General features: G+C 53.0%; 2 protein-coding genes across 2 annotated transcripts; both read left to right on the top strand.

Annotated features, from left to right (window-relative positions):
* Nucleotides 1-7,526: 7,526 nt before the first annotated feature.
* On the top strand, nucleotides 7,527-33,950 carry LOC125425133 (speriolin-like protein). The gene is made up of 5 exons (XM_048482676.1): nucleotides 7,527-7,599; nucleotides 8,162-8,269; nucleotides 10,405-11,193; nucleotides 29,192-29,331; nucleotides 31,514-33,950. Exons 1-5 carry the CDS (start codon nucleotides 7,527-7,529, stop codon nucleotides 31,841-31,843), a joined length of 1,440 nt encoding a protein of 479 aa, XP_048338633.1. The 3' UTR covers nucleotides 31,844-33,950.
* A 6,119-nt stretch (nucleotides 33,951-40,069) lies between these two features.
* LOC125425118 (speriolin-like) lies at nucleotides 40,070-48,363 on the top strand. The gene is made up of 3 exons (XM_048482644.1): nucleotides 40,070-40,199; nucleotides 46,491-46,630; nucleotides 47,800-48,363. Exons 1-3 carry the CDS (start codon nucleotides 40,076-40,078, stop codon nucleotides 48,127-48,129), a joined length of 594 nt encoding a protein of 197 aa, XP_048338601.1. The 5' UTR covers nucleotides 40,070-40,075; the 3' UTR covers nucleotides 48,130-48,363.
* The last annotated feature ends 21,898 nt before the right edge of the window (nucleotides 48,364-70,261 follow it).

Genomic DNA, 70,261 nt, shown 5'->3' on the forward strand with positions numbered 1-70,261 from the left:
TGTCATGGTCTAGAACAGTGACCAAAGTATGTCAAGTACAGGGTGGGCTCCAAATATTGTTGGGGAGGCTTCCCCCCCCCCACCCCCCCCCCCCCCCACCCCCCCCCCCCCCCACCCCCCCCCCCCCCCACCCCCCCCCCCCCCCACCCCCCCCCCCCCCCACCCCCCCCCCCCCCCACCCCCCCCCCCCCCCACCCCCCCCCCCCCCCACCCCCCCCCCCCCCCACCCCCCCCCCCCCCCACCCCCCCCCCCCCCCACCCCCCCCCCCCCCCACCCCCCCCCCCCCCCACCCCCCCCCCCCCCCACCCCCCCCCCCCCCCACCCCCCCCCCCCCCCACCCCCCCCCCCCCCCACCCCCCCCCCCCCCCACCCCCCCCCCCCCCCACCCCCCCCCCCCCCCACCCCCCCCCCCCCCCACCCCCCCCCCCCCCCACCCCCCCCCCCCCCCACCCCCCCCCCCCCCCACCCCCCCCCCCCCCCACCCCCCCCCCCCCCCACCCCCCCCCCCCCCCACCCCCCCCCCCCCCCACCCCCCCCCCCCCCCACCCCCCCCCCCCCCCACCCCCCCCCCCCCCCACCCCCCCCCCCCCCCACCCCCCCCCCCCCCCACCCCCCCCCCCCCCCACCCCCCCCCCCCCCCACCCCCCCCCCCCCCCACCCCCCCCCCCCCCCACCCCCCCCCCCCCCCACCCCCCCCCCCCCCCACCCCCCCCCCCCCCCACCCCCCCCCCCCCCCACCCCCCCCCCCCCCCACCCCCCCCCCCCCCCACCCCCCCCCCCCCCCACCCCCCCCCCCCCCCACCCCCCCCCCCCCCCACCCCCCCCCCCCCCCACCCCCCCCCCCCCCCACCCCCCCCCCCCCCCACCCCCCCCCCCCCCCACCCCCCCCCCCCCCCACCCCCCCCCCCCCCCACCCCCCCCCCCCCCCACCCCCCCCCCCCCCCACCCCCCCCCCCCCCCACCCCCCCCCCCCCCCACCCCCCCCCCCCCCCACCCCCCCCCCCCCCCACCCCCCCCCCCCCCCACCCCCCCCCCCCCCCACCCCCCCCCCCCCCCACCCCCCCCCCCCCCCACCCCCCCCCCCCCCCACCCCCCCCCCCCCCCACCCCCCCCCCCCCCCACCCCCCCCCCCCCCCACCCCCCCCCCCCCCCACCCCCCCCCCCCCCCACCCCCCCCCCCCCCCACCCCCCCCCCCCCCCACCCCCCCCCCCCCCCACCCCCCCCCCCCCCCACCCCCCCCCCCCCCCACCCCCCCCCCCCCCCACCCCCCCCCCCCCCCACCCCCCCCCCCCCCCACCCCCCCCCCCCCCCACCCCCCCCCCCCCCCACCCCCCCCCCCCCCCACCCCCCCCCCCCCCCACCCCCCCCCCCCCCCACCCCCCCCCCCCCCCACCCCCCCCCCCCCCCACCCCCCCCCCCCCCCACCCCCCCCCCCCCCCACCCCCCCCCCCCCCCACCCCCCCCCCCCCCCACCCCCCCCCCCCCCCACCCCCCCCCCCCCCCACCCCCCCCCCCCCCCACCCCCCCCCCCCCCCACCCCCCCCCCCCCCCACCCCCCCCCCCCCCCACCCCCCCCCCCCCCCACCCCCCCCCCCCCCCACCCCCCCCCCCCCCCACCCCCCCCCCCCCCCACCCCCCCCCCCCCCCACCCCCCCCCCCCCCCACCCCCCCCCCCCCCCACCCCCCCCCCCCCCCACCCCCCCCCCCCCCCACCCCCCCCCCCCCCCACCCCCCCCCCCCCCCACCCCCCCCCCCCCCCACCCCCCCCCCCCCCCACCCCCCCCCCCCCCCACCCCCCCCCCCCCCCACCCCCCCCCCCCCCCACCCCCCCCCCCCCCCACCCCCCCCCCCCCCCACCCCCCCCCCCCCCCACCCCCCCCCCCCCCCACCCCCCCCCCCCCCCACCCCCCCCCCCCCCCACCCCCCCCCCCCCCCACCCCCCCCCCCCCCCACCCCCCCCCCCCCCCACCCCCCCCCCCCCCCACCCCCCCCCCCCCCCACCCCCCCCCCCCCCCACCCCCCCCCCCCCCCACCCCCCCCCCCCCCCACCCCCCCCCCCCCCCACCCCCCCCCCCCCCCACCCCCCCCCCCCCCCACCCCCCCCCCCCCCCACCCCCCCCCCCCCCCACCCCCCCCCCCCCCCACCCCCCCCCCCCCCCACCCCCCCCCCCCCCCACCCCCCCCCCCCCCCACCCCCCCCCCCCCCCACCCCCCCCCCCCCCCACCCCCCCCCCCCCCCACCCCCCCCCCCCCCCACCCCCCCCCCCCCCCACCCCCCCCCCCCCCCACCCCCCCCCCCCCCCACCCCCCCCCCCCCCCACCCCCCCCCCCCCCCACCCCCCCCCCCCCCCACCCCCCCCCCCCCCCACCCCCCCCCCCCCCCACCCCCCCCCCCCCCCACCCCCCCCCCCCCCCACCCCCCCCCCCCCCCACCCCCCCCCCCCCCCACCCCCCCCCCCCCCCACCCCCCCCCCCCCCCACCCCCCCCCCCCCCCACCCCCCCCCCCCCCCACCCCCCCCCCCCCCCACCCCCCCCCCCCCCCACCCCCCCCCCCCCCCACCCCCCCCCCCCCCCACCCCCCCCCCCCCCCACCCCCCCCCCCCCCCACCCCCCCCCCCCCCCACCCCCCCCCCCCCCCACCCCCCCCCCCCCCCACCCCCCCCCCCCCCCACCCCCCCCCCCCCCCACCCCCCCCCCCCCCCACCCCCCCCCCCCCCCACCCCCCCCCCCCCCCACCCCCCCCCCCCCCCACCCCCCCCCCCCCCCACCCCCCCCCCCCCCCACCCCCCCCCCCCCCCACCCCCCCCCCCCCCCACCCCCCCCCCCCCCCACCCCCCCCCCCCCCCACCCCCCCCCCCCCCCACCCCCCCCCCCCCCCACCCCCCCAAACACCCCCCGCACCACCCCACCCCCCCCCCACCCCCCCCCCCCCCCCCCCCCCCCCCCCCCCACCCCCTCCCCCCCCCCCCCCCCCCCCCCGTACCCCCCACTGCCCCCCCACCCCCACCCTACCCACCCCCCCCCCCCCCCACCCCCCCCCACCCCCCCACCCCCTCCATCCCCCACCCCCCCCCCCCACTCCAAGTAAACTTTATTTCTGATTTCTCTCCATCCACATCCTCTTTACACAAAAATAGAAAGAGGATGTGGATGGAGAGAAATCAGAAATAAAGTTTACTTGGAGTTTGGGCTCCAGATCCAACACTCAGTGTGGCGACTCTTTGAAAGAACTTGTCCTTAGGCCCTGGAGAAGTGCTGCTAGTCAAAAGAGACAGTCCAAGGTACTAGAGTCAGCAGAAGGCAGCTCCGAATGTTCACGTGGGAAATAATGCAAAAGTTTCAATGAGAGAATCAACAAAATCAATCAGTCAGAACAGCACCAGGCATTCAGTCCAGTGTCCGGCAGCAAGGAGTCCATTCAGGGGAGAGAGCTGCTTCAGGGAGCCAGCCACGAAGCAACCTCTACCTGCTGAGGTATCGGAGGCAAGGCCTTGAAAGTGAGAGACAGCGGAGAGGGTGCTCCTACCATCCCAGGCAAAAGTGGGTGGGACACTAGTGCCAATCAGTGGGTAGATCTGGACAGGCAGAAGCTTGGTTTGGTGGTAGATTTGGCCCCATTTATAGGACAAGAGGCTGAAGTTCAAAACAGGTGTTTCTTTTCTCTCCAGAGATGTGAGCCAACGGGCAGCAGAGGGGATGGGGGTGGGCAGCTGGCAGAACATCAGATGCCCAACTCAGTATTGCGAGGAATTCTGCCAATCAGCCCAAAGCACCAACCATGAGCATGTGACGGTGGAAACACCGTCTTAGAGAGGACCAACATTTTGACCTGTGCAATTTTCCCCATTGTGTTGGTTCTAATATTTTTCTATTTTATCAAATGTTGTTTTATAGTTTTCCATAATCTTTCATAGTTGCTTTTAAAAATATCTTGATTTTTTTTACTTAATGCCCAAATATTTGACTTATTTCTCTCTTTTGCAGTTGGATATTAACTCTAATGTGAAATCTTCTTGTTTAGTTAAATTAAATGTTAGTAATTTTGATTTTTGTGCGTGTTAATAATAAAGACAGCCACATCTCCAAATTCTTTTATTTTTCCCCCCATAAGTATTCAATTTTATTTATTGGGTCATCTAAAAAGATAACTACATCGTCTGCAAATACTTTCACTTTATAATTTGTTCTTTCTATCTGCAATCCTCTAATATTTATATCTTGCTTAATGACAAAAATTCTAATACCCAGATAAATAGTTGCGGAAACAGGGGAAATCCCTGTCTCATTCCTTTGTAACTATTAAATTTATCCACTTGTGATCCATTTATTTTTAATGATGCCCTTTGTTTTTTATAAATGGCTTTTTATTAATTTTAGAAAGTTTCCATTGATTCCTGCTTTCTCCAGTACTTTAAACATAAATTCCCAATTAATTTTATCGAAAGCTTTCTTTGTCCTGAGAAAGACTATTGCCATTTTCCCATCTGTCTTATTATTTAATATCTTGATTACATCTATTACAGTTCTTATATTTTGTTGGGTTTGTCTATCCGGTAAAAAACCAGCTTGATCTTCATGTATCCATTCCTCTGAAAAAATTTTTAGTCTCTCTGTTAGTATATGCGTCATTATTTTATAATCAATATTAAGTAGGGCTATCAGGCTAAATTTATCTATTTCAAATATCTCATCTTGTTTTGGGGATCAGTGTAATATAATTTTCCTTCCATGACTCTGGTAACTCTCCTGTTTGTGTTATCTTATTTCTACAATTTCCTGTTCATACATTTTATAGTATTGGGCTGTGAATCCACCAGGTCCAGAGGTGGGATCCAGCAGGTTCTCACAGGTTCCAGAGAGTAGGTTACTAATTATTTGTGTGTGCTGAGAGGGGGTTACTAATTGGTGATTTTGCCACGTGATTTTTGCCTCAGTTACGCCCCTCCTCTCAGCAGTAGCGCGCAGAACTTGAAGCAGTCTGGCAGGAGGTGCACCGGCGTGCGTGGCAGCCTGCGCCTGCGTGCATTCATTTCCCGCCCAAGGACCGGCGCAGCGGCTGCATCCTTGCCACAGCCCCGCCCAGGAATGCCCCACCCCCGGAATGCCCGGCCACGCCCCCGTCGTGCCCCGCCCAGCCCCATTGGCGCTACGCCACTGTTTGAATCCCACCACCATGGGAACCTGTTACTAAAATTTTTGGATCCCACCACTGACCAGGTCCTGGTGATTTATTTGCCTTTAGTGGTTTATTTGTCTTACCTCTTCTACACAGAAAGGTTTATTTAATTCTAATAATGTTTCCTCAGGAATTTTGACAACATATCTATCTAAATATGTATCCATTTTTTCTGTTAAGACTTCCCATAAAGCTCTGTATAGAAATTTGTCATTTCTACTTTTATTTCATCTAAGTCATTTTTAAGCTTTCCATCTTTTCTAATATTATTTATATATCTATTGTCTCTTTTTATTTTTGCAGACATCCACTTTCCAGGTTTATTTGCATTACTAAAATTATTTTTTAGATATCTAAGATTTTGAACTGTATCTCTTCTATTTTTGTCGTCCAATTCTTATCAACTTCATTTTCCATGTTATTTTCTTGTTTGAGGGATTGTCTCAATGTTTACTTTCTAACTCCTTCAATTCTTTTAGTAATTTCATTTCTATATTTTTCCTAATTTTATTTTGTTTTATTTCTTGCCCTATTAAAAAAACCCTCATAGTGGCCTTGCTCACTTCCCAAACTGTAAGTAAATTGTGTATCGAATTCTTATTTATTTTCCAATATTCTTTGTTTCTCTAGCTTGATTTTGTATTTCTTTTTTCTTAATTATCCAATCCTTTAGTTTCTAAGTTCTGGATTTTTTAAATTAATCTGTAGATTGGTTATGATAGCATTGTGGTCTGAAATAAATTTTGGCAAAATTGTAATATTTTTGATATATTGGCTAGTCTTCCCTGCTGTCCAAACCATATCAATCCTTGTATGTATTTTATGGCAATAAGAAAAGTATGTATATTCTTTCATCTCACCATTTTTAAGGCGCCATGCATCTTTTAATTTCATATTTTTTGTCAACTGGGAGAACACCTGGGGTAACTTATTAAAATTCTTTTTAAATTTGTTTTTACTACATTTTTGTTCCTTTCCTGTCCTTTTCTGAATTTATTATCCCATTAAAGTCCCCCAACATAATAATGTTTTCCTCTGAATAGTCCAATAATTTGTTCATTAAGTTATTGTAATGATTTGTTTTTTCTTTACCATCATTTGGAGCATATACTCCTATGATTAGTGTTTTCACTCCATTAATTATTGTTTCTACCTCAAGAGTTCTCCCATCATTTTAAGAACATAGGAAATTTTCAGTAAACAACAGAAGGGGATTCAAAGTTTTCTTCCTTTCCATCCCAATTCCTTGTTTCTTCTTTTGGCATGAAAATAATTTACCTATTTTTTTATTTATAATGAAATCACTATCCTTTTCTTTAATGTGAGATTCTTGCAAACATATTATTTCATAGTTTTGCTTTCTGAAAAAATGGAAAACCTCTTTTCTTTTTCTTGGATTGTTTAACCCATTTATATAGTTGGAAAATACCTTACACAACATTATTTTTATCTCCCCCAAATCAAGTGATCCCCCTCCCTTTTTCTATGGGTTCTAAATATCACAAACAAAAAGAAAAAAAATTATCTTGCCCGGACCAGTTACTGTCTAATTTCTCAACAAACCTTTCTTGTGGCAGGTTATGAAGTCTTGTGCTTTCTCCACTGAGTTTAAGTTGAATCTCCTGTCCTTATATGTAAAGGATACTTCTTCTCAGATCGTCCATTGGAAGTTGGTCTCATTTTTCCTTAAAATGTCTTAGGAAATTATATTCTTTTCTTTTCCTGAGAATGTGGATTGGAATTTCCTTTAGCACTGTCAGTTCACAGCCATCAAACACCAACCTATTATGGGAGTGGAATTGAAGAATCTCATCCCTCATGCTTTTTCATCAACAATGGATTATTATATCTCTTGGAGGTTTTTTGTCTGTGGCATATCTAGTGTTTAATCTGTACAGTCTGTCATATTCTTTATATGTATCTTCTTTTTCCATCTTCCATATTTCAACTAGTATTAGTGCCAGTTTTTGTGATAACTTCTCATTTCCTTCTTTTAACTCTTGTATACACAGCATGGTCTCCTTTTGCTTGAGTTACATCAAGACTAAAGTGTCTTGTTGATTTTCAATTTGTTTTTGAATTATTTTGTATTTATTTTGACGGCACCATATGTGCAACGTAGCCAGGTACCACGTCTGGTGTGTCAGGAGGCAACAAATAGGCACAAAAGAACCACATGGAAACAGCAGGTCTCATTCCAAGAATCTGTGTCTGCGTCTTCCTACAGTTATCCATTCTTTAAAATGGGCAAATGCCTCATCCTTAGATTTTAGCAATATACAATATGAATAGCGAGATAAATAATTAATAATCAGAAAAATATAACAACCTCCTTCACTCGCTGGAAATGCACCAGCAAGATCAGCATGAACAAGCTCAGAAGGCCTGGTGGTTGTTCTGTGACTTATCTTGGAGATCGGGTGAGCTTTCACTTTCACCCCACTACAAACGGAACAGCCCAAGAACTTGTTACATGGTTTTGTGTTCACATCACAATATTGTGCCATATGTTTGGTGGCTGCAAAGCTAGCACGCCCTGTGGAGTTGATGTACGCAATTGTCGTGCGTGGGTCTGTTATTTAGACAAGAAACATTCATTACATTTTCATTTTGACCCTTAGGTGACATAACATATAGCTCATCACACAGCTTACCCTTTGCACATTCAATTTCATTTAATATTACAGTACACTCCTATACATCAAATATCGTTTCGCACCCTTGCTGTCCAGTACTTCCATTTGATCTTTATTATCTTTCAGAGTGTCCTTTATTTGTAAAATAGAGTCTTCCAATTTTTTTGATCTGGTTTATTTCTTTTTTCATTTCTTGAAAGTCTTAGGCGGCAAAAACACCGGTGTGGGGGGAACTTCCCGTGGTCGCTGCTACCAGATTAGAGCGGAGCCGCTCTGAACCCCCCCCCCCCACACACACGCCGGTGTTTTTCAGACTCACTCAGTGAGTGAGTCTTTTGAAATACAGCACCATCCACCCAGTACCGAGCTAACGGCACCCGGTGGACGGCGCTGTATTTCCCCTGGCGGCATTCCCCCACTCTTACCTTCAGTCATCTTCCGTTACTCCGGAGAGGTCAGGGGACACGCCTCCTGGCCTCCAGCCCTGGAAGCATTGCCATGGCCACGGGGACACGTCCCTGGCCTCTCCAGAGTGACAAAAGCCAGCGGAAGGTAAGAGAGGGGGAAACACCACCAGGCCCCATGCGAAGCCGACCCTGCAGGCAGCAGCTGCTCTGGGCCCACTTGCACCTCAGGGTACGAATGGCCCTGGGGCCCCACCAGCATCATTAATGCCAGGTGGGTCACTGCTCCCGACGCCAGCGTAGCATCCGCCTAAGTCTAATTTATTAAACCTTTCTTTAGAGTCTAGGTCTAGTTCATTAAGTTTTTCTGTAGTATCATTTTGGAAAGTTGCAGTCATCTCTATGAGTTGTTCCAGATTAACATCTGATGACATTTTTACCAGAGTTTTTGTCTCCACACCCCACCCCGTTACCATTCAGTCTTGTTTTCCTCGATGAAGTCATTTATCCGCCTTAAGTTTGTTCTCTTTAAGCAAATTTTATCTATTTCTTTCAGTTACGATATTTTAATGTCGTTCTCTGACCTTTCCAACCCTTTCTGAAGCTGCTGCCATCAGTCTTCCTCTTGTCACCTGTCTGGTCATTCTTCATGTTTTACTTCATTTCAGTACTTCCTACTTGTCTAGAAGTATTTATTTCCTCTTGTCTTAGTGACCTGGAACCACCACCTCTCGCTTCCCTCCTCTCTGGATCATGCTGACATTCTTAAAGCAAAACTTAAGATTTTCCTCGAGGGCTTCTTGTTTTGCTTTATTAATTCAAAATGCAAAATAATCACACGTAGTGGATCAATTCAATTTATGTATTGCCTGGAATGTGGTAGCGGGATCTCACCTTTTAGGCGGCTGCTTTCTTTACTCCTCTTCCTTCTTCCAGCATCCCGTACAGTATTGTAGCCTGATAGGATTGTCTCAGGTTAGTTTTTGTTTAGTTTTAATGTCCTTCTCTGTGGAAAGCTGTCACGGCCTTTCTTAGTCTCTCTTTCTCTCTTGATATTTGATTTTTAAAGGCAGTGAACCACAGTGAGCAAATCAGGCTAGTTTCATCCTCGCCAGTCCATTGATGCCCGTATCTGGTTCTATCCTCGCCTTACACATCATTTGTGGGGTTTGGCTCCCGGACCCAAAAGCCCAGGACTTGAAGTCGCTTCAGTTTTGCCCCCCTTCACATGAAGGTTGATATCTTGGGCCAACAAAGTAACAGACAAATGGCGAGAATTCTCACCACCAACGGCAGCTACGTGGCGCCCAATCTGTTGCTCGCCGGAAGTCCTTGGCTTCGGATTCTTTACAGCTTTATTTGTTTCTTTATGGGATGTTTATACTGCCCTTTCCCTCCAGTTCACGGTGGTTTCCAACATATACAAAACAGAAAACATCAAATATGCGATATAAATAAATTAAAATCTCAAGAATAAAATCTAAAATTTACATCTAAACATTTAAAACTACAAAAATCTAGCAGTTAATTGAGTCTCATCTCACCTACATGCAGTAATGAATAAAGGGCAAAGGAGGGGGGATGAGAACAAAGAAAGGAAAAGGGAGGGGGAGGGGGGAGGGAGGCAGAGTCAGGTGGGTGGTCCCGTAGCTGCCTCAATGGTGTGTCTGGCGGAGCAGCTCCAACCAAGCCCTGCAGAACTGTGCTAAATCCTGCAGGATTCTGGTCTCCCCAAACACAGCTTTGTACCAGGTAGAGGCTTTTGTGGCCCTGGGAGAGGCCGGCCAGATCTCTTGGTGACTGATGGGCTACATTAGGGGTTTGCAACCTGTGGCTCTCCAGATGTTCATGGACGACAAATCCCATCAGCCCCTGCCAGCATGGAGCACTGCAGGTGGCAGACCTCTGGGCTAAATGCAGGGGCAGAGCATCACTTCCTTTCTGAAGGACAGTTTGATTCCTTGAAAGGGTCAAGTGACCACTACTGACAAAAATTCCTTGGATTCCTTCAGTTAAGTCAAGAACTAGCTGGTTAAAAAATCTCCCCTTTGGGGGAAAATGCTCAAGGGGGAGGAGGGCCGGCCAGTTTGGGGCGTTTGGGGCTGGAGCTCATTGGCTGGTGGGTTTTCAAGCCTGCACCTGCCACTTGGTTTCCTCACAACCATTATCTCTCTGTTATTTACAGCTCGTGGCTGTTTCATCCCAGTCAGCGTTCTGAAGGAACCCAGATTTGCGCACCTCGTCGGAGGTCATCAGGACCTTTACCACAAATACTATGCCCTTGACCTAACGGCCCTCAAGGACAAACCCACAGTTCAGTCGGAACTCGCTGGCAAATATTTCGCTCCGCAAAGTCCTGCAGTTGCTATGGCTCCTGTTCTAGCAACTCCGCCAAGTCAACAACTTGCTATGGCTCCTGTTCTAACAACTCCGCAAAGTCAACAACTTGCTATGGCTCCTGTTCTAGCGTCTTCTCCGCAAAGTCCTGCAGTTGCTGTGGCTCCTGTTCTAGCATCTTCTCTGCAAAGTCAACAACTTGCTGTGTCTCCTGTTCTAACAGTTGCTCAACAAAGTCCCACAGGTAGCCTGGACACCAGCAGATATTATACTGCTGTTACATCGCTTTCTCAGCACAGTCCCACAGGTGACATGGCTCCTGTTCTAGCGACTTCTCAGCAAAGTCCCACAGGTGACCTGGACCTCTCTGCCAAATATTTTGCTGTATCGCCTTCTCAGCAAATTCCCTCAGGTGGCCTGGACCTCTCTGGCAGATATTTTGCTCCTATTCTGTCGTCTTCTCAGCAAAGTCCTACAGGTGACCAGGAACTCTCTGCCGGTTATTTTGCTCCTGTTCTGTCGCCTTCCCAGCAAAGCCCCGCAGGTGGCCTGGACCTCTCTGGCAAATATTTTGGTCCTGTTGCAACAAGCAGACCCTTCTCCGATCAAGAGACCAGCAGCCATGTGCCATTCAAAGGTGAGCAAGGACCCAAGGGTCCACAGTTGCAGGTGGGGCCAAACAGATCCTCTCTCTTGTCACTGAAATGGATGCGGAGCAGAAACCGCCAACGGGGCCCTCAGGATTGCCTAACACCCCCCAAGCTAGCGGGTTCAGTGGGCGCTGGGAACCAGTGTGCCAGGAGCAGGTGCTAAGCAGAGGGGCTGGCCAGTGTAGAGCAGAGGGACGGGCTGCCGGGGGGGGGCAGTCCAGAAGACCCAGCCCAAGGCTGAGAGAGATCCACGGGCTAGAGAGGCGGCCAGGAAAACAGCTTAGCCAGGCTTGGGGAGATGGGGGGGGGGCTACTGCTATGGGAGGGGGGCATGTGAGGATCAGCTGCACAGGAGGTCTATTCACAGCAAAGAGGAGCTTTACGGCTGTTCAGAAGACGATGGCGGTGGGTGAGTGGTGTGGCCACGATAGGCCCCCGTGCTCTGGGTCCTGATAGTGAGCCAGCTGTGTCGGCAGCCCCCACCCCTCCCCCTCTTCCCTCTTCCCTCTTCCCTCTTCCCTCTTCCCCCTCCCCACTCGACCCACTGGGCAGCCACTGAATAGACGGCAGTAGGTCCCCCTTCCCATCCCTGTCCTGCCATAACACAGGTTGGGGAGTGGTAGAATCCCAGGGATATACCTGGACAGGTGATTTGGTGGTGGTGGTTTTACCAGGGTGGAGCAATAGGGTGGGGGATTTGGGGGCACCTGCCGGAAATGGCTGCCGATGGGTTATGTTCCAGGTTTTGGTGGAGATGGTCCAGTGTGTGCTACGAGGGTACCTAATGGAGCCAGCTAATACCTGCTAGGAGATACTTTTCCCCATCTTTGTGTAATTTGCATTTTAGCGAGGATCGGTAAATGAGTAAATCCTTCCTTCCTTCCTCATGGGAAGAAATGGTTGAGCATCAAAATATCCAAGAAGTCTTGTTTTAGCATAAAGTGAAACGGAGTCACGTTATTCTCGGGAGATAATATTAAGGCCTATAAATGAACTTTTAAGCACCGGTATGTTGAACAGGACCTTCCCCTGAAACGTTTGCCAGCAAAATGTTCAAGATGATTTACAGATTTATTGCTGGTCTTGCTGGTGTAAGGTGCAGTTTGGGGGAGGGGGAGAGTTATATGACGTGTCTCTAGTATTAATATTAGTTGAAATCAAGGGTGGATTTGCCCAGACCTTTAGCTTCTGTCTGGTTGACAGATCACTTTGCCACATGCGCACAGATAGGTGGTGCCAAATTCTTGTTCCAAATAACTTGTGTCAGAAAGAGATTGCTTGTTGCAGTGCATGGGAAGAGTTGTAGTCCATTCACTGAATTAAGCTAGGTCTCTGGGAACGCAAGAACAGCCCTGCTGGATCAGAGCAGTGGTCTGTCTGCCTCACCCAGCATCCTGTCTCCAGTCCTGGAAATGCTAGTTGGGAAAATGAGGTCTCGAAGAGCATTGAGTTTCCTGCATTTGGAGGAGCCAGATGACCACATGGATACCATAAACAGTGGAGAGATTCCGCTGGGTCCAGCGTTACTGCTGGAGAAGCAAGGAAACCTGGCTGCAAAAATGCTTTCTTCCAGTTTTGTTTCGCCTGGAAGATGGTCGATGTAGCCACATGGATCTGTGCCACAGTATGCTCGAGGCTGGGCTACTTTAGCGCATTCTTCATGGGTCTGCCCATGGAAATAGCCTGGAAATCCCAGCCGGTCAAGAACCCCGCAACCAGTTTCCTGTCAGGAGTTAAGTGTGCGCATGTGACCCCCTATTCTGCAGCAGGTCCATTGACTACTAGTTGTTTACCTACTCCACTTCAAGATGCTGGTTATTTTCTACAGAGGAAGAGGAAGAGTTTGGATTTATATCCCCCCTTTCTCTCCTGCAGGAGACTCAAAGGGGCTGACAATCTCCTTGCCTTTCCCCCCTCACAACAAACACCCTGTCAGGTAGGTGGGGCTGAGAGAGCTCCGAGAAGCTGTGACTAGCCCAAGGTCACCCAGCTGGTGTGTGTGGGAGTGCACAGGCTAATCTGAATTCCCCAGATAAGCCTCCACAGCTCAGGCGGCAGAGCAGAGAATCAAACCCGGTTCCTCCAGATTAGAATGCACCTGCTCTTAACCACTACGCCACAGCTGCTCCTTCATGGTCTGACACCCATCTGTTGTTCACAGTGGTCGATTCCCCGCTCACCATTTGTTGCGGGCTTTTCGCGGCAAATAACCTGGGGCCCTGCAGCACTCCCCACTGCATCAGTGGCGACAACGCAGCCACCCCGATTCTGCCGCTCTCCTTCCCTCTCAGCGCACGCTTTTTTTGATCCTGGACAGAAGTGCACCTTTTGGAAAAATCCATGCAGAGCGCAGGGCAGTGGGGAAGTCCAGGGGGTGACTCCGGGTTTAAGTTTCCCGCCCTTGGTAGTGACGTGGAGCCTTTTGTCCAATAAGGAAGCAGTGGGCTGTGCACGATGTGCATGCAGATTTTTTTTAATATCGAGGAGCTGAGATCTACATCTATTTGTGGCAACGTGGGGTCAGCTAACAATGCAAGGGAGCGCTCACTTAAAGCCTAGCATTTTTCCCTATCTGCCCCTAGAGCTTCTATGGCTAGTGGGGTAAAACAGTCTTCTGTTTGTGCTCCAGTGTGAAAGCTTGCCGGTTCTAATTCAGGGCAGAGTAATTTTTCAGTTTGTTTTTAGAAGCCATTTCCTTGTCTCCTCATTTCTGTGTCGGTCTGCGCATGCTCGGACAGACGTGGAGATGTGGAGACGACAGGGGGAAAGTAAATAAAAGAAATCCCGCCCAGCAGCAGCAACAGCCAATCAGGATGGCCCCTGAGCCAAACGCGCGTCCCACAGCTTCAGATTGGGGAATCCTGGTGGCTGCTGCCTGAGGATTGTTTGTGGGGCAGACGCTGCCGTGGGCACGATGAAACTGGGCTCAAAAGGTCCTGGTTTTCCCCCAAACGGTTTGACTCTACTTCCAGTTTTGAAGTGGGGAATCGGCCAGTGACAGCTCTGCCTGTACTCTTGACTACCTCACTTGAGTCTGGATGAGAAAGACTCATGATAAACAAACTCAGTTCAATTCAGTTAATTAGCAAATGCGGTTGGAAGGCAGCTGGTGTTCTCTGACTGAGCCGTGCTGGTGACCCCCTGAGCCCCCCCTCCCCAGCAGCACCTGCAAGGGAACTTGCTGCCCAATCCTGTGCTTGAGGGGTGGGGCAGATCCTGTGCTGGGAGGAGGGCAATGGCTTGTCTAGGCCACGGTCAGCCCTGCAGCCACAGACCAGTTCCCAAATGACACTGATCTTCCCCAACTTTGCATTTTTGCTCTGGACGTGAGGATGAGGCTCTGGCAGGGGAGAGGGTTTCAGTTTCCCCTACACAGGTGCAAAACCCAGGAGCTGATGCTACTCCCACTGGGTTCAGGTTGCTTTTCCACAGCCCCCGGGAGGCTCCCATGGGAGCAGGAGGGCAGCCTTGTCAGTCTCTGGAATGAGGCACCCGGGGGGTGGACACGATTGCTCCCAGACCCCTGCGTCTGCTCTGCTCCTGCAGCATCCCGGCCTACTGGAGAGTTTGCAGCCTGTGTGTGTGTGTGTGTGTGTGTGTGTGCGAGTGTGTGTGTGTGCATGGGGATGCTAGCTAGGGCACACATGACCCAACACAGGGAAGAGAGCCTGCTGTGTGACCTTGACCGCAGCAGAGATTGAGGACTTTCTACCGCCACCGCCCCCACCATAGGGCCCATGACCATTGTCCCTGTCCCACAGAATCTCTGGAGGCTGCTTCATAGAGGCTGGCTGAGCTCCTCTGCAGCTGCTTCAGCAAACAGTTGGGGCCTGCTTTCTGGCTAAAATAGTCATGTGGTTCCCTGGTGTTTTGACAGCACAGTCATAATATGTTCGCATGGATCTGTGCTGCCGTTCAAAGGTGTGGATCTAGTAGATGGACCAGGTGCCCCTCACATCCCCAGCTGGGCTCTTCTTGGTTTTTGATTCGTTACAGCTTTATTTGTTTCTTTATGGGATGTTTATACTGCCCTTTCCTTCCAGCTCCTGGTGGTTCCCAACATATACAAAACAAAAAAACATCAAATATGCGATATAAGTAGACTAAAATCTCAAGATAAAATCTAAAATGTACATCTAAACATTTAAAACTATAAAAATCTAGCAGTGAATTGAGCCTCATCTCACCTACATGCAGTAAGGAATAAAGGGCAAAGGGGGGGGGGATAAGAACTCAGAAAGGAAAAGGGAGGGGAGGGGAGGGGAGGGAGGGTCAGGTGGGTGGTCCCGTAGCTGCCTCAACAGTGTGTCTGGTGGACAGGTCCAACCAAGCCCTGCAGAACTGTGCTAAATCCTGCAGGGTTCTGGTCTCCCCAAACACAGCGTTGCACCACTTAGAGGCTTTTGTGGCCCGGGGAGAGGCCGGCCAGATCTCTCTTGGTGACTGACGGGCTAAACACAGGGGCAGAGCGTCATTTCCTTTCTGAAAGGCAGTTTGATTCCTTGAAAGAGTTAGAATAATAGAATCATGGAGTTGGAAGAGACCCCAAGGGCCATCAAGTTCAACCCCCTGCAGTGCAGGAACACACAATTAAAGCGCTCCCGACATATGTTCATCCAGCCTCTGTTAAAAAACCTCCCAAGAAGGAGACTCCACCACTCTCCGAGTGGAGCTCACGTGCAGGATGTGAAAGCAATGGCCTTCTGCTGCTGCTGCTGCTCCTGAGCACCTGGACTGTTAAGGCATTTGCAATCTGAGATCAAGGAGGATCAAGATTGGGAGCCAGAGATCGACTTCTCCTCCATAAATCTGTCCAAGCCCTTTTTAAAGCTATCCAGGTTAGTGGCCATCACCACCTCCTGTGGCAGCATCTCCCAAACACCAATCACACGTTGCGTGAAGAAGTGTTTCCTTTTATTAGTCCTAATTCTTCCCCCCAGCATTTTCAATGGATTCCCCCTGGTTCTAGTATTGTGAGAAAGAGAGATAAATGTCTCTCTGTCAGCATTTTCTACCCCATCCCTTCAGATATTTCAACATGGCTATTATGTCACCCCTTAATCTTCTCTTCTCCAGACTAAACATCCCCAGCTCCCTAAGGCTCTCTTCGTAGGGCATGGATTCCAGACCTTTGACCATTTTGGTTGCCCTCCTCTGGACCCGTTCCAGCTTGTCCATATCCTTCTTGAGCTGCAGTGCCCACCTTCACCGACAGACTCAGTCAGCCTTGCCAAAACTTTATTAATATAAATAGAACTCAACTTGGTATTTATGTCTCCACAATCAGCAAACGTTTAAAGTTATGGTGAGTCCCAATTTTATTCTACACCGTTTCCTAGCAACCTCAGGGCACTATTTTGTAACTTGCCCCTCCCTTCATTCCTCTGTACCCCTCCCAAAAGAGATTCCCTCCAAACTGTCCCCCAGCATCCCCAGAGCCTGTACACAAATGAGCAGCCTTCTCATTCACCCATTGTCTGCTCCCAGCTAAGCATGATTAACAGGCAAGGAAGGGCTGAGATAGCAAGGAATGAGAGCCACTGAGCATATGCAGAGCAAATTTCCATGTGGCTGTTTCTGCATTGTTGGGGGCTGGGAAATAGCAAAGTCTCTGGCACACTGCAGCAAAGGTGAGTTCTGTTTTTTTAATTTTCATTTCTTCAGCACCTGCTGAGCAGAGTTCCCATTAAAATAAACACCTCCGTGAGTCCTTGTGTTTTGGGGAGAGCTTGCTCAAGCTGGAACAGTTGGGGTTGCTGTGAATATTTGACCCGTCTGATATATTTTGATGTAGTTCATAATTGTCTGGTCTTCTAACGTGGGCACACAGGGTGAGTGGCATGGCTGGGGAGGGGGGCAACATTTGAGAGCTTGCCCCAGGCGCAATTTCCCATAGATGTGGCCTGCAGGGGGGGGGGGAATTCTTTCTGACTCTGCTAATGCACTGCCTTTGGCCATGGAGTGTGGGATTCGTGATTGTTGTGTTCAGACGTGTTGCCAGGGGCATGAGCTGTGATGTGCTGGTGATTTTGGGGTGACTTAGTGCAAAAATCAGGAGGATCCATGGGGATCCATGTGTTTTTAACCACATTTTGTGCCACTGTGGTGCCACGGAGCATGGGATGCAGGATTCTTGTATTCAGACATGTGTCTAGAGCAATGATGGCGAACCTATGGCACGGGTGCCAGAGGTGGCACTCGGAGCCCTCTCTGTGGGCATGCGCACACAGAGTTCGTCATGTGGGGGGCAGAAAATCACCCCCCGCACACACCCACATCTCTAGGCTGGCTTGGGCCACTAAGCACGACGTGCGCGCACTGCGGTGAGCAGGGAGGACTCTGCTGGCGGGCCTGGTGCCTGTGGTCCGGGTGGCTGCTGCCCGAGAGGCGGGCGCAGAGGAGGCAGAGATGCCAGAGAGGCACAGAGCGGTGCGCGGGACTTGCTGGAGGCTAGAGCAGGCTGGCCCCTGCTCAAGCGGGTGGGGCGGAGGAAAAGGGAGCCAACTGGTTTTTTCTAAACTAAAACCTCAGCATTCCGGTTAAATTGCCAGGTTGGCCCTTTGCGATAAATAAGTGGGGTTTGGGTTGCAATTTGGGCACTCGGTCTCAAAAAGGTTCGCCATCACTGGTCTAGAGAGATGAGCTGTGAAGTGCAGGTGATCTGGGGGTGACCAAGTGGGAAAATGATGAGGATCCACAAGGATCCATGTTTTTCCAGCAGGTTTTCGCACCGCTGTGGCACCATGACACGAGGGATGTGTGGTTGTTGTATTCAGACATGTGACTAATGTCTGGAGTTGCGATGTGCTGGTGATTTTGGGATGACTTCGTGCAAAAATCATGAGGATCCGTGTTTTCCAAGCAGTTTTTTCATTCATATTTCAAAACTCTTTCTTATAACAAGATCTAGTTTTGTGTACCTTTTTATTGCTCTTATTCAAGTATTAAGTATTATTTAAGTAATAAACTACCTTTCGGCATATCTTTTTTTATACTTAAAAGGGTCATGAGGGCCGCACACCAGCCGTTCAATTATTTGAATCCCACCACTGGAAGTTCGGAACCGGTTGTTAAATTATTTGAATCCCACCACTGGGTACAACTACATCCCTCAATCTTGACACTATACTCTATCTTGACACTATGAAAAAAAAATCCTTGGATTCTTTCAGTTAAGTCAAGCACTAGCTGGTTAAAAAAATCTCCCCTTTGGGGGAAAATGCTCAAGGGGGGGAGGGCCGGCCAGTTGGGGGCGTTTTGGGCTGGAGCTCACTTGCGGGTGGACTTTCAGTCAAGCTTCCAGCTGCACCTGCAACGGGCTCTCCGTGGTGACCTTTCGAGGCAGAGAGCAGATGGCGCCCCTCCGCCTCCAGCTCCCGCTCTTGCTTTAAAGACTGGGACGTGGGGGGGGGGGCAGGAAGTGGGGGGAGGGGACCACCCCAACCCAATTTCTGGCAACGGGTCTCCAAACTACAGGGCAGTTTTTTGTCCCATACTTTTCAGCATCAACGTGGCGTCACTGCCAGAGGTCCTTGGAGGGTGAGCAGGTAGGTTTCATTGGCACACCGATGACACCCGGCCCTCTTTTTAGCCTGAGCCAGGCAGAGCAGCCGGCGTGTCGTCAAGCGAATATCAGTGGGCTGGATGGCAGCAAATGGGGTGAAACAAAATAAAAACACTGGGGGTGGGTGGGTGGGGGGGTGGGTGGGGGGTCCAGAACAGGGTACCCGCTCATTGCCTGTTCCAGAGAGGAGCAACTCTGCCCTCCCAGCAGCCACCCGACAGACAGGGGCTGCTTTCAGTTCAGTCTGCCAAAGAGATACCTGCAGCTTTGTGCCCTCCTCAGTTGCGAGCCGTGCCTCGTCCTGGCGAGGAAGGGCGGCGCTGTGGACCGCAGTGCCCTCCTGCCCGCGAGGCTTAGTTGCTGTAATGCCCCTTCTGCGTGTGGCCAGGGCAGGACCCAGCCAGCCCCTCCCCCTGATTTCAAAAGAACTGCATTGTCCATTTTGCAGGGGCAATTCCCCATGCTTGTTTTGACATCCAAAAGGCGCCTGATGCTGCTGTATGGATCTCCCCGCCTTCCAAGGTCTTTGGGAGAAGCTTTTCCCTCGGGGTCCTCACTCTCCCAGGGGCAATAGTAGAGTCTCCTTGGGAGTGGCCCACAGGTTTGAATGCGGCTTTCTTGAGTTGGTTTGGATGCCAGGTGAAAACAGGCCTGTTTGGCTTGGTTTTGGATTACGTTTGCTGGCCTCTTACTTTTGATCGACTGCCTGTGTTCTGAGACTGTAGTTGTTGTTTTTTAGTTTGATCTGTTGGAAATGATTTTCCTTCTGACTGTTTTACATTCATGATGATTCAGGTTGAGCTTCAAATGGAGAGCAACTTTTAAGTTCATTAAATAATATTTCCCAAAAGCATAAAGCAGCTAACAGCATAAGAACATAAGAACATAAGAACTAGCCTGCTGGATCAGACCAGAGTCCATCTAGTCCAACACTCTGCTACTCGCAGTGACCCACCAGGTGCCTTTGGGACCTCACCTGCTGGAGGTGAAAGCAATGGCCTTCTGCTGCTGCTCCTGCTCCTGAGCACCTGGTCTGCTAAGGCATTTGCAATCTGAGATAAATCGACTTCTCCTCCATAAATCTGTCCAAGCCCCTTTTAAAGCTATCCAGGTGAGTGGCCATCACCACCTCCTATGGCAGCATATTCCAAACACCAATCACACATTGCATGAAGAAATGTTTCCTTTTATTAGTCCTAATTCTTCCCCCCAGCATTTTCAACGTATGCCTCCTGGTTCTAGTATTGTGAGAAAGAGAGAGAAATTTCTCTCTGTCCACATTTTCTACCCCATGCATAATTTTATAGACTTCAATCATATCCCCCCTCAGACATCTCCTCTCCAATCTAAAGAGTCCCAAACGCTGCAGCCTTCCTCATAAGGAAGGTGCTCCAATCCTTCAATCATCCTCGTTGCCCTTCTCTGCACTTTTTCTATCGCTTCGATATCCTTTTTGAGATGTGGCGACCAGAACTGAACACAGGACTCCAAGTGCGGTCGCACCACGGCTTTATATAAGGGCATGACAATCCTTGCAGTTTTATTATCAACTCCTTTCCTAATTATCCCCAGCATAGAGTTTGCCTTTTTCACAGCTGCCATGCATTGAGTTGACATTCCCATGGAACTATCAACTAAGACGCCCAAATCCCTTTCCTGGTCTGTGACTGATAGCACTGACCCCTGTAGCATGTATGTGAACTTTGGATTTTTTGCCCCTAAGTGCATCACTTTGCATTTTGCTACATTGAACTGCATTTGCCATTTCTTAGCCCACTCACCTAATTTATCAAGGTCCGCTTGGAGCTCTTCGCAATCCTTTGTGGTTCTCACCACCCTACATAATTTGGTATCATTTGGTAGCACATTTTAAGAAGTCATTAAGATGAGAAGCATTGATTGTCGTCGTGCAGGCAGCATTCCCCGATGCACACTATTTCAGACCTCACACCCCCTCCTCGCATTCCCCTTCCTCCACCCACCCCCACCCAGCCCCAACCACATCAACACGAAACCGACTTAATGAAACCCAACCAAGGGTTTGTTAAAAAACAAAATGAACTAAAAGTAGTGGTGAAATATATGTGTGTGCCCCCCTCCCCCCCAGTGTCCCATAGCTGAGCGGGATGGTGTACAGGGGCTGTTATCTGGTCGGCAACTGAATCCCCAAGAGCCCGTGTTTCTGAAAAGCAGCAGAAGGAACCCCTCTGACCAGCCATTCCACGATCTGTTCCACCCATGACCCTCAGCTCAGCAAGTTTTTGCTGTCCTCCTTGGCGGTGATAGGTAGGAAAACTGCACCATCAACAGTGAGCCGAGGTCATTTGAGCATCTCCAACAGGAAGCCTCAGCTGCCCACCAATACAGGACAGCTGCAGTAGGCTCAGATTATCCCCCCGACCTTTTGGGTGTCCTCGTGGCAGTGGCTCCAGTGGCTTCTGAGTGTCAGGGAGGTGATGCCCAGCAGGGTCAGGGAAGCCCAAGCACTCAGGGAAGCCCAGGAGCCTCTCTCTGTCCCTTGCAGTCGCTGGCTTTTTCACTCCAGACAACGTTTACCAGGACTCCAGATTTGGGAGCCCCGGGATTCTCCATCAAATGTGCTACTCCTGTTTGAATCCACCCACAGCAAAGAGCCCTCGCTGGCTCGGCACTGAGCCCCGGAAGCGGCCAGGGTTTGGCCGTGTCACACGCCCCAAGGGCAAGCAGGCAGGCCTTCGCTACCTCCAGCCCTGTAGGCGCTGTGGGGCAGGCACACGTAGCCTCCCTGCAGGATGTGGCACAGGCTGCAGCGAGTGATGGCCTCCACGCCCCCGGTCCCTTGGAGGCTGTCTTTCTCCAAGCTGCCCCACAAGACTTGGGCGGCTTCCAGCAGTTCCCCCCAGCTGAGCCTGCATTCATCCCTGTCGTGGGTCAGCCGGGGTCTCGCCCCCTACAGAATCTTGCAGGCCCTTTCATCAGCGCCCAGCCTCCCATGTCTGCCTCCCGCCCTGCCGCCTTACTGCCACCGGCTCCAGCAGGCCCCGTAGCACTGCAAAACCCGGGCCCTTTTGTACCGCAGCCCCCTCCACCAGGTAGGGAGGCCCGCAAGCCACAGCCGGCCTCTGCCCAGCTTCCGGGTGCTGCCGGACCTCCTCCTGCTGCAGCTCCCACCCAGACTCAGGACCCACAGAAGCCTCCTGACGTGCGGCCAGAAGAACGCAAAGCCTCCATCGACCAAGAGACTTCCAGGAAGGCAGCTGGCAGCAAAGGTGAGCAAGAGCGGGAGGGGCCAACCCAATCCCCTCTCTTGTCACAGAAAAGGATGCTGAGCAGGAACCGCCAAAAGGGCCCTCAGGATCGCCTTCCCCCCTCCTCCCAGCTGGTTGGTTCCCTGGGCGCGGGGAGCCAGTGTGCCAGGGGGGCCTGGAGAGTGTGCCGCCTGGGGGGAGGCTGAGAGAGAGCCGCTGGTGAGAGAGGCAGGCCAGGGTCTGTCTTGGGAAGGCAGCTTAGCCAGGCTTGGACAGACAAGGGGGGCTACTGCTAGGGGAGGGGGCTGTGTGATGCTCAGCTGCAAAGGAGATCTGCTCATAGCAAGGGGAAGTATTATGGCCCCAGGCCCAGGAGCGGGGATAGCGGGTGGCGCAAGACCCAGACCCTGCCACGCTACTGGGACCCCTGCTTCCAGGTCTGCAGCAGGAGGCTCTGGAAGGAATGCACAGAGGCAGCGGGCAGACCGAGAGGCAAGGCTTTGGAGGCGTCCAGCACCACCGAGGCTGCAGCCAGGCCAGACCCCCGAGCCGAACCCTTGCTCCGGGTCAGCATCTCGTGATGTGCAGCACCCTCCTCCTCTGATAGGCCCCCTGCAACCCACGGAGTGAAATAATCAGCCTGAGACACGCCAGGCACCTCCCCTTTCTCCACGCTGGGCACACGGACGATCCAGAGGGCCGGAGCAGAAGAGGAGCCCGCTCACGGGTGCTGCAGTGCGCACGGCTGGTTCTCCTCTTGCGCTCCGCACAAATGACGACCCCGTGCCATTCAAGGCTGAAGCCCTCTTTCTGCCGTCCCCTGGCAGGCGGCACGGGGTCCCCATTCAGACTGGAATGAGGTCGTCCCACAGGGATGCTGCTGTGTGCTTCTGGGGGGGTGGGGGCAGGGCACCCTGGGACTTCTCTGGGCTGCTTCCTGGTTGCCGGTGGAAATTCACATGCCCCAATCAGAGGGCTATTCAGTCGCGCAAAAAATGTTGAAATGACTGAGCCAAAGTGCACAGGAGGCAGGGAATTTCCCAGCAATCCTTCCCCATTTCACTGTTTCTCCCCCACAAACACAAACACGTACGCGCACACACACAGTTCTCATCACAAAGCACAGAGGTGAACCCAGTGGTGGGATTCAAATAATTCAACAACCGGTTGTTTACAAGCACCATTTGAACAACTGGTTCTGCCGAAGTGGTGCAAACCGGCTGAATCCCACTGAACCGCAGCTCCTGAAGGCAGCATGCCCAAACTGAACCCCCCCCCCGCCCCCCCCACCCGCCCCTGCCACTTGTGCTTCTCTGCAACCCTGAACAGCAACCCAGCGGCAGATCTCTTGGTATCTTGGCTAGTTTGGCCCTTGCTGCTCCCCATCCTGCGGTGAGTCTGGCTTCTCCCCAAACCAGTTTCCAGTTGACTGGAGCAGGGGAAGGCGACTTGAGCAGGGGAAGGCGACTGGAGCAGGGGAAGGCGACTTGAACACTCCCCAGAAATTTGCTGTGTGGCTGGCTGGTCTCTGCTAGTGTCCCAGGGCGGCACAAGGCGGGGGAACGGAAGGGTCCTGTCGACAGGCGGGCGCCTCAAGCTACCTCGGGAGCCCTTCCGGCCCCTGCTCTGAGATCAGGCCCATTTTATCAGAGCTTCTTAGGACCGGTTGTTCTGGGTTTTCCGGGCTGTGTGAGACTGTGGTCTGGTAGATCTTGTTCCTAGTGTTTCACCTGCATCTGTGGCCAGCATCTTCAGAGAAGTCCAGTGTCCAGAGAAGGGAATGTTTAGCGGGGCGTATATTGTCCATGTCCCAGGGATGGGAACCAATCAGTAAGTGTTTTGGGTAGAATTTGCTTTGCAAAAGCCTACCAGACCACGGCCACACAGCCTGGAAAACCCACAACAATCAGTTGAATCTGGCTGTGAAAGCCTTCGACAATACATCTTAAGACCGATTCCAGATTTGTATGAGGTGGAAGTGTCCAAACACTGCTGAGAGCCCACAGGTCCCTCCTAAGTACCTTTTTTAAATGCTGTGCGAGTATTTCAGTATTAGGGTCAACACATTTGTTTCAGAGCCATAAGTCCGGTTACCACACAGCCCCCCCCCCCACTCCAAGGGCAGAACTGGGCCATCATGCAAAGTCCAGCCTGTGCTGGCCATGTTCTCAGCTCCAGTCGTCAAAGCCCATCACACAGAGACTGGAGCAAGTGACAGGCAAGCCACAATGTGTGTGTGTGTGTGTGGGGGGCTTTGTGGCACACACCAGGACATTAGAACCATAGAATCATAGAGTTGGAAGAGACCACAAAGGCCATCCAGTCCAACCCCCTCCAATGCAGGAACACACAATCTAAGCACTCCTGACAGAGGGCCATCCAGCCTTTGTTTAAAAACCTCCAAAGAAGGAGACTCCCCCACTCTCCGAGGCAGTGAATTCCACTGTCCAACAGCCCTGACGGTCAGGAAGTTCTTCCTAATGTTTAGGTGGAATTTCTTTTCCTTCACCTTGAATCCATTACTCCATGTCCGAGTCTCTGAGGCAGCAGAAAACAAGCTTGCTCCCTCTTCGACATGACATCCCTTCAAATATTTAAACATGGCTATCATGTCTCCCCTTAACCTACGCTTCTCCAGACTAAACATCCCCAACTCCCTAAGCCTCTCTTCGTAGGGCATGGGCTCCAGACCCTTTGCCATTTTGGTTGCCCTCCTCTGGACCCGCTCCAGCCGGTCAATATCCCTCCTGAACTGCGGTGCCCAGAACTGTGCACAATATTCCAGGTGAGGTCTAACCAATGCAGAATAGAGAGATACAATTATATCCCTCGATCTTGGACGCACGGCACTTCTATTGATACAACCCAGAATCAACAAAAGATTATTTTGGCCACCACATCACACTGCTGACTCATATTTAGTTTATGGTCTACTAAGACTCCCAGATCTCTTTCGCATGTAGTGTTGTCACGCCAGGTGTCACCCATCCTATTTCTGTGCATTTCATTTTTTCTGCCTATGTGTAGTATCTTACATTTATCTCAGTTGAAACTCATTTTGTTTGTTTTGGCCCAGCTGTCTAATCTGTCGAGGTCATTTTGAATTCTGACTCTGTCCTCTGGGGTATTATCTACCCCTCCTATTTTGGTGTCATCTGCAAATTTGATTAGCATGCTCTCTATTCTATTATCCAAGTCGTTGATAAAAAATATTGAATAGCGTTGGGCCCAGGACAGAACCCTGTGGCACCCCACTAGTCACTTCTTTCCAGGATAAAGATGAGCCATTAATTAGCACCCTTTGAGTTCGATCAGACAACCAATTAGAAATCCATCTAATAGTAGCATTGTCTAGTCCACATTTCACTAGTTTACTTGTGAGAATATTATGGGGCACCTTGTCACAAGCTTTACTCAAATTCAGGTATGCTACGTCCACAGCATTTCCTTGGTCTACCAAGCTTATCACTTTATCAAAAAAAGAGATAAGACTGGTCTGGCATGACTTGTATTTCAGAAACCCATGCTGACTTTTTGTGATCACAGTATTCCCTTCTAAGCATAAGCATAAGCATTTTATTGTCATTGTGCACGCACAACGAAATGTACAGCAGCATTCCTCGATGCACACAATTCCAGACTCATGCCCCATCCTCACATTCCCCTTCCTCCACCCATCCCTACACAACCCCAAACACATCCACACGAAGCCGCGGAGTTCAGCATCGCCACCGCTCTAAGTGCTAGCAGACTGTCTATCTAACGATCTGTTCCAAAATCTTCCCTGATATTGATGTCAGGCTGACTGGACGGTAATTATTAGGGTCCTCCTTTTCCCCCTTTTTGAAGATGGGGATAACATTAGCCCACTGGGACATCTCTTGTTCTCCAGGAGTTCTCAAAGATTGTAGCAAGTGGTTCTGAGATTACTTCTGCCAGTTCTTTTAATGCCCTGGGATGCAGTTCATCAGGCCCTGGAGATTTGAAGTAGCCAGGTATTCCTGCACTACCTCTTTATTTATTTTATGCTGTATTTCTCCTACTGTATCTTCTGTTTCTTTTTCTCCTGGATGTGCAGTGTTTCCTTTTTGGGAAATGACTGAGGCAAAGAAGGTGTTGAGTAGTTCTGTCTTTTCTCCATCCCCTGTTAGTATTTTGTCATCCCCTCCATGCAGTGACTCTATTCTATCATTTTTCTTCCTTTTGCTGTGGACATAACCAAAAAAGCCTTTTTTGTTGTTTTTAACCTCTCTGGCAAGCCTCAGCTCACTGTGAGCTTTAGCTTTTCTGACTTTCTCCCTACACATCATGCTTATTTGTTTGAATTCCTCTTTGGTGATTCCCCCCCTTTTCCATTTCTTGCACATTTTTAAATCTTAGCTCAGTTGAAAGTTCTTTAGGCAGCCATCCTGGTTTCCTGAGACACCCCCCATTTTTCCTTGGAACTGTTTGAAATGGTGCCCTCACGGTCTCACTTTTAAGACACTCCCAGCCATCATGCACTCCTTTCTCTTTTAGTATTTTTGACAACGGGTCGCACCCAGTAGATTCCTAAGCTTACTGAAATCTGCTTTCTTAAAATCTAGAATGCGTGGAGGCTTGCCAGAGAGCTTAGCATCCCCCTCCCACTGTATAACAAACTCCAGGAGAACATGATCACTCCCACCTAAGGATCCTGCCACTCCACTAATCAGGTCATCATTGGGCCTTTCCCCACTCCCTTCCATCCCCTCTATGCCGCCCGCTGCTGTCAGCGCGCGGCATCCCAGGCGCGCGCCTAGTGTTTCTAATGACCCCAAGGCCTAGGCAAGTCGTCTAAAGGCACCGCTCAGAAGAGCGCCTGGGATGCCGCGCGCTGAAGGGGCGCGACAGCGGCAGCGTGGGGGCGGCTGCGCTGTGGCCGCCCCTGCTGTGGGGAGGGAGGAGGAACCCCGCGCTACTCTCCTCAAGTAGTGCGGGGCTTACGGTAAGTGGGGAAAGGCCCATTATTGGTTAGGAGCCGATCTGAAATAGCCGTTCCCCTTGTTGCTTCTTCCACCTTCTGGACCATTGAACACACAGGCAGAAAATGGGTCCAGTCAGTTGGATGGCCCCTGCCTGGGAATGAAGCCATAGCCCCCATGGGCAGGGACGTAGGTATAGATTTTGGGGGGGGGGGGTTCGGGGTGGGGCCACACCCCCACCTGCCCCTAGGGCATGGCCCCGCCTCCCCAAGCCCCACCCCCAGCCTAGTGCTTATAAAAGCAGCTCTCCAAGGCCAGGGACGGCAGACTCCCCCACCCTGCCTTCCCCTGCCCCCTACCAGCTGGGCTCCCAGCCGGCAGCTGGCAGTTCCTTCTGCCCTCCCCTCTGGGCAGAGGCATAGAGGGAAAATGGAGCTCAGTGCAAAATCTGAGTTTTCTCTCAGCTGCAGTAAAGCAGATGGGAACCACCCCCCAAACAGCATCACTTTCAATGGTGTTTAAACTAGAGAGCCCAAATTCTCCTTTTAAATCCACCTTAAAGGGAGAATCTGGGGTCCCCAGTTAAACAACATTGAAAGTGATGCTGTTTTGGAGTGGATTATCCCCCACCGTGAAACAGCATCACTTTCAATGTGGCGTAGTGGTTAAGAGCAGGTGCATTCTAATTTGGAGGAACCCGGTTTGATTCCCTGCTCTGCCGCTTGAGCTGTGGAGGCTTATCTGGGGAATTCAGATTAGCCTGTGCACTCCCACACATGGAAGCTGGGTGACCTTGTCTAGTCACAGCTTTTCAGAGCTCTCTCAGCCCCACCCACCTTACAGGGTATTTGTTGTGAGGGGGGAGGGTCAAGGATAAGCTCCTTTGAGTCTCCTACAGGAGAGAAAGGGAGGATATAAATCCAAACTCTTCTTCTTCTTCTAAACTGAGGACCTCAGATTCTCCCTTTAAATCCATGTCGAAGGGGGTGGATTTAAAAGGAGAATCTGGGGAAATTTGGGGGGTGCCTACTGTCAGGGGTGCAATGGTTAAGCTAGCAGCACCAAACTTTTAGGGTATCTTTAGGAGACTCTCCTAATGATACCACCCAGGTTTGGTGAAGTTTGGTTCAGGGTATCCACAGTTATGGACCCTCAAATGTATAGCTCCCATCTTCTATTAGCTCCCATTGGAAACAATGGAGGATGGGTCACCCCCTTTGGGAGTCCATAGCTTTGGACCCCCTGGATCAAACTTCACAACACCTGGGTGGTATCAATAAGAGACTCTCCTGATGATACCTGCCAGGTCTGGTGAAGTTTGGTTCAGGGGGTCCAAAGTTATGGACCCTCAAATGTGTAGCCCCCATCTTCTATTAGCTCCCATTGGAAACAATGGAGGATGGGGGCACCCCCTTTGGGAGTCCATAGCTTTGGACCCCCTGAACCAAACCTCACCAAACCTGGGTAGTATCATCAGGAGAGTCCCCCAAGCAATCCCTGAAAGTTCAGCGCTGCTAGCCCAAACAATGTGCCCCCTGCAGGCCAAAAACCAAAAAACACTAGAAAGTTTTAAAAACCCACAAACGGGTGGGCGGAGCTTCGGACGTGAATGGGGGGTTGAACCCAAGAACTCCCCCCTTACCTACGTCCTTGCCATGGGTCATTTTTCACCAACGCCCGCTGAGCCGCAGAGGCTGGCTGGAACTCCGCAATGGCGCGTCTGTCTGTCTGTCCAGGAAGGGAAGCGAGGAGAGCGAGAGGAGGAGAGGGAGAAAGGGGGGGCGGGGGGGGAGGTTGCCCACGTGCCCTGCTGGGTCCAGAGGGATGAGTGAGAGTAGCCAGCGGCAGATTGGAAAAAAGCTGGAGATTTCGGGGTGAGGACTGGGAGAAGGGCGGGGCTTGGGGCGGGGCCTCACCAGGGTATCATGCTGTAGAGCAGGTGGTGGCCAGCCTATGGTGGTTCAGATGTTCATGGACTACAGTTCCCATCAGCCCCTGCCAGCATCGCTTAAGGGGAACTGGAGCAGCCCCTGCCAGCATGGCTTCTCCAGGGGGACTGACCTCTTTTTACCTGGACTTCCCCAGCTGCCACCTGGAGGTTGATGCCCCGGCAAGGTGAGTCGTGAGGCTGACAGCAGGGAGAAAAGCCAGTCCAGGCACCGCAGGTGGGCTGGGAAGGTCACTGGAGCAAGTGTAGTGCACCCCGGCCCCCCACGGCAGCCCCCCTCACTGACTGCAGGTCTCTTTTCAGATTCCAAGCAGGAGAACATGGAGCGGGTTGTCGGGGAGATCGCCTTCCAGCTGGACCGCCGGATCCTCTCCGCCGTCTTTCCTGACCGCAACCGCCTCTATGGCTTCACCGTCTCCAACGTCCCCAAGAAAGTGCAGCAGGTGAGTGGCGTTTATGGCTGCGCAGCGAGGAGGAGGAGGAGGAGGAGGAGGGATCCCGAGAAATGTCGGGCGGGGGGGGGGGCGGGGGCAGAACTGACCCACTGTAGGTCCTGTCTGCCCTGCCCTGCCTTTCTCCTCCTGGGTTGTGTTCTTGTTTGAGTCCTACTGCGTTTGTTTCAGACAGGGTGGGGGAGCCAGAGAGGATGGCAGGGTCTTGGTTTGAGTCACGTAGGACTGTCAACTCCCAGCCGGGAAATTCCAGGATACTTGGGGGTAGGGAGGGCAGAGGGGGGGAGGGGGGACCTCAGTGGGGCAGAAGGCCACCGAGCCCTCCCTCCGAAGCTGCCATTTTCCCACTCTAGTCTGTAATTCCAGGAGCTCTCCAGGCCCTGCCTGGAGGTTGGCAAGCCAATAAGTCAGTGAATGATGCCTCCATCCCAGACTCCCCCTCCATTGGTTACCAGGGCCAGGCGAGGGTGGGGGGGCCACTGGAATTGTGGGTGGGGGGACTTTGGACCCCTCCTGACACTCATTACCCAGCAAATTCCCCCCATTGCTCTCTTGATGACCCTTCCCAAGACTGGCCCTTGACCCCGCACCCTCCTTTGGTCCCGTCTCACAGATTTCAGCTGCTTCCCTCTTCATGCTCTCCAGTGGCCTCCTTGTCCCTCCCCCTCCGTGCCCCACTGACCTTGGCCATGGGAGCCTGACGCGGGCTGAGGGGCGTCCAGTGGGGACCTGGCCAGGCTGCTCCTTCAACCAGCGGAGCCTCCACTGGCCGAAGGAGCAACCTGACTGGGCCGCTGCCGAGTGCTCCCCGGCCCACAACAGGCTCCCGCCAGCCAAGTAAGAGGGGCGTGGGGGGACCACATGGGGGGCGGGGCGGCCGGAACAGGTGTTGCCCCAGGCACCATTCCCCCCCCCCGCCCCTCTGATCTCTTTTCTCTGTTTTTGTACCTTGACACTAACTTTCTCATTTCACCCTTTCTGCCTTGATTCCTTCCTCTGTTTTCTTCTTCTTAATTTATTTTCTTCCTCACTAGAGTCTGGTGCCTTTTGCCCTGGCCAGATTTCACAAAAGCAGCGAACAATGCAAGGCAGTGCCCTGCCCTGGGTGGCCCAGGCAAGCCCAGACCCCAGAAGCCAAGCAGGGCCTGCCCTCTTGGGTATTTGGATGGGAGACCACGGAGGAAGCCATGGACCTCTGTGCAGAGGCGGCAAATGGCAACCACTCTGTGGGTCTCTTGGAGCAGCAGTGGCGTCGTGGCTAAGAGCAGGTGCCCTCTAATGATTGCCTGCTCTGCCACTTGAACTGTGGAGGCTTATCTGGGGAACCAGATTAGCTTGTGCTGTCCAACACATGCCAGCTGGGTGTCCCTGGGCTAGTCACAGCTCTACGGAGCTCTCTCAGCCCCACCTACCTCACAGGGCGTTTGTTGTGGGGGAGGAGGGGAAGGGAAAGGAGCTTGTAAGCCACCTTGAGTCTTCTACAGGAGAAAAAGGGGGGTATAAATCCAAACTCCTCCTCCTCCTCCTCCTCCTCCTCCTCCTTCTTCTTCTTCTTCTTCTTCTTCTTCTTCTTCTTCTTCTTCTTCTTCTTCTTCTTCTTCTTCTTCTTCTTCTTCTTCTTCTTCTTCTTCTTCTTCTTCTTCTTCTTCTAAACCTCATCAGGGGTCAGCATAAGTCAGCAGAGCCTCGAAGGCTCTTTCCACCCCCCGGCATGTTCTGCGGAGTTAGAAGTCAGCCTTTTCCATGGAACACCAATATATGTTTTAATAACTCTTGAATGTCGCTGTTATAGCCAATAGTAAACGAAGATGTTATGTCTGGAGTTCGTGTCTCTGGCTCAACACACACACACACGTGCTTGCAGCATTCACCAGCCATTTTTTGAACTGGTCAATGGCCACGCACTCTTGCCCCAACCCAGAGAGATGTGTAATTGTGGTCAACTACTCACCCATGCAGAAGGTTCCAGAAATCCTGATCCAATTCCGGGAACCTCCAGTTAGGCAAGGGTCTCAGGAATCTCACCTGGAAAAAGACACACACACACACACCCCGTTTCCAAGACCTCAGGCAAACACTGTTGGAACCGTGTTCTGGCCAGACAGACCAACCTTCACATGCTGTGACCCTGGGAGCCCAGACCCCCCTCCTGACGCTCTTCCTGTCTCCCCAGGGTGGAAACGATCCCTACTGCAAAATGGACGACATGCAGGCTGCTGCCATCATGGAACGCTATAACGCTGTCATGAATCGTCTGAAGCCCTTGGGCTACGACCCGCATGTCCACCCCAGACTGACGGAGCACGTGGTGAACACCTTCGGCATCCTCCGGGAGCGGCCTGAGCTGTCTGGTGCCGATGCAGCCTCCTACAACAGCGTGCACAACCTGCAGAGCATGGTCAAGGAGACGGTGTCCCCAGACCTGCGCAACGACTGCCTGATGCTACTCAGCTGCCTCTCTCAGCTGTCTCAGGACGACGGGAAGCCCATGTTCATCTGGTGACCCTGCTCTCTGCTGTGTGAACCCCACCGCAAGCGCAATAAACCTTCTGAAAACGCCTGGCCAGGGTCTCTTTGTGCCAATCGGCCCCCCCCTCCCTGCTGGGTCCCCATGGCTGGGGGGGAGGACTCTGTCCCGAGGGGGTGCCCCAGGTCCTCTGCAAAAATGGGAAATATTAGCCCAAGCCTGGAATATTATTCCCAGTTGACTTCCTGCTGCAGGAACATTTTGAATACCGGTGACCTGGCAAGCAGGGCGTGCAGGAAATATTTGACAGTAGAAAAAAATGTGGAAAGGAAGAAGAGAGAAGAGGCTGAGAAAATTCCAGAACACACAGATCAGAGGATCAAACATGTGGCCGGGGTGGGTGGGGGGTGGATCCAGCTTCTCAGGCCCATGAGACACCTGAGGCAAACCCCCCCGCCCCCACCCCAGCCTGCTCTCCTGATCTGTCCTGGCGAGCAGTGGTGGGATTCAAATAATTTAGCAACCGGTTCCGGTGGTGGGATTCAAATAATTTAGCAACCGGTTGTATAGAAGCACCATTTTAACAATGGGTTCTGCCGAAGTGGTGCGAACCGGCTGAATCCCACCCCTGCTGGTGAGTCCCAACTTGCTAGGCCGGATCAGGACCAGAGGTGGGGGTTGCCTCAGCTGGCTCGGGGGCTTGATAAATCCCCTCGGCAGCCAGCACACCCTGCTGTGGGCGCTCCAGTCTGGGCACCTCCCGATCGTGCTATTGGGGGGCCAGCTGAGGCAGCCCCCCCAAAAAAGACCTGCCCCCCCCAAGTCATGTTTATGTCTTATCCGGCCCTCATAACACACGAGTTCGACAACCCTGACATAGCGTGTTCTTTTGGCCTGAATGGAATGACGACACTCTGGGGCAGAGTGCTTTTCTTCAGTGAATGGAATATTCTCTTGCTCCTCTAAAAGCTGCCAGTTGTTTGCATGGAAACAGACCTTCTGCATCTTAGCGGAAGACCCCGGGGTGGTGGCCGTGGCTCTCTCTGAGGCAGACGAGGAACTTGACTGAGGGGCAGAGTCCCTCTGCTGCACTCTGCTGATTGGCTGACCATGGCAGGATCACCTGCAGCCAGCCCTCGGCATTTGCGTTGCATAGCGGAAGATTTCTCAGGGGCTGGATCTCCATCTGGGACAGTGCTCATATGTTCACCTCACAGGGTGTGCTAATGTACTTTGCATGACTACCATGCCTTACAGCACCGTGTATGCATCACAACCCCTGTGGCAAAATGGTTCCGTTATTTGTGTCCTTCTGTTCTGGCCACCTGCCGAGAATTAAATATCTCAGTTGAGCCTGTAAGATTCTACCCACAACAACTCCTGCAGTTCCATCAACCCAAAATGTCTGCTGGAGTCCAAGAACACCCAGGAGCCAGCAGACGCTCGCTGGGGAACGTCCAGCCACCGAGAACCTTTCGGAAACGGACAAAGTTTCCCATCTGAGAATCTTTCAAAGTCAACTGGGTGGCTGATATTATTCTATCCAGTTTTTATTATGTTTTGTGTTGCATTTTATTGGTAGGATGTTTTCTAAACCATTTCACATTTGATGGGGAAAATAATGAAGGAACAAACAAACCATCTCTTAGCTTGACCCTTGAGTCTGCAATGCAGGAGAAACCACGCCGGCTGCCTTTGCTTGGCTGAAGTGGAGACTGAGACACTAGGCTAGTTCTGCTGGTTGGTGGGTGGGTAACATCCGCAAACCTTTTGGAATTATTGCGTGTTGGCTGTTCAATTATTAGGGTGAAGGGTACTTTAGAAGGAACGTTTTTATTTTTAATGTATTTTTAAACTATATCCATGCTCTGATCACATCCAGGTTAGATCACCGTAATGCAGAGGCGTAGGGGTGGGAGGGGAAATGGCAGCCAGGGCAACACCTACTCCGGGGGGCCCCTACCCTCTGTCAGGAGGCCATGGGGCGAAGGAAATAAATATCTAGACCCATGGCTGAGAACTTGTGGTGATTATACTGATTTATCAACCATGGTAATGTTATTAGATAATGTTGACCTTCTTATTGTATTTGGAATTCTTGATACACACCAGTTTTATGCCTAATAAAGGTTTTGGATTTGGATTTGGATTTGGGTTTATTACCCTGTTTCCCCGAATATAAGACATCCCCGGAAAATAAGACGTAGTAGAGGTTTTGCTGAAGTGCGAAATATAAGGCATCCCCCGAAAGTAAGACGTAGCAAAGTTTTTGTTTGGAAGCATGCCCGACGAACAGAATACAGAAATATAAGACATCTCCTGAAAATAAGACATAGCACATCTTTGGGAGCAAAAATTAATATAAGACACTGTCTTATATTCGGGGAAACACGGTAGATAATGAATCTGTGGAAGTACTGGAAGCGTTAGCTAACTTTTTGTGCTCGGTTACTAGCAAGCGGTCTTAACTGTATGGTGATTGTATTTATAATACTGTCTTTTTTCCTAATTATGCCATTAAAGCTTTTCTTATCTATCTACTGTTCTAACACCCCATTGGTGCATTCAGTTTGCCCATCTATAGCCACACGGTAAGCTGAGGAAAGTCCCTGTTCCACCCACAAATGTAATGAACTACCTCCAGGACCGGGACACAGGCTGTCTGCCACGAACAGAAACTATTTTGCCTGAGGCAGTGTGCAGGCAGGAGACATGTTGGATGAACAACTGAGCCAGTTGCTTGGAGGAAAGGCATGAAATGAGCTTGTTTGGGGAAAAACCGCCCAAATAACCATTTTCCCTGTACTGGTTGGGTGGTCAGTGATGACGTCCATTGAGATCCCCTTCCACAGGGCAGCGGGAGTTCGCAACAGCTGGAGCAGTCCATGTTGCCGCCCTGGGATGGACTTGGCTGTTGCGCAAGTGGGGCACTCTTTCACATAAGCTTCTACGTCTTTGCTCAAAGTGTGCCACCAGAATTGTCTACGAACCAGGTGCAAAGTCTTGACAAACCCAAAGTGCCCAGCCAATTTAACATTGTGACATCCCTCCAGCACTGGGGTGCTATGTGGTTTCCGGGCTGCATGGCCGTGTTCTAGCAGCATTCTCTCCTGACGTTTTGCCTGCATCTGTGGCTGGCATCTTCAGAAGATCTGGCATCTTCAAATCCTCTGAAGATGCCAGCCACAGATGCAGGCGAAACGTCAGGAGAGAATGCTGCTAGAACACGGCCATACAGCCCAGAAACCACACAGCACCCAAGTGATTCCGGCCGTGAAAGCCTTCAACAATACATCCCTCCAGCACCTTTGCCCAGAGCTCTTGGGTGACATACAGCTTATCCCCCATCCACCAACCCCACCCTGGAAATTCTCCCCCCTTTTCCGAGTCAGATGGACGAGCTGTGTGCCTTGCACTCCATCTCGAGCGAGCTTTGCGGGGTGGGGGGTGGGTGGGAGGAAGGGGCTGACCCTTGGGAGGAAGTACCAAATTGCCCCATAAAATGTTTTCACAGCAGTAATAAAACATTCTGAAAGCATTTTAGGTCATATGACACTTATGATACTTCAAAGTGTTATAACAGTTGTTAAACATTTTGAAAGCATTTTGCTGCGTTCATTGCTGTGTTCAGATTTGTGAGTTGGGGCATGTTCTATAATGTGTTGGTGACTTTGAGATGACCTGGTGCAAAAAAATTGTTTTGGGTAGTGGTGGGGGAGGGCGGCCATACGGGGGGCAGAAATCTCAGATTTTGGCCCCAGGCTCCATTTTTCCTAGCTACGCCTCTGTAAGGAACTGGAGGCCCCATGCCTGTCTTTTAGTCCTAGGTTTGACCATTTCAACCCGCTTGATCCGTGTGAGGTTGATGGGCTTCTCTGAGGTTGTCAGCTGTAAGCTGTACCCCTTGTCCTTTTGACCCGGGCCCCTCCTGGTCAGTGAAAGTTTGTAGGGAGGAGCTACGGAGCCACCTGTTGGGTCTCGTCAATGACTCTCTTGAGCAAGGAGTCATCCCAGGTCAGCTGAAAGAGGCAGTGGGCCGCCGCCTTCTTAAAAGACCGAATTTAGACCCTTTGGATCTGGCCAGTTACCACCCAGCGCCAAACCTTCCCTTCCTGGGTAAGGTAATTGAGAGCGCAGTGGCGGTTCGGCTCCAGAAGTTCCTGGAAGATGCTAAAGTGTTGGACCCATTCCGGTCCGGCTTCCACCCTGGTCATGGGATCAAGACGGTTCTGGTTGCTGTTGTGGGTGAGCTCTGGCACAAGTTAGACAGAGGCGGTTCAGTGCTGCTGGTGTTACTAGACCTCACCGAGGTGTTCGATAGATCATGACCTTTTGGTCCACTGCCTTGCTGATGTCGGGGCACAGGGGACAACTCGTTTCTCTGGGACCAGGGACAACAGGTGACGTCAGGGGAGGAGAGTTCGAGGTGATACCCCATTGAGTGTAAAGCACGGCAGGGGGCGATCCTTTCCCCGATGCTTTTCAACATCTATACGCAACCCCCTGGCTGAGCTGGTCCAGAGCTTTGAGCTGCGGTGTCATCAATATGCAGATGACAACCAGCTGGTCCTTACGATGGCGGGCAGGCCAGACTTGGCCCCTGACGCTCTCCAGCAGTGTTTGGGAGCCATGGCTGGTTGGAAACTGAGTCCAGCAAAGACAGAGGTTCTGTGGGTGGGTCGGGGGGAGATGCCAGCTGGCTTTCATTTGCCTAGGCTGGACGGCGAGGCCTCCCATCTGACCTTGTCGGTTCGCAGCCTGGGCACGGTCCTGGGCTCGAAGCTTTCCTTGGAGGCTCAGGTTGCCAAAGCGGCCCAGACTGCTTCCTGCCATCTCCACCAGGCTCGTTAGTTGGCCCCATATCGCTCTCGTTCTGACCTGGCCTCAGTAATCCACTCAACGGTCACCTCCAGATTAGATTATTGTAACTCGCTCTATGCAGGCCTGCCCTTGACCCTGATCCAGAAACTGAAACTTGTTCAACATGCAGCCACCAGGCTTCCAGTTGGTGTGTAGCAAGGACCATATTGCACTGGTCCTATATAATCTCCACTGGTTGCCTATTGAGTTCTGGGTCATGTCCTGTTTCAGGGAGTATCCTTATATCTCCAGATAGCCAAGGACACATATTCCTGTCATCAGCCCCCCTTCCAGCATGGCCAATTGGCCATGCTGGCAGGGGCTGATGGGAATTGTAGTCCATAACATCTGGAGTGCCAAAGGTTCACCACCACTGTCCTAGGAGGTTCTGGTGCTGACCTTTAAGACTGTGAGTGGTCTTGGACCCACATACCTTAGGGACAACCTTTCCCCATGTTGCCCAACCAGGTCCCCCCGCTTCTTGGAGAACCTTCTGGAAATCCCTGGCACCAAACCTATCTGGCTGGCCTCAACTCGGGCCAAGGCATGCTCTGTCCTGGCCCCTACCTGGTGGAATATGCTTGGGAAGTGTGCATTGAAGCAAGTAAACCTGCAGTAAAAATGAAGTGACTTTACGTTGTGTGATGCAGTGTGTTTGGTCTTGTTGTTCCTTTTTGTAAAAACTATTATTAAAATAAAATGTGGTTTGGTTCAGTGCAAAACAGACATCAGTGGAAATCCTCTCTACTTCTTGCAGGTGCTGGCTTCTTCCCCGGAGTTGCTGATCAAGATGGCTCCTGGAGTTCCACCCCTGTCCAAACATATCCCCAGGCCGTTCGGTTCAGCAGCAACGTCACAGGACAGCCCTTCTCATTCGCCACTCCTCCACAAAGAGCCCTCGCTGCAGCGGCACTGAGCCCGAGAAGCATCCAAAGGAAAACCGTGCTGTCTGGCCCCGGGCAGGAGTTCTCCTTCCGTGGGGCTTTCCCCAGCGGTCCGCAATTGTCCCAAGCTGGTTCTGTCTTCCTCCCTGCCCCCGTTCCAGGTCCTGCCTCCATCCACGAGAGGTCCCTTCCCAGCCCCATGCAATTGTCCCAAGCTGGCTCTGTCTTCAGCCCAGCCCCCGCTGCATTGCCTAGGAGGCCTTTCAATCCACCGGCCATCCCTGTTGCTGGCCCGCAAGCAGTATTACCTGGAGCTGCCCCCCGTGCGGCAAGCCCTCCGTTTGTCTTACCTGGCCCTGGGGCCGCAGGAAGGTGGTCTGGTTTTGAGCCCTACGCTCCAGCCATTTCTCCAAGAAGGCAGAGGTTCGTTTTTCCCAGAGGGCAAAGGTTTGTTGCTCTCTCGGAGAATTCTGCCGGGGCCCTTCCCGCATTCCCCAAGCCAAGTAACTGTCAGCAATTGGGAGGCTGTCTCTTTGGCTCTTGAACCTGTCCTCTCTCAGGGACGCTCTGGGGCCTGCTCTCTATCCCTCTGTCCCCCGCTCTCCAGACTTCGCCTAAGAAGGGGCGGTTCCTTTTCCCCACCCCTGACACCAGCTGGTCTTCCCTCTCCACCCCGAACGCGGCAGACTTGGCCTCTCCTTTCAGCCCTGCCGCTGCTGCTAAAAGGGGGAGGTTCCTTTTCCCCACCCCTGACACCAGCTGGTCTTCTCTCGCCTCCCTGAACTTGGAAGATTTGGACTCTCCGTTCAGCTCTCCCGGTACTACTGCTCCCGGCTTCTACCCGGCCTTCTGAAATCCAAGTCCTCCCTCTGACAATGAAATTCCTTGGCATGTTCCCCCTCGGGCCAAGGGCATCAGCTGCAGAGCAGGTGCTCTGTGCCCCCCAGGGGCCGCTCGCGAGCTGGGATTACAGCTGGTCTCCCTCCTGCCCGGAACCTTAACACTTATCGGGAGTGGGACTCTGCCTTTAAGGGCGCCCTTTTTCTGGAAATGATTGCTTGGGGCCTCCCTCCCCCACCCCGAGACTAATGGTTGAACATATTCCTTTGCCCTCTGCCCAGTACCCGAACCAAGGCAGAGCTTCGAATGTGACTGCTTTCTCCTTCTCTCCCAGAGAAGTCTTCCGGGCCCCAACAAGCCCTGAGCCTGTTGGTTCTCTCCCCTCCCTGGACGAATTGAACTTTGAAAATATTTCTGCTCTCGCCTCCATGTACGTGAACCAATACATTCCTGCTCCTGCTCCGGCTCCTGCTCCTCCTCTCCCTTCCCCGACCCAGCTCCAGGCCAGCCTTCCAAATATTTCTTTTGGACCTTTGGATGTCTTTCCCATCTTTCCTGTTATTGGCCAAGACGTACCAATACCAGTTGGACCTCCCCCAAATGTCAACGCCTACTCTTGGACACCCTACTGCCCCAGCCCTATGCAGGTGTCACAAGATGCTTCTGGCTTCAGCTCTGCACAAGATTCCAGGAGGTCTTCTTCCGGCCCCCTGCGGCTGGCACAATTGGTGCCTGGTTCGGTCACTTCACCCGGTGCAGCGTTTCAATTTTCTGGCCAACAGGATCCTGCCCAGTGCCCCTTTGGCTTTCCTTCTCTGTAGAGCCGCCCAGAGAGGAACGGCTTGTCTCTTTGGCCATTCCACAGTACACTCGCCTCTCTAGCCGCTCCTCTCCCAATGGATAGCATGTATTTTGCCGGTGCCCAGCAAAATGCACCTGTTCCAGGGTCTGGGGGTTTCACATACTCTGTCTCCTCACAGGATTCCAGGAGGTCCGGCCCCTTGCGGCTGTCACAATTGGTGCCTGGCTCGGTCACTTCACCCGGTGCAGCGTTTCAGTTTTCTGGCCCCCAACAGGATCCTGCCCAGTGCCCTTTTGGCTCTTTCAGAGCGTCAGGAGTGAACGCTGTCTTTGGCCATTCCACAGGCTAATCACTTCTCTCCCCGCCTCTCCCTAATGGATAGCATGTATTTTGCCGTGGGTTCCCTCTGCAAAGTGCGCAAGTGCTGTGAGCCCCCCCCAGTTCGTTGCCGGTAGCTTTGCAGGTGCTGATGCTGCTATGGGGCAGCCTCTCACTGTCGCCAGCTATGCAGATGGGGCTGACCAAGCATATGTTGTTCCCGGCCCTGCAGATGGCTTGGGGCAGAGACTCCTCCCACCGGGGCCTATCGGACGTGGCTTCACAGAATCTGCCCCACTCAATTTTCTACCCAGCCAACCTTTTGTCAGCCGCCCACTAAGTGCACCCCCCATCTTGTTAGGCCCCAACGTCGGTTTTGGACAAATGTACCCCTCCTCTCCACAGAGGCCCGTCTCAGCTTTTGAAGACCTTTCAAACCTCCCCCCACCAATACTTGCTTCCACTCCTATCCTGTCACCTGCATCTTCGGTGAGAAGGGCCAGACCTCCTCCTCTGCAGCTGACCCCTCCAGGACAAATGACTTTTGACTTCCCCCCTGTGAGAATGCGGCGAGATGCGGGACCCTATTTCGCAGCACCAAAAGCACCAGAAGTAGTCCCAAAGTCACACAGAGGAGCTGACCGGCAAGCCATGTCCATCCGAGTAGGCACCAGCAAGCCACCCAAAGGTAAGGATGATCTGGAAGTGTGTATAACGAAGGGTACAGCGTGCGTGCGTGCAAAATGCTACATGCAGCCATGGGGAAGGGTTATGGGTCACAGAGAACTTGCTCTCCATGCAGACAGTCCCAGGTTCCATTCTTGGTCTCGCCAGACCAGACAGAGGGTTTCGGGGAGCAGAGACTGGAAATGCGTTCCCTGTTCGACATGTTGCTGAGTCAGAGGAGTGAAGCGTCCAGCTCAGGAACCAGGAACCTCCCTTCTGTGTCCCGGCAGGAAAGCCTGAGAGAGAGAGACTTCCGCCTCTCCACTCCCCTGGTAAACCGATCAGATCCCAGGACCCTAACCCTCCCTTTGACCTTGGCTCTCAGGTTGGGTAATAAGATATATCTCTTTCCCCCCCTTTAGGTCAGGTAGCTCTTCCTGGATGTTGCTTCTGGAATTTCTTAAGTCCCTCCAAAGTTATGGCTCCCTTCCGGCATTAATGAAAAATAATGGCAGCTTTTCAAACCACTTTCACAACTGTTTGCAAGTGGATTTTGCTATTCCGCACAGCTTCAAAGAGCACTGAAAGCAGTTTGAAAGTGCATTATTTTGCATGTGCGGAATGAGCCTATGATACCTGGTTACAGAGGGGAAGAGGAAAGGGGGGGGGGAGCCATTTCTCCACACAGACATTTTATCCGCCACCCCTAAATAGGAAACCGCGAGTCATGAACAGAAAAAGGGGGAAAGACAAGGAAAAAACAAAGGATGGGGCGAGGGGAGGAGAGAAAGAGACAAAGGGAGGCAGAAATGATGACGGACATTGTGCAAGCAGTTATAAATGAATGTGATGTCAACATCCATGAAATGCTAAAAGTTCAGTCCAAATGATGCTGGATTTAAATTCTGTGGCTTCCTGAGAAATACTATTATTTCCTCCACTGCTGAAGCTGCAGGTTTTATATGTGGCAGGGTTACAACTTTCCAGCTTGGAATGATAAGGATTTTGGCAAGAACGCGCGGCGTTTTCCCCCCCCCCCATCATACCTCTGCTGCGCAGCTTAATCTCGGAAAGTAGCATCGGGTCCAGCGGCACTCCCCCACTTGCAAGTGGCGGGCATGCAACCACGTAAAGAGCCAGCCCGGACGCTGCTGCTCTGTGACCACCCTTCCTCAGCGCTGCTGGCCATTCCTGGCGCCTGAAGAAACGGGCACCTTTTGATGACCCCGCTGGCTACTTTGGTCGTGGAACTCCCCGGTGAGCGCCAGGAATGATGCGATGCGCAATTGATAAGAGCGCGAGCCGCCATTGTGCAGAAGCGTAGAGTGGGTTCCGAAAGCCCCACTGTCTCCTTTATTCCAAACTTTCTTGCCTAGTTATATTTCCAAAGTGAAGATGCAATGGAGGGAGTTTATAGCACTGAAAAGCTGCATCCGGAACAGAGTCAATTTGATAATAGGGCAAGATCATGATGAATGTCCCTCCAGGGGCAAATCACTCCCAGCAAAGTTTTATGGGCCTATAGTCGAGAGCCAGTGAGCCTGCGGTCGATGTTCAGTGAATTCCACATTCCCATCAGCATTTCTGCCAGGGGACTGGATGGGAATTGTAGTTCGTGAACATCTGGAGAGCCGCAGGTTGCAGAGCCCTGGTCTATGGGACCCAATCTGTGGAACCCGCTTGCGGACCAATAACTTATGGGGTCATTTTTTCATATAGTTCCAGTTTCTAATCCAAAGCTTCGGTAGCTTCCTCTTTGATACCTGCTGCAGCGCTTGTGATTGCAGGCTTGCTTCTTCCTGCCATACGAGGGACAGTTCAGCTGGTAGAGGGTCCAATCCTGATCAAAGGGAGGAAAGTTTAAAAAAATTGCACACTTGTGGAAATAATGATTATGAAATACAAAAGGATGTCAAGACTTAAAGGGCACCTCCCTTTAGTGCCATGAGGTGTGAGTTATTTTCTGAACCAAAAAAGGCACAGTTCACTTGCATAAAAATTATATTTATTTTAAAAAAATGCAGGTTAACGATATCTATATCGGCATTCACAGATAGTGCAGAAAAGAAGTTGAAAAACCGCTGCTGCTAATAATATTACAAAAAGAGCCAATATTATAAAGTCCATAGAATTAATAGTAGCGCCACCTTTGTTACGTGGAAGCAAGCATGAAAATAATATCTAGCCAGGAACAAAATAAGTCATTCTTGAAATAGGTATAAGACATCAAAGCAGCAAATCAAACCAATATTCCAAGTAAAGATGGAAGATTTCTAAGAATAATCTAAGCATTGTAGGGAAGGCTAGGTGTCACATGGCCTAAACCAGTGGTGGCGAACCTTTGGCACGGGTGCCAGAGGTGGCACTCAAAGCCCTTTCTGTGGGCACGTGTGCACAGAGTCCGTGCACATCTAGGCTGGCCTGGGCGCGATCGTTTACCTGGGAGTAAGCTCGGTTTCTGGCAATGGGGCTTGCTTCTGAGTAAACCCTCCTAGGGTCATGATTCACCCATTCGAAGTGTTGCACGGTTGCTTCACCAAGCTTACTCCCAAGTAACGCGTTTCTAAACTAAAACCTCAATATTCAGATTAAATTGCCATGTTGGTACTTTGTGATAAATAAGTGGGTTTTGGGTTGCAATTTGGGCACTCGGTCTCCAAAAGGTTCGCCACCACAGGCCTAAACCCTTCAATCAAAAGGCCTCTGCTTAATTAGCACAGCTGAACGAATTTGAGGTAACATTATCTAAAGCAGGTGCCATGAAGCATAAACTAAGGCGTTAACATTGGCATTCAGACTCCAGTTATCTCTTCCGTGGCCATCAAACATTTAGGCGTCAGGAACGGCCAGCTGAACCTGATAAGGGTTAGAGAGACCCTTTTTACTCTTACAAAAATCCTTGGTAAAAATGGCTGCTGTTATGCTAAGTCACGATATGACATTCAACAAAGTACACATTCTTCACACACACACCTTTAGCCAGTGGTGGGAGCCAAACATTTTAATAACAGGTTCCGATGGTGGTGGGATTCAAACAGTGGCGCCGCCGCACACACAAACCTCCAGTCCCTATTGGGCAGGGAGGCTGCTTTAGGAACCCCTTCTCGGCACTCAGAAAAAATTAGTAACCACTTCTAGAGAAGTGGTGAGAACTGCTTGGATCCCACCTCTGCCTTTAGCTGAAATTTGGGGGGACTTTTGAGCACAAAATTCTCAGCAGATAACACATATTTACAAATCATAAAGAATTAAAACAAATCATATATACACATGGATAATAAAAATAAACATCTAATACAATTTTCCTACCTGTACATATATACAATGAGGTAGACTTTGCTGCCAGCAGCTTCAGTTTGAGGAGTTAGGGTCATAAAGGAGAAATCTCATGTTCTAAATTTCATTACATCAACATTAAGAGATCATATTCCCAAAATGAAAACCAATCATCAGCCACAACCACTTACGGCATTGGCGACTACGTTATCTTTGCCTTTCAGGAGCAGCAGTGGCGTAGTGGCTAAGAGCAGGTGCACTCTGATCTGGAGGAACCAGGTTTGATTCCCTGCTCTGCCGCTTGAGCTGTGGAGGCTTATCTGGGGAATTCAGATTAGCTTGTGCACTCCCACACACGCCAGCTGGGTGACCTTGGGCTAGTCACAGCTTCTCGGAGTTTTCTCAGCCCCACCCACCTCACAGGGTGTTTGTTGTGAGGGGGGAAGGGCAAGGAGATGGTCAGCCCCTTTGAGTCTCCTTGCACGAGAGAAAGGGGGGATATAAATCCAAACTCTTCTTCTTCTTATATGAAAAATTTCAAAGTCTTAATCCTGAAGACTCAAAGCCCACCGCAAAATTTGAGCATTGCTATTTTTAATTTTATTGAAGAAAGCCGGAGGTTGTGATCAGACCTGATTACATATCTGGAGCCAACTAAATTGGGATGAAGCTTCTTCACTGCCCATACTATGGCTAAACATCCCTTTTCAGCGGTAGAATAGACTACTTCTCTAGGTAACAACTTCCTGCTCAAGAAAACAACTGAACAGTGGCCACTAACCTGGATAGCTTTAAAAGGGGCTTGGACAGATTTATGGAGGAGAAGTCGATTTATGGCTACCAATCTTGATCCTCCTTGATCTGAGATTGCAAATGCCTTAACAGTCCAGGTGCTCGGGAGCAACAGCCGCAGAAGGCCATTGCTTTCACATCCTGCATGTGAGCTCCCCAAGGCACCTGGTGGGCCACTGCGAGTAGCAGAGAGCTGGACTAAATGGACTCTGGTCTGATCCAGCTGGCTTGTTCCTATGTTCTTATGTTCTTATGAATTATATTCTTGATCCTCGGCCTTCTGCACCAACGCAGCTCGTAGGCCTCGCTCTGAAGCATCCACGTGCATTTCAAAGGGCTTTGAGAAATCTGGTGCCAACAGCACAGGAGCTGTAACCAAAAAATCCTTCATCAAAAGCTTACTGGCACTTTTCAGTCCAAAAAACCTTAATTGTTGCCCTTTTCCTACATGTCTGTCAAGGAACAGCAATCTCACTAGATTTGGGAGAAATCTTCTGTAAAAACATACAGGCCTAAGAAAGTAATAGGAACAGGCCAATCCTTCACGCTAGCCTCCACGCTAAGCCTCCAAAGGTCTCCTCTGGCCACTGCCAACCTGATGCCCAAGACAGACGGCCTCCTTCCAGCCAAATTGACACTTCTCTGGTCTCAAAGTTAAGCCAGCATCTTGAGTTCTCTGCAACACAATTTTCAAGTGAGCTACGTGACTTTGCCAGTCCTCTGACATAACAGCCACATCATCTTGATAGGCGAAACTGGAATCGAACCCCTCTAACATCTGATCCATTAACCTTTGAAAATATTTACTTGCTCCATTGAGTCCAAATGCCATGTGCTTAAACTGGAAGTGACCTAGGCTACACACAAAGGCTGTTTTTTTCAGCTGACTCAGGAGTCAAAGGAATCTGCCAATAACCCTTAGAACAATCGAGTGTACTGATGAACTTAGCACTAGCGAGTGTGTCAGCCAGTTGACCTAAACGTGGGGTAGGATAAGGGTTTAACTCTGTTACTGCATTCACTTTTCTAAAATCCACACACAACCGGTTTTCTGGAGGCCAATCTTTTCTCTTCAACCAACATATTGGGAGCTGCCCGCCGGCTCTGACATCACCCCACCTCAGCATCTGCTGAATCTCCTTTTCCACTACCAATTTAATGTGGTTATTTAATGGGTAGGGATTCGTCTTCATTGGGGCAGCCTCCCCAGTGTCAGTATGATGAGACATCGAATGCTTTTTCCCTAGCCACACGGTAAACAAAGGCTTAAAACCCTCTAACATCTCCATAAATTGCTCCTGTTGTTTTCTAGTCAAACTCTCAGAAACCTGAATGCTGCTAATATCAGCTGAGATATCGAAATGCCATTCTTCTAGCTCTGCCGTCTCCAAACTAGCCGGCATGGCAAAAGTCACTCCCACTCTGTCAAAACAAGGCTTTAGTCTGCTTGCATAAATTTTTTTTTGCAAACCTTCATTCTCCATTTCCTGAATCATATAATTATCATTTGGGAGAGTTTTAACCACCTGAAATGGCCCCGCCAGGTCTGCATCTTTCCAGCTCACTTGCAAGAATATCATGGGGCACCTTGTCAAAAGCTTTACTAAAATCAAGGTATGCTATGCCCACAGCATTCCCTTCATCTACCAAGCTTGTCACTCTTTCAAAAAAAGAGGTAGGATTAGTTTGGCATGACTTGTTTTTCAGAAACCCATGCTGACTTTTTGTGATCACAGTATTCCCTTCTAAGGGCTGGCAGACCATCTGTCTAACGATTTGCTCCAGAATTTTCCCTGGTGTTCATTTCAGGCTGACTGGATGGTAATTATTAGGGTTCTCCTTTCCCCCCTTTTTGAAGATGGGGATAACATTAGCCCTCCTCCAGTCCACTGGGATTTCTCCTGTTCTCCAGGAGTTCTCAAAGATTATAGCAAATGGTTCTGAGATTACTTCTGCCAGGTCCCCGGGCAGAAGTATGCCACTGTCTTTTACCATCCTCAAGAAATCCACTCCCTGGGCACTTATAGACAGTGGTAGGATTCAAATAATCTAACAACCAGTTCTGAAGGGAGGGATTACAACTAGTTCTCTGAACTAGACAAAAAACTAGCTACCAGTTCTACCAAACTGGTGCAAATAGGCTGAATCCCACCACTGCTTACAGACCCTGAACAGAAAGGTTACCGGGGGGGGGGGGGCGGCATGGGGGGTTATCAACTGCTGCATTGAGTTCGTTTTCTTTCAGAATCCAAAAACGCGACTATGCAGCGGATTGTCGGGGAGATTGCCTTCCAATTGGACCGCAGGATCCTCTCTGTCATCTTTCCTGACCGGGTCCGTCTCTACGGTTTCAACGTCAGGGATATTCCTGATAAACTTGCCCAGGTGAGGGGAGCTTTTGCTTCACATCCTTCCAGCAGTTCACATGGTTCTCTCCTCTGTTGTAGACTCTCAACAATCCTGCAAGGTAGGCCAGGATAAAAGGGGGTGACTGGCCAAAGACCATCCAAGGCACTTCATGTGGTTGAGGGGGCATTTGAACCGCACTTTTTTTGTAGTCTCAACCCAACACACTGTGATACACCTCTGAAGATGCCAGCCACAGGTGCAGGCGAAACGTTAGGAACAAGATCCACCAGACCACGGCCACGCAGCCCGGAAAACCCACCACAACCAGTTATCATAGCGAGACTGGGCGGAGCATATTTTAATGGGTTTAGTATTTTAATATGTATAGAGCCTATATTTATATATGGTTGACTGATTAAGTTATCTTGGGTTCTATTTGTTACATCCATGTTGTGCACCGCCCTGAGCCCTCCAGGAGAGGGCGGTATATGATATTATTATGATTATTATGATGATGATGTTGATTATGATGATTATGATGATTATGATGATGATTGTTGTTGTTGTTAACAACAACAACAACAACAACCAGCTGAGGTCGTCCCAGTGGTAATCGGCACGCTGGGCGCCATCGCAAAAACACTGGGGCAGCACTTGAAACATCTTCGAATTGACAAAATTAACATCTGTCAAATTCAGAAGGCAGCCCTGCTGGGATCTGCACAAATACTACGCCGATACATTACAACTTCCTAGGCCTCTGGGTGGGGCTCGAATTGTAACGAAGGCCAACAACCAGCTAAAGATCTGGCAGCTGTGAAATCTACCATAACAATAAAATACCCCTGAATCCTTGGGATGTCCTGGCTTACCTGATACAATTCGGAAATTCAATAGAAGGAAAAACTGAGGTTCTTGGGCAGCTTCACCTGCACTGAAGATGGGGCAAAGGTGCGAGGTCCCTTGAGGGCAGAGGCACAGCTGCAATGGGGTGGTTCGCTCGGGCGCTGCCATTGCAGTCACATGGGGGCAGAGCCAGGGGCATGTCAGGGGCATGTTGGGGGCATTTCAGGGCGGAGCATGTCGGGGGCGGCGAGGGGCGTGTGCAGGCAGTTCATGACCCGGGCGCAGTTCCCCCTCCCTTTGTCACTGCTTGAGGGTCCCCCCAAAACCTCCCGAGTCTAAAGCTTCTGTTCTCCCCACAGAGTGCAAGCGACAGCCAGTCTGGGCTGACCAATGAGCAACGTGCAAGCTACCTGGAGCGATACAAAAACCTCTCGGCCCGGCTGAAGCCCCTGGGCTATGACCCAAACATCCACCCCAGTTTCATAGAACACATCGTGAACACTTACGGGATCCTTCGGGAGCGGCCAGACTCGACTGGCTTTGAGGCAGATGCCTACAACAGTGTGGAGTACCTGCGCAGCGTCGTCCAGCAGATGGTTCCGGAGGAGAACCGAGCTGACTGCATGATGCTCCTGAACTGCCTCCATCTGCTGTCACAGGACGACGGGAAGCCCATGTTCATCTGGTGACCCCACAACCACCCTGCACGAGTGTCCCACTGCAAGGGCAATAAACCACCCGAAATTGCCTGGCCAGAGCGCCTCATGCTCCGTACTTCCTGGGTCCCCCCGGAGTCCCTTTGTTTGGAGGGGGGCCGATAGGAGGGAGCCCCGTTGTGGCCTTCGATAAGGTGGAACAGGGTGGAATGGGGCTCCAGCCAGACCCAACCACAGCGTTCCGTGGTCACCCAGAACACAAACCAAACCCACCAAAAAAGAGAGGCCCAGTTGAAAACGAGCAGTTCCAGAACTCACTGCTTGGGGCGGCACTAGGCTTGCAGCCCGGGGGGGGGAGGGGAGGGCTAAAAAGGCCACCCCGGACCACGGGGGAGGCAGAGAGCATTTCTGAGGAGCCCACTGAAGAACCAGAGTTGCCCTCAGAAGTCTGGCAGCTTGGAAGGGTGTGTGGCGCAGGGCAGAGCATGCAGATGCTCTCAGATTCATCCCCCCAGCAGCTCTGTTGGGTGTTGGGAAAGGCCTCAGGCTGAGGCCCTGAAGGAGCCGCTGCTGGTCAGAGTAAACAGAACTGACCTTGGCAGACCAACGGTCTGAATTCCAGGTAACAGACGTGGCCAGTGGCACAGTCCTGAGCTCCCCCTCCAGGACCCCACCAGATTCCAGCGGCACCTTAAATGCCAGCAAAGCTCTCACCCCAGACAATATTTTGTGCACTTGAGCCCACTTCATCCGAGACAATCTTTAACACGCCAGGAGACCCTTCCTTAAGGTAGTCCTTGAGGTAGTGGCAGCAAGGTTGGAATCTAAGATCAGTGTTTCCCAACCTTTTCGAGGTCAGGGTACCCTTGACCTCACTCTTCATATCTCACGATACCCCTGCCGCCACCCTCCACCTTCCCCTCCCATTGCCCCTGCTTGCCACACACCCCACCTTCCCCTCCCAGGGTGAAGGGAAGCACTGGGGGGGTGGCTGCTGACCTCGTGGCAGGCCCTGCCCCATGGGCCAGCTCCATGTCCTTGCTGGCACCGGTGGGAGACACCACAAAAATGAGGGGAGGGTAGTGTTGCCGTGGTACCCCTGGGACATGCTTACGGCACCCCAGGGTACCAGGGAACCCTGGGTGAGAATGGCTGGTCTAAGATTCATCTTATTTTGAATGTCTCCCTTTTCAAACATGCTGAGTGATACTGCTGCTAGCGAGGGGCTAGACAAGGCTCTTGCGATACCTTTTCCCAGCCTGGCCTTCATTAGAGCTTGTTCCTCCCACTGCAGGCTCCAGTCCTTGAAAGCTCATGGTGGATACAGTCTTGTTAGTCTTTACGGTCACACGAGACATGTGTATGTTTGGCTGCAGTGGACTGACAGATTTGAATTATCATCAAAGGCTGGAACATTCAAGGAACAAACAAGTCCCCTGAGCCCTTCTTGGATCCGGTTATCAATGAAGCTCACCATAGCTCAAGTTGCAACCTTGTTTTCTTCCAGGCAAGGTGAAAAATAAGGAAGTCCGCTGCTACCGCCACTGGCCATTCTATCACACTCCTACACGAAGTCAGCAAAATCCGTGGTGTCTGCACAGGGGTCAAATAGGACAGGGCATTCTGCGGAGCATAGGTTGAATGCATACACACCACCACCCTTTCAGGAATGCACACAATTGTGTATGCACATTAAGCCTTATAAAGTTCCTTGTTGGCCAGCAAATGCTTGTGCCGCATAGGATTCTATCTGAACCTGTCCCAGTTTCAGGCATGCCACACGATTTGGGTTCCTGGGCCCAGGTCTGTGGTTTCATGAAGAGGGATTGCAGGCAAGGAATGGGTTCCACCTCACGCCTGTAGGAAGAAACATCTTTGCCCGGAGGCTCACAAACCTGATCTGGAAGGCTTTAAACTGATTTATGTGTGGGAGGGAGACAGTATTCAAACAGGCGGGAGTTTATCAAGTGATAGTGATGATCGTCCAAAGGTTATAGAGCAGGGGGGGCCAACCTATGGCACTCCAGATGTTCATGGACTACAATTCCCATTGCTGATGGAAATTGTAGTCCATGAACATCTGGAGTGCCATAGGTTGGCCATCCCTGTTATAGAGAGAACTGAGCGAATAGGTCAAGAGGGAAGAACATTAAATAAGAAGCAGCCAGAGGAAATGTACCCTGTCCTTCAATGTCTCCATACCAATTCACAGAGCATGGGAAATAAAAAAGATGAACTTGAACCCTTCACACAGCAAAACAAATATGATATAATAGATATCACTGAAATCTGGTGGGATGAGTCTCATGACAGGAACATAAGAATTGAAGGGTATAACTTACTTCAGAGAAACAGATCAAATAGGAAAGGAGGAGGAGGAGCATTATACTGGTCGCCACATCTCAAAAAGGATATCGAAGAGATAGAAAAAGTGCAGAGAAGGGCAACGAGGATGACTGAGGGACTGGAGCACCTTCCTTATGAGGAGAGGCTGCAGCGTTTGGGACTCTTTCGTTTGGAGAGGAGACGTCTGAGGGGGGGATATGATTGAAGTCTATAAAATTATGCATGGGGTAGAAAATGTTGACAGAGAGAACTTTTTCTCTCTTTCTCACAATACTAGAACCAGGGGGCATTCATTGAAAATGCTGGGGGGAAGAATTAGGACTAATAAAAGGAAACACTTCTTCACGCAACGTGTGATTGGTGTTGGGAATATGCTGCCACAGGAGGTGGTGATGGCCACTCACCTGGATAGCTTTAAAAGGGGCTTGGACAGATTTATGGAGGAGAAGTCGATCTATGGCTACCAATCTTAATCCTCCTTGATCTCAGATTGTAAATGCCTTAGCAGACCAGGTGCTCGGGAGCAACAGCAGCAGCAGAAGGCCCTTGCTTTCACATCCTGCCTGTGAGCTCCCAAAGGCACCTGGTGGGCCACTGCGAGTAGCAGAGAGCTGGACTAGATGGACTCTGGTCTGATCCAGCAGGCTAGTTCTTATGTTCTTATACATAAAAGATTATTATAGCTATGAGCCGGTCCATGACTTAAATCCTGCAAACCCGGTTGAGAGCATTTAGGTTAAAAAGTAAGTGGGAGAGAAGCAGCACTTATCTAATTGTGAGGGTCTACTATAGACATCCATGCCTGTCTGAAGAGATGGGTGGTGTATTCTTGGAACAGATGACCAAACTTTCAGAAAGGAAAGAAGTAGTAGTAATGGGAGATTTCAATTATTTGGATATTTGTTGGGTGTCAAACTCTTCCATGACAATCAGGTCCAACAAATTTCTCACCTGTCTTGCAGACAATTTCATGGTCCAAAAGGTAGAAGAAACAACGAGGGGAATGGCTATTTTAGATCTGCTCCTAACCAATAATGATGACCTGATTAGTGGAGTAGAAGTGGTAGGATCGTTAGGTGGGAGAGATCATGTTCTCCTGGAGTTTGTTATACAATGGAAAGGGGATACTAAGCGTAGTCATACACACATTCTATATTTTAAGAAAGCAGATTTCAGTAAATTTAGGAAATGACTGGGGGTGATCCAGTGGTGAAGAATACTAAAAGAGAAGGGAGTGCATGATGGCTGGGAGTTTCTTAAAAGTGAGATCTTGAGGGCACAATTTCAAATAGTTCCAATGAGATGGAAAAATGGGGGGTGTCTCAGGAAACCAGGATGGCTGTCTAAAGAAGTTTCAACTGAGCTAAGATTTTAAAAGGACATGTACAAGAAATGGAAAAGGGGAAAACCACCAAAGGAGCAGCAGTGGCATAGGAGGTTAAGAGCTCGTGTATCTAATCTGGAGGAACCGGGTTTGATTCCCAGCTCTGCCGCCTGAGCTGTGGAGGCTTATCTGGGGAATTCAGATCAGCCTGGGCACTCCCACACACGCCAGCTGGGTGACCTTGGGCTAGTCACAGCTTCTTGGAGCTCTCTCAGCCCCACCTACCTCACAGGGTGTTTGTTGTGAGGGGGGAAGGGCAAGGAGATTGTCAGCCCCTTTGAGTCTCCTGCAGGAGAGAAAGGGGGGATAGAAATCCAAACTCTTCTTCTTCTTCTTCTTCTTCTTCAAAGAGGAATTCAAACAAATAGCCAGGGTGTTGTAGAGAGAAAGTCAGAAGAGGTAAAGCTCACAATGAGCTAAGGCTTGCGAGAGATGTTAAAAACAAAAAAAGGGCTTTTTGGGGTTCTGTCCATAGCAAAAGGAAGAAAAAAAGATCTGACAAAGTCACTGCTTGGAGAAGATGGCAAAATGCTAACTGGGGATGGAGAAAAGGCAGAACTTAACACCTTGTTTTCCTCAGTCTTTTCCCAAAAAGGAAATGAAACAGAAGATACAGCAGGAGAAATTCACAACAAAATAAAGAGGTAGTGCAGGAACACCTGGCTACTTTAAATGAATTCTGATCTCCAGGGCCTGATGAACTACATTCCAGGGCATTAAAAGAACTGGCAGAACTAATCTCAGAACCACTTGCTATAATCTTTGAGAACTCCTGGAGAACAGGAGAAGCCCCAGTGGACTGGAGGAGGGCTAATGTTATCCCCATCTTCAAAAAGGAGGACCCTAATAATTACCATCCAGTCAGCCTGACATGAACACCAGGGAAGATTCTGATAATTAAACAGATGGTCTGCCAGCACTTAGAAGGGGATACTGTGATCACAAAAAGTCAGCATGGGTTTCTGAAAAACAAGTCATGCCAGACTAATCTTACCTCTTTTTTTGATAGAGTGACAAGCTTGGTAGACGAAGGGAATGCTGTGGACGTAGCATACCTTGATTTTAGTAAGACTTTTGACAAGATGCCCCATGGTATTCTTGCAAATAAGCTGGAAAGATGTGGACTAGACAATGCAACTGGTAGATGGATTTGTAAACACAAAGAGTGCTCATCAATGGCTCATTTTCATCCTGGAGAGAAGCGACTGGGGCGGTGCCACAGGGTTCTGTCCTGGGCCCAGTGCTATTCAGTATTGTTATCAGTGAGTTGGATGACAGAACTAGGAGGGGTAGCTAATACCCCAGAGGACCGAGTCAGAATTCAAAATGACCTGGACAGATTCGAGAGCTGGGCCAAAACTATCAAAATGAATATCAACAGAGATAAATGTAAGATGCTGTGTTTAGGCTGAAATGCACAGATATGGGGTGGGGGCAGCTGGCTTGACAACAGTTCGTGTGAACGGGTGCTGTTTGACCATGGAATGCACTGCCTCGGAGTGTGGTGGAGTCTCCTTCTTGGGAGGTTTTTAAACCGAGGCTGGACATCTATCTGTCAGGAGTGCTCTGATTGGATCTTCCTGCATGGCAGGGGATTGGCTGGTCCTTGTGGTCCCTTCCAACTCTATGATCCTATGACTGTGTGTGAGTCTAGGAGCTTTTCCCACCACCCCACCGTTACCTGTTGCTAGGAGATCCACAGCACACTCCTGCCGGCTTGCATCATAATCCCTTCCCAGGGCACCTGGGCAGTCCAGCCTGCCTGCCTCGCAGTGGCTGGAAGGAGGAGGCCGTGAGCAGTTTGAAACCCCTCCCTGGGTGCTGGGTGCCACTCGGCTGGGCTGCAGGAGGGGGCCACGGTCTCTCCTAGTTGAGCCTTCCAACATGTCAAACCTCACCCACGATGAACTGAGGAGGGAGATACAGCAGCTGGCTGTTGAGAATGAGGAGCTGAAACAGACCATGCAGCTGCTGATGGAGAACCAGGACATGAGGAGCATGCTCCGCAGCCAGCTGGGCGAGGCCGGGGCCATGGCGCCCATGTTTGAATCCAGTCGGATAGAAGGCTAGTCGCTCCGCAGGGGAGGGGAGGGGAGGGGAGGGGAGGGGGGGCTGGTGGGCAGGCCCGGTCGGATCGAAGCCCACGGTTGGGGGGCTCCCGGGCAAGCAGCTTGGCCCACCGGTGCCTGCCAGAGCAGCCGACTGACCAGGCTCTCCCTTGTGTGTCTTCCATCCCACAGATCAGTTTGCAGTCACTCCGCCACCGGTCGGCACGCCACCTATGACGCCCGTGTTCATGGGCTCGCCTCTTTCCCCGCATACTCCTCAAATGCTCAGGACTCCTCCAAACTCTCCAGGGGCCGGGTCCATCAGGACGCCACCACAGGCTCCCAGAGCCCCACGGATGCAATTCCAACTCCCGCTTGGAACCCCACCAGTCGCACGCCTCAACCTCCGGTCGCCCCCCTTCAGGGGCCCAGGCACCCCAGACTCAGGCATGCAGGGTGAGTGGGGCTCGGTAGCTGTCGGGCTTTCGGGAGTGGCCTTCCAGGCTGTCCTTCTGAGCATTTCAAGGCACCCCTGTGTTACCGTGTGAGTTCAGCACGCACGTTCCCTGGAAGTTGGGTCAAATGTCCATAGACTCCCCTTTGTGAAACCGGCTGCAGGAAGAGGTCAGCTACCTTCCCTCCATGCATCCACCTTTCCCGGTGGTTCAAGACAGACCTAAACATTCCCAAAGCATTAGGAACAACTTCTTGCCTTGGAGTGTGGTGGCATCTGGAGGCTCTTAAGGAGAGGCTGGATGGCCCTCTGTCAGGAGTGCTTTGATGGCATGTTCCTGCAGGGCAGGGGGTTGGACTGGATGGCCCTTGGGGTCTCTTCCAACTCTATGATCGTATGAGACATGGAACGAAGGGAAGATGTGTGTTCTAGTAGTAACTTCAGCAGCTTCCTAAGACCCAGAGAATGCTGCGCTGGATGACGACTAGACTTGGCAGATCTGCATTTGAATCCCCACTTGGCCTACTGGGTGGTCCCAGGCCTGTCATGGTCTCGAGGCTTAGTCTACTTTATAGGGTTACTGTGGGGGGGGGGGGGAAGGGAGAAGGATCAAACCATGCATGGCACCTGCCTGAACTCCTTGCAGGGAGGGCCAAAGGAAACCATCATGACGGGATGACATTACTGAGTTCTAGATGAGTTCTGACACCCCCTAGCCACTGCCATGTTTTCTGCCCCATTCTATTTGGGGGGTGTGTGATTTGGATCCACTTGGGCCCTGGGATGCCAGTGGGAAGCTCTTGAGTTCCTTGCAGTGGTGTAGCGACAATGGGACAGGAGGGGGCATGATGCACCGGGCACACGCCGGTGTGGGAGCATGGCAGGGGCGTTTCAGGGCATGACGGGGTGTTCCAGAACAGGGCTGGGGCAGGGCAAGGCAGGGATGCAGGGCGCACTTCCCCGAGCGCCGTTTCCCCTCGCTCTGGCCCTGAACCCTTGTTGTTCCCTGCAGAGGTTGGCCTATCAGTTGCAATGGGTGGGGCACTCCCTGTGACAAAGCTGAGGAAATCTTATGAGGTCCCTTTAACCGGCTCTTTGGGCAGTTTCCTCAGGACTGAGGAAAGTACTGGAGGAAGTTTTAATCCATTTCTGTCTGTTTGTGTGTTTTATGGTGATGGTTGTCAGTATTTTTATGCTGTTTTATGCATTCTCTTTTTAGCTTAGTTACGTATATGAGATGAACATTACAAACCAGGACAAAAAGCAGGGGCCTGGGTCTCTGACCTTTTGGCGAGGGTCTCTGAAGAGCTGAATTAGATGAAGGTCATTGGAGAAGAATTTCTAGGTGTTTGAGGCAAATCGAAATCTAATATGTCTGTTGGGTCCAGACAGCCTAGACCAGGGGTGGCCAACCTATGGTGCTCCAGATGTTCATGGACTGCCAATTGGCCACGCTGGCAGGGGCTGATGGGAATTGTAGTCCATGAACATCTGGAGAGCCGCAGGTTGCAGCTCCCTGGGCTAGACAGAGTGTGGGAAGGGGAAATGCTCAGTGCAGGCTCAGCGCCTGGGTGGCTGCGGCCTTTGCCTCTCTCCAGCGCAGCTTTTACAGTCAAGTCTAGATTATATCTTTACCTTCTGCAATTTTTTAAAATTCAAATGCTCTGGCAGTTCGTATGCAGGACTTTTTTTTTTGAAACCTCAGAAGGTAAGTCAAACTTCTTTGCAGGTTGTCTGACCAAAAGAAAGAGCCGGATCCCCCCCCCCCACTAATTCTTCCCAGCAACTGGAAGCTAATTTTAATTCCCCTGAGGCTAAACAGCCCACTCCTCGGAGCTCAAGAAAGTCTGGGCTTCTAGTCTGATTCTGAGTGGGGGTTTCCATTTGTTTTGAACATTTATTAGCATGCAAATCTGGGCTGGATGTCCCAGGGGAGCTGGATCCATCAGAAGCTCAGCAGGGTCAGATCCAGTTAGTCCTCGGATGGGAGGCCAGCAAGGAAAGACGAGGCTCATTTCTGCGCAGCCAATGCGTCAGGGGTTGCAGTCTTGATCAAGGCACCCGCTCCCCTGCTCTCCCGTTCACACACATTCTGTGCAGGCAGTGAGTGGAGCCCCCGGAAACGATCCGGATGGCCGTCATAGCCTTTGCACAGAGTTGCTTTCTAAAAAAAATAATTCTGGCAAAACATGCACAGCTACGCAGCATACAGAAATGGACACACACACACACACACCCCACGGCCCTGCCTTTCGTCTCACAACTCCTGCAAAATTTTAAAAAGGAAAAGAGGCCTCCTTGCCATGGCAGGGCAAGGGGGGGGGCGTGTTCTACCTGTCATAGACGGCATGGTGGAAGGGAGGGAAATAAAGTGCTTCCTGGCAGGCCGTTCGCTCAAGAGTGGCTCCAATATGAGATTTCTCAAAAGGATCACGAGTTTAGCAATTTTCAAAAAACCTGGATTGGGGGAAATAAAGAGGGGCAGGCTCGCTTTGGGGGCGGGATCTGTGCAAAGTCCCCCCTCCCGAAAACGGATTGTATGCCATTCTACACCTGTCTCTTTTGGCAGGTGCAAAATTGAGTAGGATAGCTGTGTGGAGGGCGGGGATGGCAAATCACCACCCCCACCCCCACCCCGGTCTTGAAAACCCTCCCAGGTTGCCATAAACTGGCTTTGACTTGAAAGCAAAAAAACGCCAAACATTATTCCATGTCTGGTCGGAGGCTTTCACAGCCGGAATCGCTGGGGTGTTGTAGGGTTTCCAGGCTATATGGCTGTGTTCCAGTAGCATTTTCTCCTGACGTTTCGCCTGCATCTGTGGCTGGCATCTGAAGATGCCAGCCAGAGATGCAGGCAAAATGTCAGGAGAAAATGCTACTGGAACACAGCCATACGCCAGCCACAGATGCAGGCGAAACGTCAGGAGAAAATGCTACTGGAACACAGCCATACAGCCCGGAAACCCCACAACACCCCACAGATTCTTCTGTTGCTTCTTAAAATTGCTTTGATTATTTCTGTCTGTCAGATGTTATTGTGAGCCATCTCAGAAACACAGCAAACAAATAGTTTAAACATATATAAAAACAGGAGGTTGGAGAACTGGAGACTTCATAGCAAACGGCCCAGCCCGTCTGCTGAAACGGAACGGCTGCTTCCAAATTCATCGTATCACCTTAGCCCTGAAGACACCACCACTTCCTGAAAAACTGTTGTGGGGAAGGGGGGGGAGGCTAAATATGTTTTGGGGCAAAAGGCTCAGGTGAGGCTCTCCCTGTTCCTTCCAGGTGCCGGCTATATCTCCTCCGACACTAGCCAAGAATCCAGCTTTCGGAGCACCGGCCAAGTGCGTGGTCGAGGCTACTGTATTGAGTGTGCCGTTCCCCTCCACCCGCACATCCCGTTTGCAGGCTTCAGCAGCATGGCTGACTCTGTCCTGAGTGGCGCGATGAACCAGAGCAGATCCGACGGCTCTTCGCAGGACTCTTCATTTGGCTAAACGTCCCCAGGAATCCAGCGGGCAGCGGCAGCAGCAGCCGGCTCCCCCTACGGCCCCCGTTTGCCTGGCTTGCCTTTCCGGGGTGCTCCAGAGATCCCACCTGCTGGTGCCACCTTCAGCCCCACTGTGAGACCATCTGCTCCGGATTCCCCAAAGGACATCTCGGCCTCTTCTTCACAAAGCGACCCGGTTCTCCACACATCCCGCAACGAGGTGATCCCACAACATGCTGAGCTTTTCAGCTTCTGGCTTTGCCTCCAGGGCTGAAATCTTCTCTCAATTCCTGCCGACCTCTCCAGGAGACCTGGCTCTGGAAAAGCTGCCCCCCTCCCCCCAGGCGGCTGACCATCATCCACAGTCCTCCTCATTCCAGTCCACTCCACTCCCCCCCCCAGGCACAGGCTGAAGGCACCAAAGTGCCCAGGACACCATCAGAGCCCGAGACAGACACCCACAGGGTCCGAGAGGCAAGCTCTGCCTGGGACCCAGAAGAAACCATCCCAAGGTAAGAGACCACGGGGGGCTTGAGAGCCTTCTGAGAGCCACCACAGTCAGAGGAGACACAGGCCATTTCCACACAAGTCGCTTAAACCGTTTCCAAAACATTTTCAGCCCTTTCCGTTTGTCTGCACTCACCCACTCGAAACGATTCCCGGGTGCCATTTTGTGATTCTCCGATTTTATATTGTCTTCTCCATATTATTTTGTCTTCTCAATTCTTCAAAGCCTCGGGCTGCCATTCTTCATACATTTTGTCTTCATAACTTCGAAGTTATCCACCCTCCCTGGAAAAGGCGGGGGAAGTAAACGGGCAAGGCAATGGAGCGAGCTCAGGAAACGGCACCTGGGAGGAAGTCTGGGCCCTGCAAAGAGGCTCGTGAAACATTTTAAAGAGATTCGCACAGCAAGTGAAAACCTTTTGAAAACGTTTTCAGAAAAAGAATCGCTTTTATTCAGGAGGCACATGAAATGTTTTGAGGCTGGAGATGAAGTGCTTTGGGCTAAAAACCAGGCTGACCTACTCAGAGGAAAGGTTTTGTTTCCTACTTCGAAACATTTTGTGTTGCTTGTGCAGAAAGAGCCCGTGCTGAGCAAAAGGATCTGACTCTGGATCGAGCAGCTTCATGTGCTCAGCTTGATGGCCATGACAGAGGGGGCGGGAGAGGGAAGGTGGGCTGCGCGCGGAGGTCTGGAAGGGCCGTGTCCGTAGCTGCTCCATCCGGACCAGCTTTTTCGTGGGGGGGGGGACCACGGCTCCGTGGTCCTAGTAGCGGCAGACAGCAGAAGGCTCGTGGCTCTCCGTGTGGGCACGCGTGCTCCATTCCCTTTTCCTCTCAGCCTCCGCGTGGTCTGCTCCGCTCCAAATCCTCAGAGCAGGAGATCTCTCATAGGGGAATGTTTGCTTCGGGGGCGAGGGTGGGGGAGGCTTACCCAGAGCTCGCAGGGGGGTTGGGAGCAGCAGGAGGCAGCCAGGTTCTCAAAAGACGGGACAAGACAATGGACATTACCCCAGCTCCTTCTTTGCTGCCTTTGGTGCTGGGAGCAACCCAAGGATCACCTGGGGATGGGAGAGGAATGTCGTTCCCCCCACACCGAGGACTGCATATTGCTGAGGGGGGCAGGGGTGTGTGTGGCTTCGTCTAGCATGCAGGTAGGGGGGTTTCCTTTCTTTGCATGTCTGCTGCTCTTGCGATAGAGCCATGGTGGCGAACCTTTGGCACTCCAGATGTTATGGACTACAATTCCCATCAGCCCCTGCCAGCATGGCCAATTGGCCATGCTGGCAGGGGCTGATGGGAATTGTAGTCCATGACATCTGGAGTGCCAAAGGTTCTCCACCACTGCGATAGAGGGTGGAGCCCTTTCTGGAGAGCTACAGGTCAGAGGTGAGTGCTTGCAGGCATGCGGTCCCTGTGGGTGGAAGATGGCCCCCATCCCTGCTCCTCTCAGAGGAGGCGGAGTTGCCAGCCCATAAGCATAAGCATAAGCATAAGCATTTTATTGTCATTGTGCACGCACAACGAAATTTACAGCCGCATTCCTCGATGCACACAATTTCAGACTCATACATCATACTCATACAATTTCATACAATACATCATAGGCCCCTTCCGCACATGCAGAATAATGCACATTCAATCCACTTTCACAACTGTTGAAAACTGGGTTTTGCTCTTCCACACAGTAAAATCCTGCTGCAAAGTGCATTGGAAGTGGATTGAAAGTGCATTATTCTGCGTGTGCGGAAGGGGCCATACTCATACAATTTCTTACTCATACCCCATCCTCACTTTCCCCTTCCTCCACCCATCCCTACTCAGCCCCAAACACATCAACCACAGGCCTACTTGCGGAGTTCCAAAAGCATCGCCATACAGCTCCTAGAGTAGAAGCTGTCTCTAAGCCCTTTGTCCTAGTTTTGATAGTCCTGTATCGCCTACCAGATGGTAGCAGTTCAAAAAGAGAGTGTGCTGGATGAGACGGGTCCCTCAGAATATTTTGGGTTTTTTAGGCTTCGGGAATTATTGAGTTCTTCCAAGGAGGGGAGAGGGCAGCCGATAATCCTCTGTGCAGGAGTGATCACCCTTTGGAGCGCCTTCCTATCTGCCACTGTGCAACTGGAGAACCATACACAGATGCAGGAGGTTAAGACACTCTCTACAGCACAGCGATAAAAGGACACCAGGAGTTTTCCATCCAGTTGTTGCTTCCTTAAAAGTCTCAGGTAGTACAGTCTTTGCCATCCAGGCCAGAAGCAGGTGCCCAGTGCAATCCTCAAGGTTCAGGACAGCAGCACGGTAGCCTGAGGAGGGCAGCAGACCCAGGTGAGAACCAAGCAGAACTGAAAGACCAAGGCAGCCTGTGAGAGACAGAAGCATAGAGCAAGGGCGGACCTGTAGAGGGGCAGGCTCCGAGGCAGGTCCAGTGGGGCCTGGTGGGTGAGGATCCTGACCCACTGACAGAGTCCTTAGGCAGAGAGGGGCCTGGAGCCAAGCTGCCCCTCCCCACCCCATACAGTCTGCCAGGAGAGCCCGGGCTCCAGGACGGCAGGGGTGCCAGAGACTGGCAGCTTCCAGCCCTTGTTTGAGGCAGCCACAGGTCTTGCGTGAACCAAGCCAGATGGGTCATGGAGAGAAGTTTCGCAGCCACATGTGTGCAGCAAAGAAAAGGGAACGCACATTGCCTGGCTCTTGTCAATGATCCGGCAGTTTCTTTGGGCCATGTCTAATGCTGGACTCCAGCAATCAGAGAACACTGGGGTGGCTCCTACAAGGTTAAACTCAGAGGTGGGATCCAGCAGGTTCTCACAGGTTCCTGAGAGTAGGTTTCTAATTATTTGTGTGTGCCGAGAGGGGGTTACTAATGGGTGATTTTGCCACGTGATTTTTGCCTTAGTTACGCCCCTCCTCTCAGCAGCAGCGCGCAGAACTTGAAGCAGTCTGGCAGGAGGTGCACCGGCATGCGTGGCAGCCTGCGCCTGCGTGCATTCGTTTCCTGCCCAAGAACCGGCGCAGCGGCTGCGTCCTTGCCACAGCCCCACCCAGGAATGCCCCGCCCCCGGAATGTCTGGCCATGCCCCTGTCATGCCCCACCCAGCCCCATTGGCGCTACGCTACAGTTTGAATCCCACCACCATGGGAACCTGTTACTAAAATTTTTGGATCCCACCACTGGTTAAGCTGATCCATTCTTGTGGTTCCAGCATCAGCTAGATGCCGACACAGTTTTCTCGCACCTCCTGGGTCTAAAGCTGCTCTTCTCCCCACAGAATGGAAGCAACACCCCGTATGGACGAACCACATCTCGGCAGGCAGGCCTCCTGAGACGAGACCAAAATGCTCCCGAACTGCCTCCATCTGCTGTCACAGGACGACGGGAAGCCCATGTTCATCTGGTGACCCCACAACCACCCTGCACGAGTGTCCCACTGCAAGGGCAATAAACCACCCGAAATTGCCTGGCCAGAGCGCCTCATGCTCCGTACTTCCTGGGTCCCCCCGGAGTCCCTTTGTTTGGAGGGGGGCCGATAGGAGGGAGCCCCGTTGTGGCCTTCGATAAGGTGGAACAGGGTGGAATGGGGCTCCAGCCAGACCCAACCACAGCGTTCCGTGGTCACCCAGAACACAAACCAAACCCACCAAAAAAAAAGAGAGGCCCAGCTGAAAACGAGCAGTTCCAGAACTCACTGCTTGGGGCGGCACTAGGCTTGCAGACTGGGGGCGGGGGCAGGGGCTAAAAAGGCCACCCCGGACCACGGGGGAGGCAGAGAGCATTTCTGAGGAACCCACTGAAGAATCAGGGGGCCCTCAGAAGTCTGGCAGCTTGGAGGGGTGTGTGGCCCAGAGGTTGTCCTGGCCATGAGGTGGGAGGCAAGTCCCAGTCACCGCAGGGTGTGACAGCAGCAGTGCTGACTCCAGAGGTCACAGTCCAGAGTCCCGGAACACAACCCAAGGCTCGTGCAGAAGGCAGCCCAAGGCCTCAGCCCAAGAGCCAGCCACGTATCTCAACAGTCCCAGGTCGTTCAGGGGCCAGCTCACAGGAACAGGCACGAAGCAGGCCAGGCGACCAAAGTGCGACCACCAGCAAGAACGCGGGAAGTCGATCTCAGTGCAGCTGCAGCCTTATCTACTCCTGAGGAGCACTGGGCCCAGATCCGACCTAGCATGACTTCTCAGTGCCTTCCAGCATTCTCCGGGGGGGGGGGGAGGTTGCAGGCACTCCTGCGCCTGGCTCCCAGTTTTGTTCCCTCAGACCTCCAACTGATGCTGAAAGACCTTGGCCAGAGACCCTCAGGAGACCCTCTGGGTCAGACTGGGCCAGTGGCCCCCAGGTGGCTGCCAGCTCCAGGGGAGGGGGGGGCAATCTCCCAGAATTGCAGCTGTTCTCCAGGCAGCAGAGCCCAGCGCCTCTGGAGGAAACAGCTGCTCTGGAGGGTGGTGCCTGTCGTGCCCCCGGACGGTTCAGTCACAAGATCCTTTGTTCAGCTGAGTTCTTTATTGTGAAACAGCACCAGGAATAAGAATGTAGACATCTATTGTCAGAACTAAGCCTAACTAGCAGTGTGGCCTCTGTTATACCCCATGTCACCTCCCACGTCACACATCACTACCCCTGACCACCAGTTCCCATGGGGCGGGGATGGCATCTCTCCAGTCCCATTGTCCAGAGATGAAGAAGCCTCCCTCTCAGGTCAAACAACCTACATTCCACACTACTGACAGCAGGTGTCTCATGAGGGGATGAGGCCTTGCCTGAGAAGCAAAGTGAAAAAACATCAGCACAGCAGGGAGGAGGAACGAGAAGAGACAGGAGACGTGGCAGGATCCAACAGGTTCTCATCAAGACAGGTGGACTGGTTTCCACCCTCAAAATATCCAGGTATTTCTATGTGGAAGATGGCAACCTCCGCCCCCAATATACTGCCCATGGGCACCTTTCTTGGTGCCCGCCCAGTGGCAGCAGCCAGGGGGAGCCTTGGTCCAGTGTAGCTTCTGCTTGGTCACTGGAGGTTTGATTGGCTGGGCAGACGTGGGTTGGGCATCAGCTGCCCCCACAGAACAAGGACCTTTACTGGGCAACTACAGGAGAGCTATGGAGCTGTTTTGTGATCGGCGCCCCCTCTGGCAGCGGCCATTTTGTGGCAGTTGTTTCACAGCTGCGCCCATCACTCTCCGGCAGAATTCCAACGGGGCCTGTGTGGTCAAAAAGGCTGGGGACCCTCGGGGAAGACGACGCACAGCGTGAGGGAGCAATGCTCTGAATTGCTGGTAGCAGCAGGTATGGCCACAGGCAAAGATCTTGAGCTCCTTCTCCAGCACCCACAAGATTCTAGGGGCACCTTAAAAACTAACAGGGTTCCCCCCCTCATATAATCTCCAGGGAGGGTGCCCACGTGCTCAAATAGAAGGTTTCAGTCGGGGAGGGCAGGCCAAAGGCACAATCTAGGTCCTCCTCCTCGGCCGTCGTCTGACTGGCAGCAAGCACAGGACACAGGCATGGCTCAAAACTATTGCCCCCCCTCTTCAGAGTACTACTTAAAATAGGCTGACCAGACGTCCCGCTTTTGGAGGGACAGTCCCGCCTTAAAACAACTTGTCCCGCATCCTGCGGGTTTTTTCAAGTATCCCAGGTTTTGGAAGGCTGCCGCACTGCCTTCTGGGGCGCAAGGCAGTGCAGCAGCCTCCCGCGCGGCCACAGGAGCGCATGGCCTTCTGGGGTGCTCCCATTTCCCACCCTGTGACAGGGCAGGAAACGGGAGCGCCCCAGAAGGCCGTGCGCTCCTGTTGCTGCACGCGCGGCCACCTGCCTGCCCCGGTTTGCAAAGGTGACCATCTGGTCACCTTAACTTAAAAGCACCTCCACTGCCCACCCCCGAGGCCAACATCCTAACTGTTGGGCCAAGCAGGCTGGCGCCAAGGAGGAGCACTAGGAGCCGTCAGGCAGCCCTGACCTCCCACTTGTCCTATGGAGGTGGGCCAGGGATGTCTCCAAGGCAGGCAGGGCCCCGTGGAAAGGCTGGGCTCTGGCTCCAGCCCCACATGTGTCCATGCAGCTGTGCACAATGTTGCACTCCTGCCAACAGCAGGATGGGGGAGCGAGTGGCCCAGCCTACACGTCCATCATGCCCCACTGCGAGGCCTCCGTCTTGCACTCAGTGCCTGCCTCTGCCGTCAGACCCCTCGCATCCCAGCACCCCTACCAACCTCCGTCTCCCCACCCTCAGAAAGCGGCATGGCTTATGGGTTGCCAGCAGCGCTGCGGGGGAGTGTAAGGCTCAGAGACCTGCCCCACAAGCATAACCTTCCCCCCCCCCCTTGGGAAACTCCGCAGCCGGCTCGCTCCCTGTGTGAGCTCGATATAGAAGGCATGGGGGGCTGGAGAGGAACCGGGGAGGTCGCAGCACCACGGAGCTTCATGCTGCATCCGGTATCCTGCTGGGAATATTGTCCTCCGAGGTCTCCGCTCTGTTGGGGGTTCACCTGCCCAGATGCCAACACAGACGAATGGAGCAGTCCTAGGAAGGTCTACTGAGGCTGCTCCGTGCAAAGAACCTTCTTCCCGAGAGGGGAATCAAGCCAGAGGTGCATTCGTCAAGCCTGCGTGCATTCGTTCTCCGCCCAAGGACCGGCGCAGTGGCTGCGTCCTTGCCACAGCCCCGCCCAGGAATGCCCCGCCCCTGGAATGCCTGGCCACGCCCCCGCTGTGCCCTGCCCAGCCCCACCATGGGAACCTGTTACTAAAATTTCTGGATCCCACCACTGAATCAAGCCCAAGTCAAGCTGGAGAAACTGGGGCTCTTCCTGCCTGAGGAATGCCGAGGTGGAGTTGGCATGGGCAGGGTCTTGAGAGGGGGCTGCCAACTCTGGGCTGTGATATTTCTAGAGACTTTTGGTGGGGTTAGACCTGGGGAGAGCAGGGTTTGGAGCAGAGGGGGGCCTCCGTGGGGCCTCCTGAGGATCCAGCAGTAGCTGCAGCCGCTGTTTCAGCCCCACATCCTCAGCAGTCAGCTCTTCCCCCTCCTTCCTCAGCTCCTCAGTGTTGCTGATTTCTGCGATTCTCCACCCTCCGAAGAAGCCCCTTTCTCCCCTGGATGTGATCTTTGAAGATGGAGTCATAATTCTGGGAGACTTGTGCCCGGGGTGGGGGTGGGGTGGGATGGCAACACACCCTCTGCGTGGGCTCCCCTCTTTCCATTTTGCACCTCCGATACATGACTTGGGAATGGGGCCGCAGCCAATTCTCCCCCACAGCCTGACCCCCACCCCTCCCAGGGACTCCACAGCACACACCTGGCTGCTTGCATCACAATACCACGCAGGGCACTGAGACCAGGCCAGCCTGCGTGTCCAGCAGTGGCTGGAGGGAGGAGCTTGTGAGCAGCCTGAATGCCCTGCCTGGCCCCTGCGTGCCGCCGCTCGGCTGGGGTGCTGCCAGGTGGCACAGTCGCCACTCCTGGGGGCAGATGGCAGACGTCAGTAACCCTGAGAAACTGAAGAAGGAGATAGAAGCACTGACTGCTGAGAATGCCGAGCTGAAACAGCGGCTGCAGCTATTGCGGGACCACCAGGACCAAAAGAGCAGCCCCCGCAGCCTCTGCAACGAGATCGGCAGCAGCTTCCCACCAGCCCATGAGCCCACCCGGCTAGATGGCCAAGGTAAGAACATAAGAACATGAGAACTAGCCTGCTGGACCAGACCAGAGTCCATCTAGTCCAGCTCTCTGCTACTCGCAGTGGCCCACCAGGTGCCTTTGGGAGCTCACCTGCAGGAGGTGAAAGCAAGGGCCTTCTGCGGCTGTTGCTCCCGATCACCTGGTCTGCTAAGGCATTTGCAGCCTCAGATCAAGGAGGATCAAGATTGGTAGCCAGAGATCGACTTCTCCTCCATAAATCTGTCCAGCTCCTTTTAAAGCTATCCAGGTGAGTGGCCATCACCACCTCCTGTGGCAGCAGATTCCAAACACCAATCACACGTTGCGTGAAGAAGTGTTTCCTTTTATTAGTCCTAATTCTTCCCCCCAGCATTTTCAATGAATGCCCCCTGGTTCTAGTATTGTGAGAAAGAGAGAGAAATTTCTCTCTGTCAACATTTTCTACCCCATGCATAATTTTATACACTTCAATCATATCCCCCCTCAGACGTCTCCTCTCCAAACGAAAGAGTCCCAAACGCTGCAGCCTCTCCTCATAAGGAAGGTGCTCCAGTCCCTCAATCATCCTCGTTGCCCTTCTCTGCACTTTTTCTATCTCTTCGATATCCTTTTTGAGATGTGGCGACCAGAACTGAACACAGTACTCCAAGTGCGGTCGCACCACGGCTTTATAGAAGGGCATGACAATCCTTGCAGTTTTATTATCCACTCCTTCCCTAACGATCCCCAGCATAGAGTTTGCCTTTTTTACAGCTGCCATGCATTGAGTTGACATTCCCATGGAACTATCCACTAAGACGCCCAAATCCCTTTCCTGGTCTGTGACGGATAGCCCTGACCCCTGTAGCGTGCATGTGAAGTTTGGATTTTTTGCCCCTATGTGCATCACTTTGCATTTTGCTACATTGAACTGCATTTGCCATTTCTGAGCCCACTCACCTAATTTATCAAGGTCCGCTTGGAGCTCTTCACAATCCTTTGTGGTTCTCACCACCCTACATAATTTGGTAAAAGGTAGCTCCACCCAGGAGGCTCTGTGGGCAGACACGAAGGGGGCCAGGGGGCCACTGAAGTTGGGTTGGTGCTCAGGCCCGGTACAGTGGATGTAGTCGTGCCGCGAGGTCAGCGCAAGAACGAGACGAGACGCGGTGATAACATCTGGTGGAGAGCGCCAGCAGCGGGAGCGCGGGTGTCCGTGTTCCTAGCGACTCTACCGCGTGCTGGTTCCTGGCACCTTTTATTATGATTCTAGTGGGGGCGTGTAGAAGGGCGGAACGGGGGGAAATCCGGGAGAGCGGGAGAGCGGGAGACTGAGAGATCATCATGTGATGCATGATCTCACCTGGCTGCTATGTGCGGAGAGGAGCATCAGCGTCTGGGCCTAATCCTCACCTGGGGGCAAGACCATTGTCCCTTTGTCTGGGACACCCGGTGGTTGTGAGCCAGGTAGTTCATGACCCGTGACTCATCGGGGGGTGAGGAGTGGGGGAGCGGTGCGACCAGAAGACCGTAGGAGCGCCGGTGTGCCAGCGCTCTACTTACGGCGCTGCTGGGTCAGCAGCTCATCCCTACATCTCCTCCTTTTTTACATTTAGAAGGGAGGCCGAATCATTAGGGGGCGATTTAAGGGGACGCTCGCCTCCTCCGCCGTTTGGCCAAGCTGGCCGAGCTGCTTGTGCAACATTAGAACTTGGTTGCGATGTAAGGGAAAGTCGAGGGGTTTCTTACACATGTTACAGGCAATATTAGATATACATTGAATGAAACAAGATCCGACGATGAGGCACACAATCAAACCAATGCAGAGCTGTACAATAACACTTAACCATCCCCCCCGGGAGCCAGCTCCAAAGGGCTGACCACCAGTGGGGCAAAACGTCATACTTCAGATTAGATACAACATCTTGCAGTTCATGCACTTTCATATGAATCAAATGGGAATTATCAGAAAGATTAAAACAACACATATCATGCACATTCTCACAACCTTGGTGATGCAATAACAACAAATAATCAATAGCGGCACGATTATCTAAGGTCGCTTGACGAAGTTCCTGCTGCTCGGAGGCCAGAGCATCCAGAGCAATGGAGGTGGAGTTGATGGACTTCGCAAGGGCACAGGCCAGCCGGCCAATGGTCTTAGCGTTGTAAGAAGCGAGTCCGGGGACTCCCACTAGGGAAGTCGCGAGGGAGACGAACTCCGCTTCGGAGAGGGCAACTGCGTCGCTCCGGCAAGAGGGGTCGAGGGGCAGAGTGGAGCGGCGGCAACGGCGTCTGGGCTCCCGGGGTGGAGCCTGAGGCAGGACGATGGTGAGGCGGCTAAGGCAACAGAGAGTCCCGGCAGAAAGCCGAGCAGGGATGTAGTTGAAAGTTCTCTCCCCGCAAGTCCAGAACCAACCCTTGGGGAGCAAAACATTTCCGTACACGGGGGGAATGTCCTCCGTGCGCGTGCAGTTCCAGTTGGCCGAGCCGGTGAATGGGCCCGGGTCGGTCTCTTGCGTCTTCTGGCGCCCGGCAATGCGGGCGCAAGTATTGGACTTGTGATTGGCGACAGTCGTGGTGACAAGGGAGAGAGCGCCGGGGGGGAGGGGTTCGACGACGGGTCCCCAGTCAGCGCTCATAGAGTACTTGATGGATGAAGCATTCATAAAGGGGCTTAAGCCAGACTCCGCTAGGAAGTCTCCAGGGGCTTTGCAAACGGGGAGCCGGCAGGAGCTTAGCAGGCTCCCAACTCCTAGGTACTGGCCCAGGCAGAAGGACGAAACGTTGGCAGCGGCAGCAAACTGCTTCCAGATGTTGGTTTGGTCAAAGCTCGTCAGGGGTGGCGATTGCCACTGGCAGGAGGCAGCAGAGCAGAGCAAAGGATGGTGGCCGCCAAAGAGGGCTGACACAGAGGTTCTCAGGCGTCTCGGGGTGGCCTTGCTGGCGCCAGCAGCTCTTGAGCTTGGCTGGCGGTTGCTTTGACATCCCCCAGGTCATCCGGGTCCTTGGACCGTCTGGGCGTCGGTGGCGGCGTTTCCGTTGAGGCCGCTGGGCGGGATCCTCCAGAGAGATGCGTTCCATCTCCGGGATGGGGTTGTTTTCCTCCTGGCGCCATTCCATGGGCTGGCCTGTCATGGCGAGTCGGGATCCACAGGAGATCTGTAGGAAGAAGGATTGAAACACACCCCCTTCCCCAGGTTATAGGAGGGGGCCGGGTCCTGCCAGGCTTGGAGAGCCGATGGCGGGAGGTCAAAATCAAGTTTGTTGGATTTAGTGTTTGATATAAGACGACTATATACGAAGGCTTATCTTGCAGCCTGCGTAAGGGTTGCTTTTAATGCAGTCTACTGGGGGCCGCCCACTCCTCTTTCTTTAGATTGTTTGACAGGAAGGGCAGAGGGTAGGCGATCCTGATGGAAGTTGGCTTCAGAGCGTCATCCGGGTGCGTCAAAGCGAGGGTCCGAGCCTCGAGGGAGGAGGGGGCAAGCGGACCCTGGGGGAATTGTGGGTATGCATGCTAATTTGCAACACAAAAGGGACTTTGGGAGCGCTTTTGGGGGTGACGAGTACATCAGGGAGGTAAGGCGATTAGGCAATAGGGGTGGATTTCCACACACAAGCAGGAGGGGTTTTTCTTCACAGTGGGGATTGCACTTACCGTGACTTTGGTGGTTAACGCAGGAAGGCTGGAGTGGTGCAAAATTTGTAATCGAATTATCTTGGGGAATTGCCACCCACCGAAACCGCTCCTTAAGGGGCGGTTTCGGCTAAGCGCCTGGCTTTGAACGTGGTATTGGTAAAGTTGCCAGGCGCTAGGCAGCCATAACCCAAACAGGTTTGGGTATTAGGGGCATAATGGTGGCCGCCCCTTTTTAACCTGGGGCCTGTCCTGGCAGTGCTGCGGTACCAGGACAGGCCCAGATTTTAATCCAGGGAGGGCCAGTCAGCCAATTGGCCCTCCCGCTTTTGCTGGTTGAAAAAATAGAGGGAAGAGAAAAGGAAAAGGGGGGAATAGTTTCCTTGCGGAAGTTCGAAAACGAGTTCAGAAGGCACAGTTAGGATTAATGATCTGTGTGATGGGTTTATCCATCCCAGACTAGGGTCATTTTGACCTGGCTCATGAGGTCCCTTCCCCAGAGATTGACATGGATGTCCAGAATGATGGGGCGGATGGTGAGCTGCCGCTCGAGCCCTGGGCTATGGACCGTGAGCGGGCGGATGCTCCGTCTCGCGGTTTGTTTTCCCCCCACCCCCCAGATGTGCGGACAGGTCTCGGTTGGCCACTGGTCAGGCCACTCG

This window comes from Sphaerodactylus townsendi, unplaced genomic scaffold (assembly GCF_021028975.2).
Source record: "Sphaerodactylus townsendi isolate TG3544 unplaced genomic scaffold, MPM_Stown_v2.3 scaffold_19, whole genome shotgun sequence".
NCBI lineage: Eukaryota > Metazoa > Chordata > Lepidosauria > Squamata > Sphaerodactylidae > Sphaerodactylus > Sphaerodactylus townsendi.

Excerpts from the sequence above, each read along its gene's own strand:
- LOC125425133 (XM_048482676.1), top strand. The coding sequence starts at position 7,527 with ATGCACCAGCAAGATCAGCATGAACAAGCTCAGAAGGCCTGGTGGTTG. Across the intron at positions 8,270-10,404 it reads TCTTCCGTTACTCCGGAGAG|CTCGTGGCTGTTTCATCCCA; the intron begins GTCAGGGGACAC and ends TGTTATTTACAG. Across the intron at positions 29,332-31,513 it reads TCCCCAAGAAAGTGCAGCAG|GGTGGAAACGATCCCTACTG; the intron begins GTGAGTGGCGTT and ends CTGTCTCCCCAG.
- LOC125425118 (XM_048482644.1), top strand. The coding sequence starts at position 40,076 with ATGCGGCGAGATGCGGGACCCTATTTCGCAGCACCAAAAGCACCAGAA. Across the intron at positions 40,200-46,490 it reads CACCAGCAAGCCACCCAAAG|AATCCAAAAACGCGACTATG; the intron begins GTAAGGATGATC and ends GTTTTCTTTCAG. Across the intron at positions 46,631-47,799 it reads TTCCTGATAAACTTGCCCAG|AGTGCAAGCGACAGCCAGTC; the intron begins GTGAGGGGAGCT and ends TTCTCCCCACAG.